The sequence below is a fragment of the Triticum urartu genome, chromosome 5A (genome assembly GCF_056163025.1).
Source record: "Triticum urartu cultivar PI428250 chromosome 5A, HENAU_Tu73, whole genome shotgun sequence".
In the NCBI taxonomy this organism is placed as follows: domain Eukaryota; kingdom Viridiplantae; phylum Streptophyta; class Magnoliopsida; order Poales; family Poaceae; genus Triticum; species Triticum urartu.
In genome coordinates this window covers 21,652,963-21,725,051 of record NC_141877.1, presented here as the reverse complement: position 1 = coordinate 21,725,051, position 72,089 = coordinate 21,652,963, and the positions used below count along the sequence as shown (strand labels likewise).

Below are 72,089 nucleotides of genomic sequence, written 5' to 3'. Positions count from 1 at the left end.
GGCCTAATGGGCTTGGGCTGGCGGTATAGCCCGTTCTTAGGGTTAATTAGAGATAAGGGTCGCTTGCTTAGGGGTCAAGTAAGCCTTGCTGGGAAGTCAAGTAAACCTATATAAAGGGAGGAGATGTATCAATCTAATCAAGCAAGAATTAAGAAGGAAATCACTTCCCTCTTGTCCGGCCATGGACAAAAAGGCCTCTGGCACGAGAATTGTGCAGATTGAGGAATGCTTGTTTAAATTAACTCTAATTATCCATTACTATAATTATTCCTAGTGCCTTAGGCTGGTTGTAATGGGGAGTAATGCATAGTATCATATATTAGTACCATGTAGTATTTTATTTATTGCCATGCATGACACAAGGTAGCTTAGCATTTAATATGATACGGTATCATGATATAATACTACACCCTATAACACATCATTAAAATTGCCTAGTTAACATGCATGATACTACCTATGATACTACCATTACGACCAACCTTATAAGATGTGCAAATCGATGGGCGGGTTGCAGGTGTGGGTGCTCGTACGGTGCCCCATCTCCTTAGGATGTCATCGAAGTAAGCATGGAGCGGCCGCCACTGGGCAGCTCGGCGCCGGTGGCCGGGCACATATACGTCTCCCGATTGGATAAATCTGACGTCCCCATCATCCATTGCTGCAACCAGAAACGGCAAACCCTAAACGGCGCCCACTGCGTCCGTTTCTTCGATTCTAATAAACGGGCGCACACCCCCGAGCGGTGCTGGGCCGGCCCGTCTTTCTTTTTCTTCCCGTTCAATCTGAAGCGCGAGCGAAAAAAGGGTGCGCTTTCGGCGGATCGAACCGAGATCTGTCGATCGAGTTAGCACGAAACTACCAGTTGGACTACGAACCACATGTGCGTAAGTCTTACTTTCGCTTCTTTTATTCATTCTCTATGTCGTGAGAGCTTTTTATGCCCTTGTGTATGTTCTTTTTTAAGAATCGATGACCATTTTCTTCTTAAAGAACGTTGAACTTATTCCAAAATCCATGAACTTTTTGCAAAATTAGTGAAATTTTCAAAAAATCGTGAACTTTTCTTCCAAAATCAGATGAAATTTTTGTTGATTTATGAACTTTTTTTGAAATAACGATGAAATTTGATGAACTTTTTTTAAAGTTAATGAACTTTTTTTAAAGTCGATGAACTATTTTCAAAATCAATGAACTTTTTTATAATTGATGAACATTTTTAGAGAATCGATGAACTTTTTTATAATTGATGAACATTTTTAGAGAATCGATGAACTTTTTTAGGGAATCGGTGAACTTTTTTCGAAAATTGATGAACTTTTGTTCAAAATATATGAACTTTTTTGAAAATCGATGAACTTTTTTAGAATACATGAATTTTTTTATAATTCGTGATGTTTTTTAAATCTGTGGACATTCAAAGTTTATTCACACTTCTTTTAAAGAAGTCACGTTTTTTCCTAAATAGTGCGGCTATACTTTTGGTTTAATATGTTTCGCGTTGCAAACTTTCATAGGGGCCGTAATAGCTTTACTGGTTGACAAACCATGCACTTAAGCAAATTGGCGCAAGTTCGATACCTCACAAGATTGAGTTTTTTATGGTGGTTTTCGCGGCTGTAAATATTTTTTACACTGTGAGCGTGTTCATGGGCCGGCCCGCTAGCGCGCTGTTGTAGGCGCCCGTTGCCACAGCGGGCGCATAAGGCGCCCGTTAGGAGCTCCCACCAGAAACCCGATAATATTTGAGACAGCATGTGCTTCGGAGTCCTGCTATCTGGGCCGTATGCGTGGCAATGGATTGTTGTACTTTCTCCGTAATAAACTATATAAAAGTATTTAGATCATTATTTTAGTTATCTAAGCTATTTCCTCACCTAACGAATAAACAACTGTAACCATCCTGGGTCTGATCCTAGGCGCCATACAATATCGACTCCCTCGCGTCGCCCCCGCCCTGGGCGACTCGGGGGCTCTCCAACCCTAGGCGCCACCGCCGCTCTCTCCTCCTCTCCTCCTTGCGCCGCCGCCGGATGACGCCCCCGGGTGAAACCCGCGTGGCAGACGGCGGCGGGGGGAGGGGGGGGACTCCCTCTCCTGGCTCCCCTTCCTCCGCGGGCGGCGGATCTAGGTGGCAGGCGCCGGTGTCCTGCGGCGCTCGCAGTTTGGCGCGAGGTGGCAGGCCTCGGCGAGCGGTGGCGGGGCGTGGGGCGCATGGCGGCGGGCCTCGGCAGGCGGTGGCGGCTGCGCGCGGGGCTGACTCCGGGGCGGCGGCGCGGGCGCGGATCGATCGCGGATCTGGTCTGTGGGCGCGGTCTCGGCCTCCCCTGCTCGGCCAGCAGGTCTCGGTGGGGGGGCTTCTCCTATTGAGATCTGGCTGCGGGATCATCCAGATCCCGGCAAGGATGGCGGCGACCCGTGCACGAGAGATGAAGGTCTTCGCCCCCGCCCTGGGCGACTCGGGGGCTCTCCAACCCTAGGCGCCACCGCCGCTCTCTCCTTCTCTCCTCCTTGCGCCGCCGCCGGATGACGCCCCCGGGTGAAACCCGCGTGGCAGACGGCGGCGGGGGGGGGGGACTCCCTCTCCCGGCTCCCCTTCCTCCGCGGGCGGCGGATCTAGGCGGCAGGCGGCGGTGTCATGCGGCGCTCGCGGTTTGGCGCGAGGTGGCAGGCCTCGGGGAGCGGTGGCGGGGCGCGGGGCGCATGGCGGCGGGCCTCGGCAGGCGGTGGCGGCTGCGCGCGGGGCTGACTCCAGGGCGGTGGCGCGGGCGCGGATCCATCGCGGATCTGGTCTGCGGGCGCGGTCTCGGCCTCCCCTACTCGGCCGGCGGGTCTCGGTGGGGGGCTTCTCCTATTGAGATCTGGCTGCGGGATCATCCAGATCCCGGCAAGGATGGCGGCGACCCGTGCACGAGAGATGAAGGTCTTCGATCAGATCTGGGTGAAAACCTGCTTTTGGTTATTGCCAAGGCCGGCGATGGCGACGCTGTCTGCACCGTTTCCTTCTTGAAGGCATCGCCGTGGAGAAGTTCAAGGCCACTCTCTGCTACCTCCGGGGGAAACCCTAGACCAGTAGATCGGATGACGGTGGCTCTCTGGTGTCGTTTCCCCCCTGGGAGCGTCATTCTTGGAGGTGCACACGGGCTCGAGGGACTAGAGGACGGCGACTTTGGTGGAGCGGTGCTTCATCTTGCACATTGATGGTAGCGGGTCTCGGCGGCGTGGCGTTGCGGAGACTTGGCGTCTGATGCGCGGAGATGGACTCGTGCAGGAGGGTGACGCTGCCTGGCGTCATGGTGGCGTCGGCGGCAGTTGGACCGGGCAAGGTTGATGCAGCAGTACAGCTCTGAAGATGGATTGGTGGCAGGTGGCTGCGGCGGCCTCATACCCGGCAGGGGTCCTGGTTGAGAAGCACGCCGGACTGGTGGGTGCTCATACCCGGCAGGCGTTCTGGGTGGGACCTCAAGTCTTTAGATGTTTAGGTTTGGCTGTGTGGTCTGTTTGGTATTAGGCCCAGACTTTCAGCGCCCCTACATCAACTGGATAGGGATAGCGACAGTTGTTGCTTGTTTTGGTGGCTTTAAACTTATTGTTGTATGACTCTGTACGGTCTTGTGTCAATAATTAATAAAATGACCGTATGTATCGTCCAGATATAGAGGCCGGGGGTCGTCCTCCTTTTCTAAAAAAACCATCCTGGGTCTGCAGAGTGTCCACGGTGATAAGTCTAAGGCCCAGATCGGGCTATGCCCTGCCGCGCACAAGCGACGAAAGGAATCTCGCAGGCGCTGTGCCTGTACGGCACACTTTTTTTTTCAGTAGCCTGTACTGCACACCACTAAATAAAAAAAGGCGCTGTGCTGCGAGGAAAAGAACAAGACTGCACAGGGCTACTGCTGGCTACTGTTCCGTTTGAGGACCTACGAAGCAGCCGTTCTGTATTACACGCCCACCTGCTAATGAAGTTTGTAAGCGCCCACAGCCCTCCTCGCATCTCGAGACTCTCTTTGAAAGATAGACGGCCAAGATAGCAGGGCTCTGAAGCATATGCATGAAAAATCCACGTTCACCAGAAACCAACAGCACACACCAGCTACCTGGCAATGAAGCAACGTGCATGCATCAGATTCCATGGGTTGCCATCGAAATTATGCAACATCTCGGTACTGAAGAAAGAGGAGTTCGCCGCCAAGATTGCATCTAGTCTAGATGGAGCGCCACTCCCAAAATTTGTGGAGGTCAAGTGTTGTAACTGGTTTGGGTTTAAGTACTCAATCGATGGCTCCATGTAGACGAGCTCAGACGTACCTTAGGATCCAGGTAATTGGTTTGGGATGGGAAAGGCGTTGCCACGGCGATGTCCAAATCCAAGACACACGCGAGAGGCGCCCGCTGGGGGGGGGGGGGGGGGGGGGTTGGGGTTGTAGTGGAAGGGTGTGGCAGATGTATTTTACAGGGGACCAGTGGATGGGGAAGGTCAAGAAGGCTTAGTTTTGTGCTGTTCACCTTCCACCCGCAAAGATATCCATCATATTCACATATTCACGTTAATGAAGAGGGTTGGGGTTGTAGTGGAAGGGTGTGGCAGATGTATTTTACAGGGGACCAGTGGATGGGGAAGGTCAAGAAGGCTTAGTTTTGTGCTGTTCACCTTCCACCCGCAAAGATATCCATCATATTCACATATTCACGTTAATGAAGTAACCGATAGCAAAATAGTACCGTGGGGAAAGGTAAGTGAAATAAAGCGTAAAACCGTGCTGAGCTCCCAAGCAGTGGTAGCGAGGAGGAGGAACTTTGCAACTCGTAGATTTTAAATGCATTCATGAGATTTATACTTATTTGCGAATAGAGACTAGACCTTTGATTGATTAGAAAAGGAAAATTTATTATTAGGGGATAATAATAATCGAGCAGCCCTTCTATCTCTATGTCTCTGCAATTACTCCATCTAGTTCACGTCTGTAATGCCTTCCAAATGCACATTTTAACCACTATTTTTTGTTGTAATGATTTCTTTGTGTGGGAGAAACTTAAACTTGTGACGCCGAACAAAATTGTATTATTGTTTAGACAATACTTCCTGAGACAAATCTATACCTGTGATTTTGAAGTTTAAATCCAAATAAACAACATCGGGGAGTTCAAAGTTTGTAAAATGTAAATGAAGCTAGATCCCCGACGTCACATTTTTGGAAATTTGTGGTAGTATTCGATTAGCCCTAATAACTATGTAGAATATTGATGTGGCGTGATCCTTTAGTGAGTGACCAACCGAACATTCTTCCATGGCCCCCAACTTCCCTTCATGGTCGCGAGTGTGTGACCGCGCCAAGCGTTCCGACAACGCATAACATTGAGAAACAGTATAACGGGACGAGCTAGGAGCCTTCACAGCGATTCGCGTCTCTCGGCCGTTGGATCACTCAAACATACGATGCAGATCAATACGGTCATCCCACGTTATCCACACGTTCGACGAACTGTCTCGCGGGCTGCTGCTCCGCAGAACGAGCTCCTGTTTCTCTCCTTAAGTGGGCCGTCCAAGGCCCAGGTCTTTCATTCGCAGGCTAACAGGCCAGGTCGTCAAAGTTCCAGTGCTATTCCCCCGAACGAACAGCTCCTCTGTTCCTTCCTACGTGAGGCGCCGCCGTTTCGTCCTCCGCGATGCGCCGTCGCCGTCGGGAAGCTTCTGTTGCATGAGCACGACTGAGTCTGCGTTGGTGCTGTTCACCCTCCCGTACTCTTCCTCCGGAGCCCCTTCTTTACTGTTTTTTAATTTCATGTCTTCCAGCGCTCCTCCATGGCAGCGCGGCACCTGCCCCCGTCATCGACGTCCATTGCCGGCTGTCCTTCTCTTGCATCCGCCTCCATGCCTTGCAGCTGTACGGCGCATCCGTTCCAATTCCATAATTGAAGCTGACATGTGTCGTCACTAATCTCAGCTTCATAGGTAAACACATCTCTCCATACACTTTGCTTGGATTGCTGTGGAATCATATACTGATTGGTTTGAGCCCTCGTTTTGCAGTCCGTTGAGAAGAAATCTTGCCCCGTTAAACGTTATCCATTTTTTCTTTTGTGAGTTCCATGCTTATATTGGTTTGCTTGGATCATGTTTATTTATCGAAAAAGGGTTTCCCCCCACTTTGATTCCAAAGCAAACAACACCGATACATAGACAATGCTGGGGCAAGCAGCACAACAAACCCAAAGGAAAAAAGGAAAAGGAAACAAATGTCAACAACGGCAGCTCGACAAAGCGAAGATGACCCGCCACCGCAGCGCCCTCCGAAATCGGCCCACCACGATACAAGGCTCCGATCCGCCGCGTACCAAGCAGCACCTTCAAGAATGAATGCGACGCCAACGACGCTGCTGCCCGGACAAGTCCTAGGGTTTTCCCCGGCACGCTTCAGGAAGGACCGGCAGCACCCTCAGGCGTCGCCACATCGGAGCCAAAAGACCCGACAAGGATTTCTCCCGTGCTCGATACCACACCGCCCAACCGGACTGGAGCCAACCAGCCAACGCGCCTCCCACCAACATGCACCATCGTGGTCGCGACGCCACCCAGGCCGCCTCACTGGGATCACCGCCACGAGCCCAAGAGGACTAGGAGAGAAGCGCCGGGCGACGGGAGCAGCGACACCGTAGCCGCTCAGGAGGGAACCACCTCCACCACCGTCGTGCGGGAGGCCCGTGCCTCCGGTACCGTCGTGGTCGCCGTCCGGACGCGGCAGCAGGGCATACCAAGCCACCCCTAGCCCTGCCAGCAAGGCTGCAGCAGTGCCGCCAGCACCCCACCGACCAACGTCGCTCCCCCGCCTCCCCAAAGTCGCGCCGCAGACCCGCCCCGCCGTCGGCCTGCCCATACCCAGATGGGGCCCGAAGGGCCCAGATCTGGGCCGAGCGGGCGCTGCCAAGCCGCGCCGCCGCGCCACCCCGCCACCAACAGCGACGCCGTAGTCCAGCCGATCTCCCGCGTCGCGCCAAGATGCCCCGCCGCCACGTCGGACCGCCGCCGCCGAGGAACACCCCCCGGAGCCGCTCCGCCCTGCGCCACAGAGCACCCGAGAGGGGAAAGGCCGGGGGCCCGCCGTCGCCAGCGTCGCCCGGGCCAGGCCCAGCGGCGAGCGCCGACAACGGCGGCGGGGAGGGAGGGGTGAGGGGAAGCTGGGGGAAGAGAGACCGGGGCGCGGCCGGTCGCCCGCGGGGGCGACGCGGTCGCGAGAGCTATCGGAGGGGGGAGTTCTTTTCTACTCATGTTTATTTTTCCTGTTGAGATGGAGAATTGCGAAATAAATCAATGAATTCTACCCTAAATTGATACGGAAGTTAGGGGGCTGGAATACCATTTGCCTTTCATCATGATGCTGTTAAGCATGTGATCTTGAGTAGAGAGAGAGATTTGCTATCTTCAATTCTATAACCTAGCGAGTATCTGAGGTGGTAATAAATTATGTGTGTTGAGTCAGTGTGGTAACATCTGGCAGATGTTGATTGCTTGCCGGCTTCCACGTTGCTTATCCAATCAGCCACTATTGGTGCATAATGGTTAGGCTCACACTGCATATTGCTCATCTCTAGGTGTAATGCCTGCATCGTAGGTAAAGTCTGAAGGTATTCTCCTACATCCTGATAATTCCTTGTGTGATATTGTAGTAGTTGAAAATATTCCCTGCCAATTTTCATTCGCCAGTTGTGCTCTTGTTTGATTAATTTCTCATTCTAGACATTGCAGATTAATCTAGAACTTACAGTTGTGGTTATTTCCTGAGTGACAAAAAGGAAGTAAGCATGGAAATTAAGGGACAATTACACGATGTGAGCTATGCCCCTCCACAATATTTTGACATCGTCTGTTCGATCTATACAAGCATGGTCATGATTTCTTTTGGGTTTTATTAGTATGACTCTCCTTCCCTTGTATTATTGATTAGCGGACACTGATTATTATTTGAAAATATGGTTCAAACCATTTTATAAGGAAATTTGCCCTAGAGGCAATAATAAAGTTATTATTTATTTCCTTATTTCATGATAAATGTTTATTATTCATGCTAGAATTGTATTAACCGGAAACATAATACATGTGTGAATACATAAACAAACAGAGTGTCACTAGTATGCCTTTACTTGACTAGCTCGTTGATCAAAGATGGTTATGTTTCCTAACCATGAACATGAGTTGTCATTTGATTAACGGGATCACATCATTAGGAGAATGACGTGATTGACTTGACCCATTCCATTAGCTTAGCACCCGATCGTTTAGTATGTTGCTATTGCTTTCTTCATGACTTATACATGTTGCTATCACTATGAGATTATGCAACTCCCGTTTACCGGAGGAACACTTTGTGTGCTACCAAACGTCACAATGTAACTGGGTGATTATAAAGGTGCTCTACAGGTGTCTCCGAAGGTACTTGTTGGGTTGGCGTATTTCGAGATTAGGATTTGTCACTCCGAATGTCGGAGAGGTATCTCTCGGCCCCCTCGGTAATGCACATCGCCTAAGCCTTGCAAGCATTGCAACTAATGAGTTAGTTGCGGGATGATGTATTACGGAACGAGTAAAGAGACTTGCCGGTAACGTGATTGAACTAGGTATTGAGATACCGATGATCAAATCTCGGGCAAGTAACATACCGATGACAAAGGGAACAACGTATGTTGTTATGCGGTCTGACCAATAAAGATCTTCGTAGAGTATGTAGGAGCCAATATGAGCATCCAGGTTCCGCTATTGGTTATTGACCGGAGACGTGTCTCGGTCATGTCTACATTGTTCTCGAACCCATAGGGTCCGCACACTTAAGGTTTCGATGACATTTATATTATGAGTTTATAAGTTTTGATGTACCAAAGGTTGTTCGGAGTCCCGGATGTGATCACGGACATGACGAGGAGTCTCGAAATGGTCGAGACATAAAGATCGATATATTGGACGGCTATATTCGGACACCGGAAGTGTTCTGGGTGATTTCGGAGAAAACCAGAGTGCCGGAGGTTTACCGGAACCCCCCGGGGAAGTATTGGACCTTAGTGGGCCTGAGGGAGAGAGAGGGCAGCAGCCCAGGAGGTGGCGCGCCCCCTCCCATGGGGAGTCCGAATTGGACTAGGGGAAGGGGGCGCGGCCCCTCTTTCCCTCTCCCTCTCCCTCTCTTTCCTTCCCCCTTCTCTCTTCCTAGTTGGACTAGGAAAGGGGAGTCCTACTCCTACTAGGAGGAGGACTCCCCCCTCCTTGGCGTGCACCAAGGGCCGGCCGGCCTCCCCCCTTGCTCCTTTATATACGGGGGCAGGGGGGCACCTCTAGACACACAAGTTGATCTTCGTGATCGTTCTCTTAGCCGTGTGTGGTGCCCCCCTCCACGATAATCCTCGATAATATTGTAGCGGTGCTTAGGCGAAGCCCTGCGACGGTAGAACATTAAGATCGTCACCACGCCGTCGTGCTGATGGAACTCATCCCCGACACTTTGCTGGATCGGAGTCCGGGGACCATCATCGAGCTGAACGTGTGCTAAAACTCGGAGGTGCCGTAGTTTCGGTGCTTGGATCGGTCGGGCCGTGAAGACGTATGACTACATCAACCGCGTTGTCATAACGCTTCCGCTGTCGGTCTACGAGGGTACGTAGACAACACTCTCCTCTCTCGTTGCTATGCATCACCATGATCTTGCATGTGCATAGGGAATTTTTTGAAATTACTACGTTCCTCAACAGTGGTATCAGAGCCAGGTTTTATGTGTTGATGTTATATGCACGAGTAGAACACAAGTGAGTTGTGGGCGATATAAGTCATACTGCTTACAAGCATGTCATACTTTGGTTCGGCGGTATTGTTGGATGAAGCGGCCCGGACCGACATTATGCGTACGCTTACACGAGACTGGTTCTACCGACGTGCTTTGCACACAGGTGGCTGGCGGGTGTCAGTTTCTCCAACTTTAGTTGAACAGAGTGTGACTACGCCCGGTCCTTGCGAAGGTTAAAACAGCACCAACTTGACAAACTATCGTTGTGGTTTTGATGCGTAGGTAAGAACGGTTCTTGCTAAGCCCAGTAACAGCCACGTAAAACTTACAACAACAAAGTAGAGGACGTCTAACTTGTTTTTGCAGGGCATATTGTGATGAGATATAAGTTGTTGTATGAGATGATCATGTTTTGTTGAAGTTATCGGCAACTGGCCAAAGCCTTATGGTTGTCTCTCTATTGCATAAGATGCAAGCGCCAAATAATTGCTTTACTTTATCGCTATGCGATAGCAATAGTTGCAAGAGCAATTGTTGGCGAGACGACCATGTGACGACACATTGATATAGATCAAGGTGACGGAGATCATGGTGTCATGCCAGTGACAATAGAGATCATGACGGTACTTTGGAGATGGAGATCAAAGGTGCAAGATGATCATGGCCATATCATGTCACATATTTTGATTGCATGTGATGTTTATCTTTTATACATCTTATTTTGCTTAGTTCGACGGTAGCTTTATAAGATGATCTCTCACTAAATTTCAAGATAAAAGTGTTCTCCCTGAGTATGCACCGTTGCCAAAGTTCGTCGTGCCCAGACACCACGTGATGATCGGGTGTGATAAGCTCTACGTCCATCTACAATGGGTGCAAGCCAGTTTTGCACACGCAGAATACTCAGGTTAAACTTGACGAGCCTAGCATATGCAGATATGGCCTCGGAACACTGAGACCGAAAGGTCGAGCATGAATCATATAGTAGATATGATCAACATAGTGATGTTCACTATTGAAAGCTACTCCATTTCACGTGATGATCGGTTATGGTTTAGTTGATTTGGATCGCGTGATCACTTAGAGGATTAGAGGGATGTCTATCTAAGTGGGAGTTCTTAAGTAATATGATTAATTGAACTTAAATTTATCATGAACTTAGTCCTGGTAGTATTAGCATATCTATGTTGTAGATCAATAGCTCGCGTTGTTGCTTCCCTATGTTTATTTTGATATGTTCCTAGAGAAAAACTATGTTGAAAGATGTTAGTAGCAATGATGCGGATTGGATCCGTGATCTGAGGTTTATCCTCATTGCTGCACAGAAGAATTATGTCCTTGATGCACCGCTAGGTGACAGACCTATTGCAGGAGCAGATGCAGACGTTGTGAACATTTGGCTAGCTCAATATGATGACTACTTGATAGTTTAGTGCACCATGCTTAACGGCTTAGGATCGGGACTTCAAAGACGTTTTGAACGTCATGGACCATATGAGATGTTCCAGGAGTTGAAGTTAATATTTCAAGCAAATACCCGAGTTGAGAGATATGAAGTCTCCAACAAGTTCTATAGCTAAAAGATGGAGGAGAATAGCTCAAGCAGTGAGCATGTGCTCAGATTGTCTGGGTACTACAATCGCTTGAATCAAGTGGGAGTTAATCTTCCAGATAAAATAGTGATTGAAAGAATTCTCTAGTCACCATCACCAAGTTAGTAGAACTTCGTGATGAACTATAATATGCAAGGGATGACGAAAACAATTCCCAAGCTCTTCGCGATGCTAAAATCGGCGAAGGTAAAAATCAAGAAAAACATCAAGTGTTGATGGTTGACAAGACCACTAGTTTCAAGAGAAAGGGCAAAGGGAAGAAGGGAAACTTCAAGAAGAACGGCAAGCAAGTTGTTTCTCAAGTGAAGAAGCCCAAGTTTAGACCTAAGCCTGAGACTAAGTGCTTCTACTTCAAAGGGACTGGTCACTGGAAGCGGAACTACCCCAAATATTTGGCGGATAAGAAGGATGGCAAAGTGAACAAAGGTATATTTGATATACATGTTATTGATGTGTACTTTACTAGAGTTTATAGCAACCCCTCAGTATTTGATACTGGTTCAGTTGCTAAGAGTAGTAACTCGAAACGGGAGTTGCAGAATAAACAGAAACTAGTTAAGGGTGAAGTGACGATGTGTGTTGGAAGTGGTTCCAAAATTGATATGATCATCATCACACTCTCCCTATACTTTCGGGATTAGTGTTGAAACTAAATAAGTGTTATTTGGTGTTTGCATTGAGCATGAATATGATTTGATCATGTTTATTGCAATACGGTTGTTCATTTAAGTTAGAGAACAATTGTTGTTCTATTTAGATGAATAAAACCTTCTATGGTCATACACACCAACGAAAATGGTTTGTTGGATCTCGATCGTAGTGATACACATATTCATAATATTGAAGCCAAAAGATGCAAAGTTAATAATGATAGTGCAACTTATTTGTGGCACTGCCGTTTAAGTCATATTGGTGTAAAGCGCATGAAGAAACTCCATGCTGATGGGATTTTGGAATCACTTGATTATGAATCACTTGATGCTTGCAAACCATGTCTCTTGGGCAAGATGACTAAAACTGAAAGTGCGTTATATCGACTAGAGGGGGGGTGAATAGGCGATTTTTATGAAAGTCTTCAAAATGTGGAAGTTGTGAAGACAAACAGTAGATATATGCCTATCACTAAGCAGTGGAAGTTAGATTACACTAGGCAAGCCATGGTCAAGTATTCAATAGAGTGAAAGCACAATGACAAGTAGCTGCAGTGTAATAAGGATCAGGTAGGAAGAAGTTATGAAGCCAAACAAATCATACAGTTACCTTGTGAAGACAAAAGATAGAGCAAGCATGCAATGGCTTCACAATGAGTAACAGTAAGTAAAAGGAAGTGAAGATGAAACCAGTGGCTCGTTGAAGACAATGATTTGTTGGACCAGTTCCAGTTGTTGTGACAACTGTACGTCTGGTTAGGGCGGCTAGGTATTTAAACCAAAGGACACACAGTCCCGGACACCTAGTCCTGAACACGCAGCTCAGGACACCCAGTCCTCACCGTATTCCCCTTGAGCTAAGGTCACACAGACATCGCCCAATCACTCTGGTAAGTCTTCAAGGTAGACTCCCAAACCTTCACAGACTTCGTTCACCGGCAATCCACAATGTCTCTTGGATGCTCAGAACGCGACGCCTAACCGGCTGCAGGATGCACAGTCCTCAAGTGTAATAAGTCTTCAGATCACTCAGACAGGAAGACTTAAGTGATGCCCAATTCTCTCTGGCTCTGGGTGGTTAGGGCTTTTCTCCTCTCTAGGAATTTTCTCTCAAAGGCTTTGAGGTGGGTTGCTCTCAAACGACAAAAGCCGTGCACTGAAATCTGAGCAGCCAACCGTTTATGGTTGTAGGGGGTGGACTATTTATAGCCACTGGGCAACCCGACCTGATTTGTCCGAAATGACCCTGGGTCACTAAGGAACTGACACGTGTTCCAACGGTCAGATTTCGAACTCACACGGCAACTTTACTTGGGCTACAAGTAAAGCTGACTTGTCCGACTCTGGACAAGATTTGCTCTCATAGTCTTCGCTCGAAGACATAGGTTTAGAATTAGGCATCACTTCAGTCGTTCTGACTGGTTCTCTTGGACCCCACTTAATGTTGGGGAACGTTGCAGAAAACAAAAAATTTCCTACGGTTTCACCAAGATCCATCTATGAGTTCATCTAGCAGCAAGTGATCGGATGCATCTACATACCTTTGTAGATCGCGAGCGGAAGCGTTCAAAGAACGGGGATGAGGGAGTCGTACTCGACGTGATCCAAATCATCGGAGATCCTAGCGCCGAACGGACGGCACCTCCGCGTTCAACACACGTACGGTCAGCGTGACGTCTCCTCCTTCTTGATCCAACAAGGGGGAAGGAGAGGTTGATGAAGATCCAGCAGCATGACGGCGTGGTGGTGGATGCAGGGCGTCACAGCAGCAGGGCTTCGCCGTATACTACGAGAGAGAGAGGTGTAGCAGGGGAGAGGGAGGCGCCAAGACTCAGGGTCGGCTGCCCCCTCCCTCCCCTCATATATATAGGCTCCCCTAGGGGGGAGCGCCGGCCCTAGGGGATGAGATCTCCTAGGGGGGCGGCGGCCAGGGCTGGAGTAGCGCCCAAGGCAAGGTGGGGCGCCCCCCCCCCCACCCCTAGGGTTCCAACCCTAGGCGCATGGGGTGGGCCTAAGGGGGCGCACAAGCCCACTATGGGCTGGTTCCCTTCCCCACTTTGGCCCATGGGGCCCTCCGGGATGGGTGGCCCCACCCGGTGGACCCCCGGGACCCTTCCGGTGGTCCCGGTACAATACCGGTGACCCCGAGACTTGTCCCGATGGCCAAAACAGCACTTCCTATATATAATTCTTTACCTCCGGACCATTCCGAAACTCCTCGCGACGTCTCGGATCTCATCCGGGACTCCGAACAACATTCGGGTTACTGCATATACATATCTTTACAACCCTAGCGTCACCGAACCTTAAGTGTGTAGACCCTACGGGTTCGGGAGACATGTAGACATGACCAAGACGACTCTCCGGTCAATAACCAACAGCGGGATCTGGATACCCATGTTGTCTCCCACATGCTCCTCGATGATCTCATCGGATGAACCACGATGTCGAGGATTCAAGCAACCCCGTATGCAATTCCCTTTGTCAATCGGTATGTTACTTGCCCAAGATTCGATCGTTGGTATCCCAATACCTCGTTCAATCTCGTTACCGGCAAGTCACTTTACTCGTACCGTAATGCATGATCCCGTGACCAGACACTTGGTCACTTTGAGCTCATAATGATGATGCATTACCGAGTGGGCCCAGTGATACCTCTCCGTCATACGGAGTGACAAATCCCAGTCTTGATCTGTGTCAACCCAACAGACACTTTCGGAGATACCCGTAGCATAACTTTATAGTCACCTAGTTACGTTGTGACGTTTGGTACACCCAAAGCACTCCTACGGTATCCGGGAGTTACACGATCTCATGGTCTAAGGAAAGGATACTTGACATTGGAAAAACTCTAGCAAACGAACTATACGATCTTGTGCTATGTTTAGGATTGGGTCTTGTCCATCACATCATTCTCCTAATGATGTGATCTCGTTATCAATGACATCCAATGCCCATAGTCAGGAAACCATGACTATCTATTGATCAACGAGCTAGTCAACTAGAGGCTTACTAGGGACATGTTGGTGTCTATTATTCACACGTGTATTACGATTTCCGGATAACACAATTATAGCATGAATAAAAGACAATTATCATGAACAAGGAAATATAATAATAATGCTTTTATTATTGCCTCTAGGGCATATTTCCAACACTTAACAGTACTGTGGTTCCTATGACTCAACACAAATGAAAGAGAACTACGAAGGATCTAAGTCTTTGAGTTCCATAGGCTTCACGTGGTGTCTTATCTTGTCATAGTCTTCAATGTGAATATCTTCATATACCACCATTGACTTCAATGTCTTCGTACATTTTTAGGGGTCATCTCTGGTAGTAAAACCGAATCAATGAGGGACTTCTACCTGTGTTATCCTGCAATTCTCACAAACACATTAGTCCCTCAACTAGGTTTGTCGTCAATACTCCAAAACCAACTAGGGGTGGCACTAGATGCACTTACAATCTCCCCCTTTTTGGTGATTGATGACAAACTAGTTGAAGTTTTCAACGAGGAATATAATTTGTGAAATTGTAAAGGAATTGTCTTCATAAGCTGCAAGGGCTCCCCCTGAAGATGTGCATATAAGTAATTTGCTTCTGGAATGCAAATGCACATGGCAGGTTGTACTTGTGGAGATCCACTTCAACTTATGATGACAATCCACTATGCATGTAAAAGTATATGAAGATAATGACATGCATAATGAAAAATGGACGTCTGTAGAATGATCTAAGTGCGGAATTTATCGTCGCACATGCGGAATTTATCTTCGGAAAACAAAGTGGCAAACAAGTAGCAGACGACCATCGAGTTTAAGTGTTACAACTCAAAGAAGCAAATGTAGCAAAACGGGAGTTGTAAGCACGAAGCAAAATGTAGCAAAATATAAGGCACCCGCCCATATTGACCCGCTTGAAGACTATCAACTTCATATGCTTCTCCCCCTTTTGGCAGCGAGGACCAAAAAGGTTTGAAGACATAGAGTTTTCTACGCGTTCCCATGCGCAGCAGGGTCGTTGGAGGTGTTTGGCGGTGCTGAAGAGCTTGGTGCAGAGTCGACGCACGATGTAGCGTCGTCTTCTTCCTCGATAATCCTTGCAGTCACCGTGGCAGCAGATGAAGAGAACTCTGAGTCTTCAAGGGATGGAGTTCCTCGCAGCACAGCCCTTTTGGGAGGTGTGGAGTCAAACTTGAATCGCTCTTTGAAGCCATCCTCTTGAAGATCAGCTTCAGAACACAGCATTGTGAGTCCTTTCCAGGTGTGGCGACAGGTTTCATGGGCAACGAATGCATTCTTGGTGGCAAGATTTCGGATGCGCTTTACATCCACCAAGAGGCTTTTCATCTGTCTCTTCAGCCAGTCGTGATGCATATCCTGCTTTTGATGAAAGGCCACAAGAAGCTCTCGGTCATTAAGAGCACGAGCGCGCTTCTTGGGTCTTTGAGCAGGTGTGCTATCAGTGGCTTCAGTGGATGCAGGGCGTGGTGCACGTGTAGTGCCAGCCAACGGATACACCCTGGAGATGGCTTCAACACCTTCAACATTCTGAGTAAAGCTCTGGTGTTCTGCATTCTGAAGACTCAGAGGTTGCTTGGCAGGCTCAGGATATATGGCTTCAGCAGAGGTATCCACTTCTGGCAAGAAGATTCGATGGTTGCGGGCTGAGGGCTGATATGAGATCGCAGAGTGAAGTTTGACCTCATTACCCATGGAGCATAGAACTTCAAACCAAATAAATCTGAGCCTGATGCAGCAAGTTGGCGTATGAAGAAGTCTTGTGCATTGAAGCATTTGCCATGAAGGATATAAAATATCAGAGTCTTCATTGCACCCTCGATCTTGGCATTTGGAGAGTGCCCTTTGATAGGCCAGAGAGTCCGCCTGATGATGTGATAGATGGTTCTGGGCAGGTACTCAAGGTCTTCAACGAAGAACTCTGTGGGATAAGGAGCATCGTGGGGCAATGGCTTCATCATGGAGAGCATCTGACTCATATTCGGTTCAGGCCTCTGGAATATGCTCTCAAGAGCTTCAGTGTGTAGTTGACAGCCTTCCTCGAAGAATTCGCCAGGAGTGGGCAGGCCGGTGAGCTCAATGACATCAAATGCATTGGCTTCGTGATGAACATTTTCGGTCATCCACTCCAGGACCCAAGTCTTCGGATCTCTGTTGTATCCTTTGATGTGGAGGGTGGCATAGAATTGTAGCAGAAGCTCTTCATTCCAGTGCTCTTCATCAGTCGCAAACTGCAGTAGACCCACTTGCTTGAAGCAATCCAACGCTTCTTCCAGACAGGGCAGACCAGCAATAGCTTCAACATCAAGGCGCTTGTGCGGGAAGATGCGACCTTGGTTGTACAGGATGCATGAATAGTAGCTGCGCTGAGGATGGCTCCAGAACCTATCTGATGAAATCCTTTCCCTTGAATAGGGGTTCTTGGAGCTATTGAAGAACGTATTATCTGCCCTGAAGCTAGTGATGTTAAAGGAGCCAGGAGCTGATGCACGACCTGGGAACCTTGGCAGTCTTGGGACTGGCTTCTCGACTTGAGGCCTATGCTCAACATGGTAATCAAATTGGCGACCGGCAGCAGACTCAAGAACAGAAGTGACAGGATCAGTAGCTTCGCTGTCTTCTGAAGCTTTTGGTGGGGAGGGCTCCACATTGGCTTCAGTGTTGGTTGTGGCAGCCTCAATATTTTCAGCCTCCACTTGACTAGCTGCAGGGTCAGACTCAGGCACGTTCTCCTGGAGAACTGCTTCTTGGTGGAGCGGGGGAGTGGGATCTTGTGGTACTTCTTCATTTTTTTCGGCTGATGCAGCCGGAATGTCTTCAGCAGAGTCTTGAGGCTGTGGACCTTTGCGAAGCCTGCAAAATGCAGACGACGCCTGTGGAGTTGGAGTGGGCTGGACCTCAGATTCTTCTTCCACTTGTGGGCGATCCGCCCATGACGCATCCTGTGCAATTGGCGTCAGAGGACGACCAATGCTGATGAGTTCACTAGTTTCAAGCTGAGGAAGGGCTCCATCATCTTGTACATTGTCATGATGACCAATGTCTTCAGCAGCGATGGGGTCGGCTGCTGGAATATCTTCAGCTTCAGGAGCCTCTGTGGGGGCAGGCTCATGAACTGTCAGTTGACGTTCTGCGTCAGGATAGACTACAGAAAGGGGTTCAACAAACAAGGGCTCTGTGGGAGCAGCCCGAGCTTTCTTGTTCTTTCGCTTCTTCTGGGTGGGGGCAGAAGGAGAGGCTTCAGAGTGTTTCCTCTTCCTGGCTTCAGCCTCGGCAGTTCTTGTCTTCTTGAGCTCTGAAGAGGTTGACCGACTCTTTGGCTTCGAGCCAGTCATTGCAGTTGGGAAGACAATTGGAACTGCTTCCTGCCTTGGTGCCTCTGGTTCAGCCATAGCAGGCTTCTTCTTCTTCTTCGCGGCCATCCTAGGGTCGATGCCAGGACGCCCAAGTGCCTTGCGCTTCTCAACCTCATTATAGGCTTGCACACATCTGTCAGCCAGAGTCTTCATCCGCTCACGTGAACCCTGAGCTTCTGCACGCTTCTTCAGAAAGTTTTCCTTGAGCTCGTGCAGCATGATCTTGATGTTCTTCACTTCTTGCACGCTGAGCTTGGCCATATGCTTCTTGAACTGAGCCTTTTCAAAATCAATTTTCCGCTTCAGTTCAACAATGCGCTGGGCAATAGCAAGTTCTGAAGCAATAGCGCCTTGGAAGGCGACGCTGAGGCCAATGGGCAGCTGTAGATCTTCAAAGCTGATGTTTGGTGTGGCAAGCCACTCGTCAATGAAGTTGTGGATGATGGCGACATCAAAGAGAGGCAGATTGTTGAAGATTTCTGCTTCTTCTTTGCTCTTGATGAGCTGCTCGAGAGCGTCATCTCCAAGATCTTCATCAGTTGACAGATCAATGGTTTCACTACGCAGAATGGCAGCAGCTGTGAGCTCTTTGCCGCTGTGGGGCTGAGACCTCTTGCTCTTCTGAGGCTTGGATATGCGGGAAACGTCTTCAGACTGCACACTGTCTTCAGGAGGTGCAGTTGCCAATGGCTTCGCCCTTGAGATTTTTGGTGAAGTGGCCGGCTTTGAAGCTTTTGGCTTCTTCAGCTGCTTTGGCTTCGGCACGGCAGGCGCGTCTTCTGAATCAGAGTCAGCTGGAGGGTCATTCATGGCAGTCCCTTGGACTAAGATGCGGGTGATGAGGCCCTCAAGGTTGGCATATGGTCCGATGACATTCGGTTCTGCCTCGCGTGTGCCATCTGCCATTGGTGCGGAGGAACCAGGGTTGAAGTCTAACCCCAACTTCTTCTTGTTCTGCTTCGCTGAGTTCTGGGCAAACTGGAAGTTGCACTTGAACAGATTGTCGTCACGACACCAGAGTAGTGACGACGGATGTGCTTCAGCAGGCTGTGGTCCACGGACCATGCACGGGTAGAAGCCTTGAGCAATGGCTTCATCTTTGGACCTGGGTATGAGATTTTTGTATAGGATGTCTCCCCATGGTCTCTTGATGGCGTTTTTCTCAGCATACTCCTGGGTGACGAAGCGGTATTGGAACCATTGTTCTGCCCAATAGCGTCAAATCCATTGGATTCGGGTCTTGCGCTGACCATAATTCTCTTCAGGATCTGTTTTATACATTTCTGCCAGTTCATCAGGCAGATCTTTGGATGTTCCGCCACGTCGCTGTCTGCCCCCCTTCCTTGCTGCTGTTTCTAAAGCCATAAACCTTAACTTGGAAGGCTTCAAGACGTTCAAAGGCTTCAAAGGCTTTCTTTTGCTGGACCAACAGGAACTGGCTTCAGGAGAATTTATGTGATGCTGTAAGAACTCTACAAATGAATGCAGACTATGAGAACCAAAGGATTCTCCCACGGACATGTACCTGTGACAGCATTAAGGTGCGAGGGAAGGCGAAGAGGTCATATGCATTCTCAGAAGATTTTGAAGATTAATCAGTTTAGAAGACATTGACCTCATCGTGCGAAGACATTCACTCGTAGATAAGAAGTTGGTTCCAGATTTGTACGAACCCACAGATCAGTACAAGTGAGGAATCTAACTACTTCATGAAGCACAAGTGAATATACTAGGCATGACATGAGATGCAGACTGAGAGTGATCTAACTTGTGTGAATAGAAACTTCTTATGGTAGAAAGTGACAGAACCATAGGATCAAAAGGGGCTGTAAAAAGAAGTTTTATTTACCACACTTGGAACTGCTAGACGGAGTGGGAGATGAGGCCGAGCAGTTCAATCCTCCGTGCCCTAACTTGGCGACGGAAGACACCTACGGCGACGGCGGAGAGGACGATGTCCGCGATCGGTGTGAAGACGGCGTCGGAGAGGTTGCGGCAGCGAAGCGCTTCATCACCGGCGTCGTCGAGGGCTAGCGGTGGTGCTAGGGTTCGTGCGAGGGAGGAAGAAGGAGATAATGACCGCGGTGAGTGTGTATTTATAGTTACAGGGGCGGCACTGCGCTATTACACAGGTGCCCCTGGCGATTCGCATCTGAACAGCGCGTGGCCATCATGCGGAATCTCGGGGGTAGTTCCACATCCCACGCACGCCTGGATTGTCGGGTGGTCGTTCCTACTTCTCCGGATTTCTTGTGGATGAATGAGCATTGAAAGCGGTTTTAAAGGTTGTCTCTATGTCTTCTGCTGACAAGGACGCAGAGAAGACATTCGACAGTTTCAATAGAATGCATATGACTTGGAGAGATAGAATTTGAGATAGAAAGCATAGGGAGATTAGGGTCCGATCACATTCACTTAGTTCAAAAGATTCAAACAAGAAGACATGGCTATAAGTGAATGCTGTAGAGGACAGAACACTAGTATATATATATATATATATATATAATCAACGTAGTGAAGATAATCATGAAGACATGTTGAGATTGAAGCCAAACCAAATATGAAGACATTGCAAGGTAACGCCATGAGTGAAACACTTCAAAATAGAACTGTTTGGTGGTGGCGTTACCCACCGTATAGGAAGTATTAGACCCAGACACGGCGCACAATTATCGTGGCGCTCCAAAGTCAAATTCCACATTAATGTATTCACACTTAGAATGTATGTCTTCATTGATTGAAGATATACGTTACTTCGTGTGTTGCACATCTAAGTCATCAGTATGCATAAGTGTTAGGATGTGTGCCTGATCACAGGACATTTGAGGATTCCAAGATATTTAGCTCACACCGTAACTTGCAAAATCTCTTCTCATCCAAGGGCTTGGTGAAGATATCTGCCAATTGCTCTTCAGTGTTGACGTGTATGATATCAATATCTTCCTTCACAACATGATCTCTGAGAAAGTGATGACGAATTTCAATGTGCTTTGTCTTCGAGTGCTGAACTGGGTTGTTGGCAATCTTGATGGCGCTTTCGTTGTCGCAGTAAAGTGGCACTTGCTTCAGATGAATGCCATAGTCCTTGAGAGTTTGCTTCATCCACAGAAGCTGAGCGCAGCAAGATCCAGCAGCAATGTATTCAGATTCAGTAGTGGAGAGGGATACACAGTTCTGCTTCTTTGAAGACCAACATACAAGTGATCGTCCCAGAAAGTGGCATGTGCCTGATGTAGACTTCCGATCAACCTTGTCACCAGCATAATCAGCATCCGAGAATCCAACCAGATCAAACTCTGAGCCCTTTGGATACCATAATCCTAGAGTTGGGGTGTGAGCCAAATATCGAAGAATTCGCTTCACTGCTAAGTGATGCGACTCCTTTGGTGCCGCTTGAAATCAAGCACACATGCAAACACTAAGCATAATATTTGGCCTAGATGCACATAAATAAAGCAAAGAACCAATCATGGAGTGGTATACCTTTTGATCGAACTCTTTACCATTGTCGTCGGGACCCAGATGATGTTTGGCTGGCATTGGTGTTGTGAAGCCTTTGCAGTCTTGCATACCAAACTTCCTCAGGCACTCTTTGAGATATTTCTCTTGAGATATGAAGATGCTGTTGCATTGTTGCCGTATTTGAAGACCGAGGAAGAACTTCAGCTCCCCCATCATAGACATCTGATATTGCTCTTGCATCATATAGCCAAACTCTTCACTGTACTTCTGATTGGTGCAGCCGAAGATAATGTCATCCACATATATTTGGCACACAAACAGTTCACCATCATATGTCTTCGTGAAGAGAGTGGGATCTAGGGAACCAGGTATGAAGCCTTTGCTCTTCAGGAAGTATTTGAGTGTGTCATACCAGGCCCGAGGGGCTTGTTTGAGGCCATACAGTGCCTTGTTGAGCTTGTATTCCATGTTAGGATGTTTTGGATCTTCAAACCCAGGTGGTTGTGCAACATACACTTCTTCTTCAATCTTGCCATTGAGAAAGGCACTCTTCACAACCATTTGATATAGAAGTATGTTATGATGATTTGCATAGGCCAGCAGTATACGTATGGCTTCAAGTCTAGCAATAGGAGCAAAGGTTTCATCGAAGTCAATGCCTTCCACTTGAGTATATCCTTGAGCAACGAGGCGAGCTTTGTTTCTGACGATTTGACCATGCTCATCTTGCTTGTTGTGGTATATCCATTTGGTGCCTATTATGTTATGCTTCCGTGGATCAGGATGCTTAACCAGTTCCCATACATTGTTCAGCTCAAATTGTTGAAGCTCTTCTTGCATTGCTTGAATCCATTCAGGTTCCATAAAGGCTTCTTCAACTTTCTTGGGTTCTGAAATTGAGATGAATGCGAAGTGCCCACAGAAATTTGCCAGCTGAGTTTCCCTTGAACGAGTGAGTGGACCTGGTGCATTGATGGTGTCAATTATTCTATCAATCTGCACTTCATTGGCAACACGAGGATGTACAGGGCAAAGACTTTGCTCTTGCTGATCTGTGTTGTCGTTGGGAGGAATGTCTTCAGGCTGAGCATTGTCTTCATGTGGATCAGGTGCTGAGATGATAAGTTCTTCTTCAGGATGAGCTTCAGAAGGCATAATCTCTCCAGTTCCCATAAGCTTGATTGATTCATTAGCTGGAACTTCATCTAAGCATAAAACCCTCATGTGCTTTTGGTGCAAACTTTGAGGTGTGGTGTGGGTCCTTGATCCAGCATCTTGCGCCAAATACTCTTAAGTAATTGACATTTGGCTTCTTGCCAGTTAGGAGTTCATACGATGTCTTGTTCAGAAGCTTGTGAAGATAAACACGGTTGATTGTATGGCATGCAGTGTCAATGGCTTCAGGCCAGAATTTTCTTGGAGTCTTGTATTCATCTAGAATTGTTCTGGCCATCTCAATGAGTGTTCTGTTCTTGCGTTCGATGACGCCATTCTGCTATGGCGTGTACGGAGCTGAGAATTCATGTGCGATGCCCAAAGTATCAAGATATGTATCAAGGCCAGTGTTCTTGAATTCAGTGCCATTGTCACTTCTGATGTGCTTTATCTTGGCGCCATAATTGTTCATAGCTCGATTGGTGAAGCGTCTGAAGACATCCTGCACTTCAGTCTTGTAAAGGATTATGTGCACCCAAGTATATCTAGAGTAATCATCAACAATGACAAAGCCATAGAGGCAAGCAGTAGTGGAAAAAGTTGAGTAGTGAGTGGGACCAAAAAGATCCATGTGAAGCAGTTCGAAGGGTCGAGTAGTGGTCATGATTGTCTTCGAGGGATGTTTTGCCCTCGTCATCTTCCCTGCTTCACAGGCACCACATAAGTGATCTTTCTTGAACTTGACGCCCTTGATGGCTATGACATGCTTCTTCTTTGCAAGGGTGTGGAGGTTCCTCATGCCAGCATGCCCAAGCCTCTGATGCCAAAGCCAGCATTCTGAAGCCTTTGCCAGAAGACATACTGCAAGCTGTGGCCCTGCTGAGAAATCTACCACATACAAATCATCTTTCCGATACCCTTCAAACACTAGAGACTTGTCAGATTCCATTAGTACCAGGCAACGATATTTTCCAAATATTACGACCATGTTCAAATCGCAAAGCATTGAGACAGACATTAAGTTGAAGCCAAGAGATTCAACAAGCATGACTTTATCCATGTGTTGATCCTTTGAGATTGCAACTCTACCTAGACCCAATACCTTACTTTTAGCAGTGTCAGCAAATGTGATGTGGCTCTTATCGGATGGATGTAAGGTTGAGTCCATAAGAAGACTTCTTTTGCCAGTCATGTGATTTGTACACCCACTGTCAATAATCCATTCTGAAGACGCTGGTGTCGTACCGTACAGTGCAGTTAGGGGGATAGGCTTCACGAAGAGAATTGTGAAGCAAAAACATTTGACGAACCAGTGGGTTATGAAAACTTAGATCCAGATTAGGACTAATAGGGAGAGTAGCATGCGATTCAGGAACGACATACATAGTGATGCCATTCGGGCATTTGATCTTGCGCCCTGCAAGATTTTTAAGGTCCCCAGCAATAGCGTCAGAAGATTTTGGTTTTCTGCTGGAGACCTTTCCCTGCAAAAGAGAGTTAAGCTTTCTTAACCACACACATCTTCAAGGGTGGTTTAGAAGCAATAAGTCTAAGTGCAGCATCTGAGAATTTTGGCTTTGGAGCCCTAGCAAACAGTCTAGCAGGCGGACAATAGTACTCATAAGAATAGGCAGAATAGTTCTTGTTCATATGAACATGGCGGTTTGATGAACCGTTCTCATATTCATATGCCTGAGTATGGTTTCCCTGCAAAGCATTTGCGTTAGTGCGACTCAGGTGAGTCCTTTGTCTGTATGAAGCCTTTGGACCGTATGAAGCCTTTGGTCTGAGGTTTGTCTTCTTCATGTGAGGTGTCATGAAGACATTCACCTGAAGATTCTCCAGACACGTTTTTGGAACCCAGATCTTCTTCATAGGCGGTCCATTCCTGCAGTTAGTACCAATGTACCTGGCAAACACTTCACCATTCTGATTTTTAAACAGTTTATAGTTTGCATCAAAGGATTCATCAATGATAATTGGGTTAGCACAAGTGAAGCCAGATAGATTGGATGGATCTGCTGAGGATTCCTTTGCAGCAACCCATGTGGTTTTGGGGTACTGCTCAGGTTTCCAGTAAGAGCCATCTGCATTTATTTTCCTTACGAACCCAACACCCTCTTTCCTAGGGTTTCGGTTCAGAATCTGCTTCTTGAGGACATCACATAATGTCTGATGCCCTTTAAGACTTTTGTACATCCCTGTTTCAAGCAATGTCTTCAACCTAGCATTCTCATCAGCAATAGCAGTGGTATCCTCAGCAGAGGGGTTAGTTACCACTTCAATAGTTGAAGATATTGCAACAGCAGTAGCAGTGGAACATTCAGCAACAGATGTAGCATTATCACGCTCAATGCATTTAAGGCATGGTGGTTCAAATCCTTCCTGAGCGGAACTGATCTGTTCGGCGCGAAGTGACTCGTTTTCCTTTTGAAGGTCTTCATGAGCCGCTCTCAATTTCTCAAGATCTTGTTTCCTTTGAAGATAATCATAGGAAAGCTTTTCATGAGTTGTTGAGAGAGTATCATGACGATCTTCAAGTTCCTGATACTTAACATGAAGATTTTTTATGTCTTCAATTAAGGATTCAGATCGAGTCATTTCAGCACCCAACAGATCATCGCTTCTGTCTAACAGTTTTTGAATATGTTCCATGGCCTTTTGTTGTTCAGTTGCAATTTTAGCAAATGTTTTGTAGCTGGGTTTTGAATCACAATCAGAGTCATCGTCACTAGATGTTTGATAGTGAGTAGTGCGCGTGTTTACCTTGGCACCGCGTGCCATGAAGCAGTAGGTAGGAGTGGAGTCGTCCTTGTCATTTGCATCGGTGTCGGTGATGAAGTCATTGTCTTCAGTGTTGAAGATGGACTTGGCGACGTATGCTGTAGCCAGACTTGCAATGCCAGAATCAGACACCTCCTTAGACTCCACCTCTGCCTCCTCAGAAGCGGACTCCTCCTCTGAATCCATTTCCTTGCCAACAAACGCACGTGCCTTGCTAGATGAGCTCTTCTTGTGTGATGAAGACTTTGAGGAAGACTTGGAAGAAGACTTTGAGTATTTCTTCTTCTTCTTCTTGTCGTCAGAGTCATATTCCTTGCTCTTCTTCTTCTTTCTGTTCTCATTGTCCCACTATGGACACTCAGAGATGAAGTGTCCAGTTTTCTTGCACTTGTGACATGTTTTCTTCTTGTAGTCATGAGCAGAGGCTTCATCATTCCTTGAGCTTGATCGTGAAGACTTTCTGAAGCCTTTCTTCTTGGTGAATTTTTGGAACTTCTTCACTAGCATTGCAAGTTCCCTTCCAATGTCTTCGGGATCATCAGAACTACTATCAGATTCTTCTTCAGATGAGGAAACAGCTTTTGCCTTCAAGGCATGATTTCGCCCATAGTTTGGACCGTAGATATCTCTTTTCTCAGAAAGCTGAAACTCATGTGTGTTGAGCCTCTCAAGTATGTCAGACGGATCGAGTGTCTTGAAGTCAGGACGTTCTTGAATCATCAGGGCTAGGATGTCAAACGAACTATCAAGTGATCTCAGCAGCGTCTTGACGATTTCATGTTTGGTTATCTCAGTGGCGCCGAGGGCTTGAAGCTCATTTGTGTTGTCAGTGAGCCGGTCAAATGTGTGCTGGACATTCTCATTGTCATTTCGCTTGAAGCGGTTGAAGAGGTTGCGAAGAACACTGATTCTCTGATCTCTCTGGGTTGAGATGCCTTCATTGACCTTGGAGAGCCAATCCCAGACCAGCTTGGATGTCTTCAAGGCACTCACACGGCCATACTGTCCTTTGGTCAGATGACCACAGATGATATTCTTGGCAGTAGAGTCCAGTTGAGTGAACTTCTTGACATCAGCAGCAGTGACACCTTCTCCAGCCTTGGGAACGCCGTTCTCCACGACATACCATAGGTCGACGTCAATGGCTTCAAGATGCATGCGCATCTTATTCTTCCAGTAGGGATATTCAGTTCCATCAAAGACGGGGCATGCAGCGGAGACTTTGATTATCCCTGCAGTCAACATAGCTAAAACTCCAGGTGGTTAAACCGAATCACATAGAACAAGGGAGCACCTTGCTCTGATACCAATTGAAAGTGCGTTATATCGACTAGAGGGGGGGTGAATAGGCGATTTTTATGAATGTCTTCAAAACGTGGAAGTTGTGAAGACAAACAGTAGAGATATGCCTATCACTAAGCAGCGGAAGTTAGATTACACTAGGCAAGCCGTGGTCAAGTATTCAATAGAGTGAAAGCACAATGACAAGTAGCTGCAGTGTAATAAGGATCAGGTAGGAAGAAGTTATGAAGCCAAACAAATCATACAGTTACGTTGTGAAGACAAAAGATAGAGCAAGCATGCAATGGCTTCACAATGAGTAACAGTAAGTAAAAGGAAGTGAAGATGAAACCAGTGGCTCGTTGAAGACAATGATTTGTTGGACCAGTTCCATTTGCTGTGACAACTGTACGTCTGGTTAGGGCGGCTAGGTATTTAAACCAAAGGACACACAGTCCCGGACACCCACTCCTGAACACGCGGCTCAGGACACCTAGTCCTCACCGTATTCCCCTTGAGCTAAGGTCACACAGACCTCGCCCAATCACTCTGGTAAGTCTTCAAGGTAGACTCCCAAACCTTCACAGACTTCGTTCACCGGCAATCCAATATGTCTCTTGGATGCTCAGAACGCGACGCCTAACCAGCTGGAGGATGCACAGTCCTCAAGTGTAATAAGTCTTCAGATCACTCAGACAGGAAGACTTAAGTGATGCCCAATTCTCTCTGGCTCTGGGTGGTTAGGGCTTTTCTCCTCGCTAGGAATTTTCTCTCAAAGGCTTCGAGGTGGGTTGCTCTCAAACGACAAAAGCCGTGCACTGAAATCTGAGCAGCCAACCGTTTATGGTTGTAGGGGGTGGACTATTTATAGCCACTGGGCAACCCGACCTGATTTGTCCGAAATGACCCTGGGTCACTAAGGAACTGACATGTGTTCCAACGGTCAGATTTCGAACTCACACGGCAACTTTACTTGGGCTGCAAGTAAAGCTGACTTGTCCGACTCTGGACAAGATTTGCTCTCATAGTCTTCGCTCGAAGACATAGGTTTTGAATTAGGCATCACTTCAGTCGTTCTGACTGGTTCTCTTGGACCCCACTTAACAGTACGGTGGTTCCTATGACTCAACACAAATGAAAGAAAACTACGAAGGATCTAAGTCTTCGAGTTCCATAGGCTTCACGTGGTGTCTTCTCTTGTCATAGTCTTCAATGTGAATATCTTCATATACCACCATTGACTTCAATGTCTTCGTACATTTTTAGGGGTCATCTCTGGTAGTAAAACCGAATCAATGAGGGACTTCTACCTGTGTTATCCTGCAATTCTCACAAACACATTAGTCCCTCAACTAGGTTTGTCATCAATACTCCAAAACCAACTGGGGGTGGCACTAGATGCACTTACAAAAACGCCGTTCTCCAGAACAATGGAGCAAGCAACAGATTTGTTGGAAATCATACATACTGATGTATGTCGTCCGATGAATATTGAGGCTTGCGATAAGTATCATTATTTTCTGACCTTCACAGATGATTTAAGCAGATATGGGTATATCTACTTAATGAAATAGAAGTCTAAAACATTTGAAAAGTTCATATAATTTCAGAGTGAAGTGGAAAATCATCGTAACAAGAAAATAAAGTTTCTACGATTTGATCGTGGAGAAGAGTATTTGAGTTACGAGTTTGGTCTTCAGTTAAAACAATGTGAAATAGTTTTACTACTGACGCCACTTGGAACACCACAGCATAATGGTGTGTCCGAACGTCATAACCGTACTGTATTGGATATAGTGCAATCTATGATGTTTCTTACCGATTTACCACTATCGTTTTTGTGTTTATGCATTAAAGACAGCTGCATTCACGTTAAAAAGGGCACCATCTAAGTCCGTTGAGACGACACAATCTGAACTATGGTTTGGCAAGAAACCAAAGTTGTCATTTCTTAAAGTTTGGGGCTGCGATGCTTATGTGCAAAAGCTTCAACCTGATAAGCTCGAACCCAAATCGGAGAAATGTGTCTTCATAGGATATCCAAAGGAAACTGTTGGGTACACCTTCTATCACAGATCCGAAGGCAAGATATTCGTTGCTAAGAATGGATCCTTTCTAGAGAAGGAGTTTCTCTCGAAAGAAGTGAGTGGGAGGAAAGTAGAACTTGATAAGGTAATTGTACCTTCTCCCTTATTGGAAAGTAGTTCATCACAGAAATCTGTTCCTGTCACTAATACACCAATTAGTGAGGAAGCTAATGATGATGATCATGTAACTTCAGATCAAGTTACTACCGAATCTCGTAGGTAAACCAGAGTGAGATCCGCACCAGAGTGGTACGGTAATCCTGTTCTGGAGGTCATGTTACTTGACCATGGCGAACCTATGAACTATGAGGAAGCGATGATGAGCCCAGATTCCGCGAAATGGCTTGAGGCCATAAAATCTGAGATGGGATCCATGTATAAGAACAAAGTATGGACTTTGGTGGACTTGCCCAATGATCGGCAAGCCATAGAAAATTAATGGATCTTCAAGAGGAAGACAGACGCTGATAGTAGTGTTACTATCTACAAAGCTTGAATTGTCGCAAAAAGGTTTTTTGACAAGTTCAAGGAGTTGACTACGATGAGACCTTCTCACTCGTAGCGATGCTTAAGTCTGTCCAAATCATGTTAGCAATTTCCGCATTTTATGATTATGAAATTTAGCAGATGGATGTCAAAACTGCATTCCTGAATGGATTTCTGGAAGAAGAGTTGTATACGATGCAGCCAGAAGGTTTTGTCGATCCAAAGGGAGCTAACAAAGTGTGCAAGCTCCAGCGATCCATTTATGGACTGGTGCAAGCCTCTCGGAGTTGGAATAAACGCTTTGATAGTGTGATCAAAGCATTTGGTTTTGTACAGACGTTTGGAGAAGCCTGCATTTACAAGATAGTGAATGGGAGCACTACAGCATTTCTGATAAGTATATGTGAATGACATATTGTTGATCGGAAATAATGTAGAATTATTCTGCAAAGCATAAAGGAGTGTTTGAAAGGTTTTTTTTTCAAAAAAAAAACCTCGGTGAAGCTGCTTACATATTGAGCATTAAGATCTATAGAGATAGATCAAGACGCTTGATAAGTTTTTCAATGAGTACATACCTCGACAAGATTTTGAAGTAGTTCAAAATAGAACAGTCAAAGAAAGAGTTCTTGACTGTGTTACAAGGTGTAAAATTGAGTAAGACTCAAAGCCCGACCACAACAGAAGATAGAAAGAGAATCAAAGTCATTCCCTATGCCATGGCCATAGGTTCTATAAAGTATGCCATGCTGTGTACCAGATCTATTGTATACCCTACACTGATTTTGGCAAGGGAGTACAATAGGGATCTAGGAGTAGATCACTGGAGAGTGGTCGAATTATCCTTAGTGGAATAAGGATATGTTTCTCGATTATGGAGGTGACAGAAAGGTTCGTTGTAAAGGGTACGTCGATGCAAATTTTGACACTGATCCAGATGACTGTAAGTCTCAATCTGGATACATATTGAAAGTGGGAGCAATTAGCTAGAGTAGCTCCATGCAGAGCATTGTTGACATAAAAATTTGCAAAATACATGCGGATCTGAATGTGGCAGACCCGTTGACTAAACTTCTCTCACAAGCAAAACAAGATCACACCGTAGTACTCTTCGAGTGTTAATCACATAGCGATGTGAACTAGATTATTGACTCTAGTAAACACTTTGGGCGTTGGTCACATGACGATGTGAACTATTGGTGTTAAATCACATGGTGATGTGAACTAGATTATTGACTCTAGTGCAAGTGGGAGACTGAAGGAAATATGCCCTAGAGGCAATAACAAAGTTATTATTTATTTCCTTATTTCATGATAAATGTTTATTATTCATGCTAGAATTGTATTAACCGGAAACATAATGCATGTGTGAATACATAGACAAACAGAGTGTCACTAGTAAGCCTCTACTTGACTAGCTCGTTGATAAAAGATGGTTATGTTTCCTATCCATGGACATGAGTTATCATTTGATTAACAGGATCACATCATTAGGAGAATGATGTGATTGACTTGACCCATTCCATTAGCTTAGCACCCGATCGTTTAGTATGTTGCTATTGCTTTCTTCATGACTTATACATGTTCCTATGACTATGAGATTATGCAACTCCCGTTTACCGGAGGAACACTTTGTGTGCTACCAAACGTCACAACGTAACTAGGTGATTATAAAGGTGCTCTACAGGTGTCTCCGAAGGTACTTGTTGGCTTGGCGTATTTCGAGATTAGGATTTGTCACTCCGAATGTCGGAGAGGTATCTCTCGGCCCTCTCGGTAATGCACATCGCCTAAGCCTTGCAAGCATTGCAACTAATGAGTTAGTTCCGGGATGATGTATTACGGAACGAGTAAAGAGACTTGCCGGTAACGTGATTGAACTAGGTATTGAGATACCGATGATCAAATCTCGGGCAAGTAACATACCGATGACAAAGGGAACAACGTATGTTGTTATGCGGTCTGACCAATAAAGATCTTCGTAGAGTATGTAGGAACCAATATGAGCATCCAGGTTCCGCTATTGGTTATTGGCCGGAGACGTGTCTCGGTCATGTCTACATTGTTCTCGAACCCATAGGGTCCGCACGCTTAAGGTTTCGATGACATTTATATTATGAGTTTATAAGTTTTGATGTACCAAAGGTTGTTCGGAGTCCCGGATGTGATCACGGACATGACGAGGAGTCTCGAAATGGTCGAGACATAAAGATCGATATATTGGACGGCTATATTCGGACACCGGAAGTGTTCCGGGTGATTTCGGAGAAAACCATAGTGCCGGAGGGTTACCGGAACCCCCCGGGGAAGTATTGGGCCTTAGTGGGCCTGAGGGGAGAGAGAGGGCAGCAGCCCAGGAGGTGGCGCGCCCCCTCCCATGGGGAGTCCGAATTGGACTAGGGGAAGGGGGCGCGGCCCCTCTTTCCCTCTCCCTCTCCCTCTCTTTCCTTCCCCCTTCTCTCTTCCTAGTTGGACTAGGAAAGGGGAGTCCTACTCCTACTAGGAGGAGGACTCCCCCCTCCTTGGCGCGCCCCAAGGGCCGGCCGGCCTCCCCCCTTGCTCCTTGATATACGGGGGCATGGGGGCACCTCTAGACACACAAGTTGATCTTCGTGATCGTTCTCTTAGCCGTGTGCGGTGCCCCCCTCCACGATAATCCTCGATAATATTGTAGCGGTGCTTAGGCGAAGCCCTGCGACGGTAGAACATCAAGATCGTCACCACGCCGTCATGCTGACGGAACTCATCACCAATACTTTGCTGGATCGGAGTCCGGGGATCGTCATCGAGCTGAACGTGTGCTAAAACTCGGAGGTGCCGTAGTTTCGGTGCTTGGATCCGTCGGGCCGTGAAGACGTACGACTACATCAACCGCGTTGTCATAACGCTTCCGCTGTCGGTCTACGAGGGTACGTAGACAACACTCCCCCCTCTTGTTGCTATGCATCACCATGATCTTGCGTGTGCGTAGGAATTTTTTTGAAATTACTACGTTCCCCAACAATTTTAGCTTACTAAGGTTGAACCAGGGAAAGCTTGTGAAGGCATATTTCTCAACAATTTTAAAGCATGCATCTATATTGAGAAATAGTATAACGGGGTTGTGGCACGAGGCGCGCCGTGGTCTGGGGGACCTTTAGTCCCGGTTGGTAAGGATTTTTTTTATTTTTATTTTTGAAATAAAGCAAAAATAGCCCGCCTACTGGGCCGGCATGGCCTACATACGACTAGAAACCCAATCTCTAGTTGGGCCAGAATGCAGGCCCGTACGGCCCATTAGGCCCCACAGGGCAGAAGACTTGCAATATGCCCACAAAGGCCTGCTTAGAGTGGAGCTCGACACGGTAGCCGCGGCGGGGCTTATAAACCGGTGCGAGCTCCTCTCAACTAGCGAGGTGGGACTAAACATTGTGCAGTGCGGGTGGCAGTGCACCACCTTTAGTACTTGTTGGTGGCTCCAACCGGTACTAAAGACCCCCCCTTTTAGTACCGGTTGGAGCCACCAACCCGTACTAAAGGCCACCACCTCTTTAGTACCGGTTCGTGGCACGAACCGAACTAAAAGTTCGCCATGAACCGGTACTAATGAGCGCCGCCCGCCTGGCCGTTGGAACCGGCACTAATGGTCACATTAGTGCCGGTTCAATTACAAACCGGGACTAATGAGTTTCACATTAGACCCTTTTCTACTAGTGTACGGAGCTGCGTTGTCGCAGGACAGTGGTGCTGGCTATTGCATTAAAATAATTTCGAATGCAAAAATGACTTCAAAAATAGGATAGGATCGCGGATTCCATATATTTTTATAGAAAGAAAGATACTGTACTCTGCATCTTTACACCGAATCCTTAAAAGCCATTTAATGCCTTCTTGCCTGCCTTTGGTTCATGCCTTCAGGCCGGCCTGCTCTTGCCTATGAATGAGATGCCTACTTCCCATTAAGTCAAAATACCTCATAGACATACATATTTCTAAGAAGGCAAGCTAGGCGATGCGGATACTCAAGATCTCCTACCAATGTAATCAAGCAGGAGTAGGGTATTACCTCCATCAAGCAGGAGTAGGGTATTACCTCCATCGAGAGGGCCTGAACCTGGGTAAAAACATCGTGTCCCTTGTCTCCTGTTACCATCCGGCCTTGACGCACAGTTCGGGACCCCCTACCCGAGATCCGCCGGTTTTGACACCGACATTGGTGCTTTCATTGAGAGTTCCTCTGTGCCGTCGCAATCAGGAAGGATGCCTCTTCCCGTCTTTAAAGACGGCGCCGTTACTAAGGGAGCCTTGGCTGTCGGCCAAACCCTCCGGCTAGGTGGTTTTCTCATGACCGCTTGTTCGGCCATTGCGCCGACGGTGACCTCTCGGGTCATCAAAAGCAACCTTCACGTCAGCTCGAAACTTGTCGAGTAGCTGGATCCGATGGAGCTCTCTTCTATAAACGAGCTCTTGGATCACCTCGCCGCCCTGGGGGTCGCTACGGATTACGACCAGGTTGGGTTTAAACCCGATCTAAGAGAAATCAACTCTCCCCAGGTCACCCACCACGTTGCCGTGGTAGAGGCACAGAGCGGCGACCCCTCATCTATTTTAAGGACTAGTTACGTCTGAATTCTTGATCCCCCCAAACTGGATACCCGCGGAGGGGAGGATACCACTCTAGACCTGAGCTTAGAATCAGGAAACGGGCTAGATTCATTGGACAACATCCAAGACCCCGAACTTCAGAGTTCGGGAGCTCTTCGGCCTCCGAATCTTAAATTGGGTGAGGTCTCAGATTCAACGCCACCCGCTCGCCCGAACATAAGCGATCTTTCCCAAATCAGGCAAAAGCCCGAGGAAACAGTACATCACTACTGGGACAGATTCCTCCTGGTTATGAACAGGATAAAGGACTGCCACGAGGGAGACGCAATTTCAATCTTTTGCAGTAATTGTGCGGACGAGGGAATACTTAACGCCATAAGTCGCCGTGATATTACACGCTTCGCTGACTTGGCGTCAATAGTACAAAAATACTGTGCGATGGAAAGCGCCCGGAAAACCGAAATAAAATTTTGGGATAATCCGGCCTTGAATAGCAATCCCGTCCGAACTAAAAGGGTGCATCATACTAAGACACCCGGGTTAAATATCAAAAAGCCAAAACCCTCTTCAGGACACGGAACCATACTGGAAAGGTGGCTGGATGGACCCTGTAAAATTCATAGTACAGAGGACGCCACACCAACTCACAGCCTTAGAGCATGCTGGATACTCCGGCAGGTGGCCAAAATTGGCGAGGACCTCCTAATTTCGGAGGCCGCAAAAAGCCAGCCCGAGGATACCAGTACCGTTCTCACAGTCTTCGAGACTTTCGCATCAAATAATATGCGAAAAAGAACACTCCGCAGCCTCACCGAAGTCTATCAAGTAGCAACAATAAACCCATGGAGCGATACTGCTATCACCTTCAACGCGAGTGACGAACCTAAATTCCGAACAGCCAGAGCACCAGCCGCATTCGTCCTCAGTCCCATAGTGGACGGCTTTCGCCTCACAAAGGTACTCATGGATGGAGGCAGCGGATTGAACCTCATCTACGAGGAAACCTTCCAAAAGATGGAAATAGACTAGAACCGCATCGAGCGAAGCAGCACAACCTTTAGAGGAATAATCCCCAGTCGGGAAGCGCGCTGCACAGGAAAGATCACACTAGATGTGGTGTTCGGCACGCCGGATAATTACAGGTCCAAAGAGGTCACGTTCCAGGTGGCCCCGTTCAATAGCGGATACAACGCTGTGGTGCTGGCTATTGCATGTACTTCGGGGATTTACCTTACGTGCATTTTTGTTCTCTTGCATTGCATTGCACATTTTAGTTTACATTGAAATTCTTGATATGTTTGACAGCTAGCCGATGGAGAACAAATTAAGGACCAATATTTAGGCTGTGCAAGCCATTTTACAAGGTTGTTGTTGACAGGAAGGTTATTGAGGGAGTCCTGGATTAGGGGGTGTTCGGGTAGCCGGACTATACCTTCGCCGGACTCCTGGACTATGAAGATACAAGATTGAAGACTTCGTCCCGTGTCCGGATGGGACTTTCCTTGGCGTGGAAGGCAAGCTAGGCGATGCGGATACTCAAGATCTCCTACCATTGTAACCGACTCTGTGTAACCCTAACCCTACCCGGTGTCTATATAAACCGGAGGCTTGTAGTCCGTAGAACAACCCATCTCTATACACAATCATACCATAGGCTAGCCTCTAGGGTTTAGCCTCCTTGATCTCGTGGTAGATCTACTCTTGTACTACCCATATCATCAATATTAATCAAGCAGGAGTAGGGTATTACCTCCATCGAGAGGGCCCAAACCTGGGTAAAAACATCGTGTCCCTTGTCTCCTGTTACCATCCGGCCTTGACCCACAGTTCGGGACCCCCTACCCGAGATCCGCCGGTTTTGACACCGACATTGGTGCTTTCATTGGGAGTTCCTTTGTGCCGTCGCAATCAGGAAGGATGCCTCTTCCCGTCTTTAAAGACGGCGCCGTTACTAAGGGAGCCTTGGTTGTCGGCCAAACCCTTCGGCTAGGTGGTTTTATCATGACCGCCTTTTCGGCCGTTGCGCCGATGGTGACCTCTCGGGTCATCAAAAGCAACCTTCACGTCAGCTCGGAACTTGTCGAGCAGCTGGATCCGATTGAGCTCTCTTCTATAAACGAGCTCTTGGATCGCCTCGCCGCCCTGGGGGTCACTACGGATTACGACCAGGTTGGGCTTAAACCCGATCTAAGAGAAATCAACTCTCCCCAGGTCACCCACCACGTTGCCGTGGTAGAGGCACAGTGCGGCGACCCTTCATCTATTTTAAGGACTAGTTACGTCCGAATTCTTGATCCCCCCAAACCGGATACCCGCGGAGGGGAGGATACCACTCAAGACCTGAGCTTAGAATCAGGCAACAGGCTAGATTCATTGGACAACATCCAAGACCCCGAACTTCAGAGTTCGGGAGCTCTTCGGCCTCTGAATCTTAAATTGGGTGAGGTCTCATATTCAACGCCACCCGCCCGCCCAAACATAAGCGATCTTTCCCAAATCAGGCAAAAGCCCGAGGAAACAGTACATCACTACTGGGACAGATTCCTCCTGGTTATGAACAGGATAAAGGACTGCCACGAGGGAGACGCAATTTCAATCTTTTGCAGTAATTGTGCGGACGAGGGAATACTTAACGCCATAAGTCACTGTGATATTACACGCTTCGCTGACTTGGCGTCAATAGTACAAAAATACTGTGCGATGGAAAGCGCCCGGAAAACCGAAATAAAATTTTGGGATAATCCGGCCTTGAATAGCAATCCCGTCCGAACTAAAAGGGTGCATCATACTAAGACACCCGGGTTAAATATCAAAAAGCCAAAACCCTCTTCAGGACACGGAACCATACTGGAAAGGTGGCTGGATGGACCCTGTAAAATTCATAGTACAGAGGACGCCACACCAACTCACAGCCTTAGAGCATGCTGGATACTCCGGCAGGTGGCCAAAATTGGCGAGGACCTCCTAATTTCGGAGGCCGCAAAAAGCCAGCCCGAGGATACCAGTACCGTTCTCACAGTCTTCGAGACTTTCGCATCAAATAATATGCGAAAAAGAACACTCCGCAGCCTCACCGAAGTCTATCAAGTAGCAACAATAAACCCATGGAGCGATACTGCTATCACCTTCAACGCGAGTGACGAACCTAAATTCCGAACAGCCCGAGCACCAGCCGCATTCGTCCTCAGTCCCATAGTGGACGGCTTTCGCCTCACAAAGGTACTCATGGATGGAGGCAGCGGATTGAACCTCATCTACGAGGAAACCCTCCAAAAGATGGAAATAGACTGGAACCGCATCGAGCGAAGCAGCACAACCTTTAGAGGAATAATCCCCAGTTGGGAAGCGCGCTGCACAGGAAAAATCACACTAGATGTGGTGTTCGGCATGCGGATAATTACAGGTCCGAAGAGGTCACGTTCCAGGTGGCCCCGTTCAATAGCGGATACCACGCTATACTAGGGCGGGAGACATTCACAGTCTTCCAAGCCATACCCCATTACGGTACATGAAGCTCAAGATGCCTGGGCCAAACGGAATTATCACTCTCGCTAGTGATCTGGACATAGAACTCCGCGCCGAAAACAAGACAGCCGCATTGGCCCTTGAGGCACTATCCGAAGCCTTAGCGGCCGAGGAACTGACTGCGCTGCGATCCGCGGTTAACAGGGATGATGTGATACTCGATAAGAGATCCAAATCCACATCCTTCAAACCAGCGGACGAAATAGTCAAATTCCAGGTCCATCCAACGGACCCCAATAAAACAGCTTCCATCGGGGCACGACTGAACCCTGATGTAGACGCCGCACTGTGAGAGTTCCTACGTGAGAACTGGGACATTTTTGCTTGGCACCCTTCAGACATGCCAGGAATCCCGCGCAAGCTAGCCGAACACAGCTTAAACATCCTAAAAGGATTCAAACCTGTCAAACAAGCCCTTCGGTGTTTTTCCGAACCGAAGAGACAGGCTATGGGAGAGGAGCTAGCCAAGTTATTGGAGGCTGGATTCATCAGAGACATAAAACATCCGGACTGGCTAGCAAACCTGGTGATGGTACCAAAGAAGGACAAATCCTGGCGCCTGTGTGTCGATTTTAAAGACCTCAATAAGGCTTGCCCTAAGGATCCCTTCCCCCTCCCCCGTATCGATCAAATTATCGATGCCACAGCAGGACACGATTCGTTGTGTTTCCTCGATGCATACTCCGGTTACCATCAAATCAAGATGGCAGAATCATACCAAGCCGCAACGGCATTCATCACACCATACGGCCCATTCTGCTTCAACACAATGCCCTTCGGGCTGAAAAACGCCGGCGCAACATATCAGCGCATGATCCAAACATGTCTGGCAAAACAGTGGAGGCGTACGTGGATGATGTGGTCATCAAATAAAGACATGTCAAAACTCTAGTAGACGACTTGAGGCTTACATTCGATAACCTCCTAAAATACGACATCAAGCTCAATCCGGAAAAATGCGTTTTCGGCGTTCCAGCCGGAAAGCTCTTGGGCTTCATTGTATCCGGTAGAGGAATTGAAGCAAATCCGGCCAAAATTCGAGCTTTGTCACAACTGGATATCCCAAAAGACCTCAAACAAATACAAAAACTAACCGGATCCGTGGCGGCTCTAAGCCGCTTCATCTCTCGCTTGGGAGAAAAGGCACTGCCCCTTTATCGCCTCCTTCGGCGCACCGAACACTTCGAGTGGACGGATGCCGCCACGGCCGGACTCGACGAAATAAAGGCCATATTGGCAACAAACCCAGTCCTGGCCGCGCCGAACACCGGTGAACCAATGCTATTGTACATTGCGGCAACACATCAGGTTGTCAGCGCAGTGCTCGTCGTCGAGCGGGAAACGGACGGACACAAATTCCCTCTTCAAAGACCGGTCTACTACGTGTCCACTGTCCTCACTCCATGCAAATCACGGTACCCGCATTATCAAAAGATTGCATACGCGGTATTCATGGCATCCCGGAAGCTACGACACTACTTTCAAGAGTGTTCGATAACAGTAGCCTCAGAAGTACCACTCAACGACATTATCAATAACCGCGATGCAACGGGCCGGATTGCAAAATGGGCCATTGAGCTCCTCCCGTTCGATATAACCTATAAGCCACGGCGAGCTATCAAATCGCAAGTTTTGGCCGACTTCGTCGCAGAATGGATGGAGGCCGAACTCCCTAAAGAGTACGGCACATACTCAAACTGGATCATGCATTTCGACGGCTCCAAAATGTTGGCCGGACTGGGGGCTGGCGTCGTTTTGACGTCCCCCACGGGAGACACAATCCAATATGTACTCCAAATTATGTACACGGACTCCAACAATGCAGCCGAATACGAGGCCCTTCTACATGGTCTCCGGATGGCAGTATCCATGGGCATTCAACGCCTAGAGGTGCGCGGGGACTCAAACCTCGCGATATCCCAAATAAACGGCGACTTCGACGCCAAGGACCCAAAAATGGCAGCTTACCGCAATGCCGTCCTAAAAATGTCAGCTCGGTTCGAAGGGCTTGAGTTTCACCATATAGCCCGAGAAAACAATCAAGCAGCGGACGTCCTGGCACGCATCGGAGAAAAACGCGATGTAGTGCCCCCCAACATCTTTTCGGAGAGATTATTCAAGCCATCCATAGCATGGGAGGGGGAACCCGCAGATAACAGTCCAGACACAACCGCACTACCCGACGCCGAACAATCTGACATAATTGGAGGCCCTGCCACCGAAATTACACCCTCAGCCCACGTAATAATGCCGGTCATCGCCCCGTGGACAGAACCATTCCTAGCCTACCTTACTAGGCAGGAACTCCCAGAGGACCAAAATGAGGCACGCTGCATAGTGCGGCGATCTAAAGCCTATAAAGTCCATGAGGGAGAGCTTTACAAGAAAAGCACTACCGGAGTCCTTCAAAGGTGCATCTCCGAAGATGAAGGGCGGAACCTTCTGGCCGAAATTCACGCCGGACTTGGTGGTCATCACGCCGCTACCCGCTCCTTGTTAGCAAGGCTTTCCGTACAGGCTTTTATTGGCCGACAGCCCGGGCAGACGCTCAGGACTTAGTCCAACGATGCGTTGGTTGCCAACTTTTTGCCAACCAAAGCCATATGCCACCCACCGCACTGCAAACTATCCCCATTACCTGGCCTTTTGCGGTCTGGGGGCTTGACATGGTCGGACCCCTTAAAGGTGGGACCCATATGAAAAAATACCTACTAGTCATGGTGGACAAGTTCACCAAATGGATAGAAGCCAAGCCTGTCAAGACGGCCGAATCCGGACCGGTGATAGACTTCATATCCGGGGTCGTACATCGTTACGGCATCCCCCACAGCATCATCACTGATAACGGCACGAACTTTACGGCCGATGAGGTAAAACTCTGGTGTAAAAACATGGGCATCAAGCTCGATTATGCTTCCGTCTATCACCCTCAAATTAACGGTCAGGTCGAGCACGCAAATGGTCTTATTATGAGCGGCATCAAACCCAGATTAGTGCGATCCCTTAAGGAATCTAATACGCACTGGGTAGAGGAGCTCGACTCCGTACTCTGGGGGCTGCGGACCACGCCAAATCGCACCACCGGATACACACCATTTTTTATGGTGTACGGCGCAGAGGCAGTTCTGCCCTGCGACATAATTCATGACTCACCTCGAGTGCGCATGTACGAAGAAAGAGAAGCCGAGCTCGACCGGCAGGACAGTTTGGACGCTTTGGAGGAGGAGCGCGACGTGGCAAAAGCTCGTTCCGCATTTTATCAACAGCAGGCTCGAAGATATCAAAGCAGAGAAGTACGGGCCAAAAATTACAATGTCGGCGAACTAGTTCTACGCTTGCCGGACAAGAAGAAGGACAAACTCAAGCCCAAGTGGGAAGGTTCCTTCATAATTGACCAAGTCCTGACCGGCGGGGCGTACCGCCTGCGAGATGCATCGGATAACCGACTCGAGCCGAACCCATGGAACGCAGCCCGTCTACGAAGATTCTATGCCTAGCGCCGGACTCTGTGTTCGTCTACTTCCTCTGTCCATTTGTTACATTCTCTGTCTTACATTTCTCCCCTTCCCTTATTTTCTTTAATAGCCCTTAAAGGCTTATCAAGTGACGCGCCACTCGCGCTCATTCACCTGGGGGCTTCTTTCACAGAAGCTTATTTACATGGGCTTCACGCCCAACACATGTGTCAAACTTCCGCATGTACCTTTTTCTTCACCATTATATGCATCGATATGACTTAAGTTTTGGCCAAGCTGGGTTGCCTGGCTCCTGTGCTTACCCTACGTTCCCGATTGTTCGGCTAGGAGGTAAAGGGAGCACCTCTGCGATTGTTACTACCGGGTCAGCCGGATGTGTACCTCAGACTGGGTGAAGCCGAAAGCTAGCGTTCTTAAGGGAATATTCGGTCGGTGAACTAAAAGATGATCTTTTTACTAATTTTACGCGCCCCCAGATGCTTTTTCTGCGTCTTTTTACGCAGTCCGGACATGCACTTTAGGGCATGCCTCCCCAGCGAAAGGAACCCTTAACGGAACTATTCTCTCTGGAAGATGTTTCTTACTAACCATATAATATAACATAACTAGTTGGGCACTTGTCTGATAAAGCACTAATGACCCCTACGCCTGGTCTCCATGCATACCCCGGTTCTCATATAACCGCTATGGTATTCGGACACACTCCGGACCGTCAGGTCCCGAGGTCGAAGCGGAAAGGTCGGCAAAGACAAACGATGTACAATCCGGCTAGAAGGCATTACACATGTCAATTATAAATTACATAGTCATTCTGACTGATTGTATTCCTCCTCTATACCATCTAACAGGCTGTCTAATTTACAGTCCTGCTGGGAATACTTTGCGGCCAATTCTACTTGGTCGTATACTAAGCTTACAGGAATCTCCTTCCCGTCAGGCCCCACTGGTCCGACCTCGGCCATGTGGTTTGGGCCAGACTTCATAAAACGGGTCTTCACCATGGCCCAGGCCTCCCTAGCGCCCTGTCGGCAGGCTGATATCTTCCACAACCGGAAGCGCCGCCGAGCTCCCTTCAGCTTCTCCGCAAGCTCTCCAAGGCCCTCGGGCATGGAGTGGGCAGGCCATAAGGCTTGGGCAATGCCTCGCATTGCCTGCCGACCTCGCTCGTGCAGTTGCAGGAGTTCGGGAAGAAGGACACCCGTAGAACCGGGCATCTCCTCTGTAGGACGACCTGTGAGCATACCTACAGACATTACTCTGTTAGTCGACTTCCTCGCCGAACTCTTTTTCTTGCAAGGTTCGTTCAAGCACTTACTAAATATGCCGCGTCGAAGTCGATGGTTCTCCTTCGTGGAGTCTGACAGCTGGCCTCGAACGTCTTTAAGTTCGACGTCCAGCTTGGTGTTGGCATCCTGAAGATCATTCTTCTCTCGCCTCACCTTGGTCAACATACTCTCACCGGCCTTTAGCCAGCGTAAGAGTTGTTGCTTTTCCGGATCGAGTCCGGCGCCATCTGCAATATGATTTGTCAAAATTGACACTCAAAGCCGCACAATACTAATCTTTCGACGTATATTTTACCTGAGGGGGTCTCTTTAGACTCCCCTGCTGCGGCTAGTGCGGCCTCTAACTGGGCCTTGCACCTTCCCAGCTCCTGGGACAGTACGGTATTCTTCTCTGTAAGAACCTGTGTTTTAAATGATCCTTAAATCAGTTAATTTAACTGTTTCAAGTCTCGGGGGCTACTGGTATATATATATTTAAACCAGAATTTTCTTACCCGTATGTCCTTTACATACCGCTCCGTAGCTCTGGCTAGACCATCTTGAGCGGCTCGTAGGTACGCATCTCCCGAATTAAAGGCATCTAAAGCCTCTTGGGAGAAACAAGTGTCGTGCAAAACTGTCCGGCGACGCCTGTGGTTCATGGCACTCTCCACTTCAGAATTTGTGGCAAACAGCCTATCCGCATCCTCTGTCGAAGGAGTGTCCGGTGCACGCCTTGTGCTCGCCTCCGCTTCCTGGCCAGTCACTGGAACCTGGCTGGTGGAGGTGCGATTGGTAGCCTCTCCGGATATAGTCCGGCGAGGTCTCTTCGTCCTGAAGAAAGCACGAACATTAATATGCCCTGACAGAATAACACCGTGCGTGATACCTTTGCGCTGGCATCTCAGTCCGGACTACATTTCTTTTTTCCCCACGGGGCCCTGCGGCCCCTCGCTGGCCAGCCGCCGCTGGTTCGGCCTCCCGCCTCGGAAATCTCCCCTGTGAAACACAGTTGTTGTTAGAAACGCCGGAATACGTGACAATGGAATCCCCCTCAAGGGAATAAAAACTCCCGTTTCTGTCACCTGGGAGGCCGGGATTAACTCGGGGTAATCAGCCACAATAGCGACCAAGGTGTTGTCCTTGCTTAGCTGATGGAACACCCCATCGACAAGCTCCACCGATATGTCCGGATCCTCTTCGGAGTTCGGATTGAGGGACCGTTCTGGGTCCTCGGGTTGCGGAGGGCGGCTGCTTATATCTTTCACTTCCTGTCGCAGTTCCTGCATTGAAGTCGTCAGACTACGTATCTAACCATGGAAGTATAAAATAAATGGGCAAGCGCAATTGTTCGCTTACCCAACTTGGAGGTTCATATATAGTGAATCCGGCCCGCGGATTAATGCGGAGGAACTCCTCCTTTTCTCCCTTATACAAAGAGGACAAAATCTTTATTAGGGCGGCAGCCGAGCCCGGCCCCTTACGACCGTAACGCGTGGCGTCATCCTCCCCATTGAAATCTCATATGGGGTGGCCTCTGTATTGAAGCGGCTGCACCCCTCGCATAATGCATGCGGCCATAACTCCAATCATGGTTAGTCCGGAATGAGCCAACAGTCTTATCCGGCCCATCAGGTAAAGGACGTCTCTGTCGCTTTCTCTCTGAGAGCTCCGCGGGCGCCAGCTCAAGCGTTTCTTCAATGGGGCGCTGTTGAACTCAGGGAGACCGGCCCGGATAGGGTCCGGCAGCGGGACGTCATCTATGTAAAACCATTCCGAAGGCCAGTCCTCGGACGCCTTCTTCGGGGTTCCGGATAGGTATCCGGTCCCGGCGATGCGCCATACTTCGGCTCCGCCCACTTGGTATATAGACCCCTCTTGAGAACGGGCCACCAGGCAGAATATCTTCTTCCACGGCGTGAAATGAGCTTCGACGCCTAAAAATAGCTCGCAAAGGGCGACGAAACCCGCAATATGTAATACGGAGGCGGGTGTGAGATTGTGCAGCTAGAGGCCGTAAAACTCCAGGAGCCCGTGGAGAAATGGATGAATTGGAAATCCCAGTCCCCTTATCAGATATGGGACGAGGCATACCCGCTCTCCTTTGGAAGGATTGGGGGCGCTCTCCGCTTGCTTTCCGCCATTATAGGTGGCGAGACCGGCTCGGACCGGGACCATGTACGCCTGGGGGAGAAATCCCTTGGCCTGAAGCGACACTAACTCGCTATGCGGGATGGTGCAACTCTCCCAGTCCCCGGGCTTAGGACCGGAGGGGCGAGGGGAGGAGCTGCGACGGCTGGCCATGTTGGAATGGACTTTAGCTGGGAGAGCTCTGATGATAACTTGTGGGGAGGAGAAGATGCGGTTTGGATCTAAATCCTCATCCCATTAAATAGGCGGCTCGTTTATATGGCTAGGGGTGTGGGTGTAAAAACGCCCCATGCTTTTCGCATTCGTTCAACACGTGGAAGACAGCCATTATTGGGCGCGGAAGCCGAGGAGCGCTACATTACAAAAATCGGACATCATTCGTACAGGTGCACGGAATTTGGAGAAGAACCCGCCTTGCAATGCCGAAGACAATCTGCGCGTCGGACTCGTCGTCATTGAAGCCTGGTTCGGGGGCTACTGAGGGAGTCCTGGATTAGGGGGTGTTCGGGTAGCCGGACTATACCTTCGCCGGACTCCTGGACTATGAAGATACAAGATTGAAGACTTCGGCCCGTGTCCGGATGGGACTTTCCTTGGCGTGGAAGGCAAGCTAGGCGATGCGGATACTCAAGATCTCCTACCATTGTAACCGACTCTGTGTAACCCTAACCCTATCCGGTGTCTATATAAACCGGAGGGTTGTAGTCCATAGAACAACCCATCTCTATACACAATCATACCATAGGCTAGCCTCTAGGGTTTAGCCTCCTTGATCTCGTGGTAAATCTACTCTTGTACTACCCATATCATCAATATTAATCAAGCAGGAGTAGGGTATTACCTCCATCGAGAGGGCCTGAACCTGGGTAAAAACATCGTGTCCCTTGTCTCCTGTTACCATCTGGCCTTGACGCACAGTTCGGGACCCCCTACCCGAGATCCACCGGTTTTGACACCGACAGTTATGATATACTTTGAATGACAATCTTCATTTATTTGTATCAGCGCTTGCTGGCCACATATTCATCTCATGTTGGGCACACCTATAATTTGATGCTACATTTTGCAGGATTTTTATATTTGTGCTTTGGAGAGGTTTATTGATGCTGGTATCACCTTGGAAGATGTTATTGCTTAGAGAACTCTCGGAATAACATCCATGACAAGGCATGTAGTTATACACAATAATAGTAGAATCGCTGCAAGTGTTTGCCTTGATATGATGCTTTACATTCAATTATTTTTCTGCCTTCAGAATATTTTCCGCATTAATTCAGTAAAGTTCTCCCAAGGTAGTATAGAAAATATTCATCTTCACATTCAGGTCGTTGTAATTGTAAACACTGATATTTATTAGATATATTGGTACCATCTGAATTATGAAAATAGTTTTATCATTCTTATTAAAATGGATGAGCGCAGCAACGCGCGCCTTTATGTTCTAGTTTCAATTAAGGGACATGCGCTGCAAAGCGCGCCTTTATGATCTAGTAGTCATGGTGAGGTGGCAGAGTAGGAAGGAGATGCATGACGATTGAGACGATAGATGGGTGCATTCTATAATTCCAGTTATCTATTCATATTTCCTGGTGACTTATATGCATTCTATAATCTCTAGTATGTAGAGGCAAAACAAATACACGGGATGAAATTGGATAATTCTAAGTCAAGGAAATAAAATGACGAATAAGATATTCACCTTTTGTTTAGGGAACCGTTGCTCTTTTATAAGAGATGTGGGTATTAGAAAGTGATATGGACTCACCAACACTTTGGTAGATCAAGAATCTCGTTATTATGAGCTTGGACCCTTGGATAGGTCAGAGCAATCAATGCATTCATTTGGTATATAAAAAAGGCATAATTTCATTAATCTTTTGGCCTCTCACGACAACCCACCTAGACAACACATTCTTCTAGTACAGAGTTTATGAAAAAACAAAACCGATGTTTTTTTGGAGAAATACAATGCTTATGCAGATGCTTACATACACACACATGCTCACCCTATGAAGGCACACACATCTTGCACCTATGAGCACCAACAAACACCTCTGAGAGACCGAGCTGACAAATCTTAAGATTGACGAAATCATTATAGACGTGTTGTTGTTGACTGACACGCCATACCGGTGAAAGAGTAGTGCTGAAAAGTCTAGAATAACTCCAGAAAAATGTGATCACCCTGTGCCAAGTCTATGACTAGCACTGGGGTAGGAAGGTTCCACCACAAGGGACCTAGCCAATTTCATAGAGAAAAAACAAGCCAAATAAACATAAACTCACATAGTTAATTATCATGTGGCCATCGCATGAGAACTCAATTATAAGATCTTAGTTTTGGTGTCAGACGAAGGATTTGATTTTGCATTTAATTAATTGAAACTGCCATTAGTTTCTAGTTGAGGGTTGCAAGTCTGCAGCCAACAACCAATGACACACCAGCAGACAATATGAAATCATGCATCAGATTCCATAATGTTGCTATACTAAAATTCCTCATCGTCTCAAATACTAACAAAAGGGAACCTTTCCTTCTATCTTCCCCTCCCACTTCTAAGATCCACCCTGTCTCACTTGGCTACCCTCTTGTCTTCCAATGGCGACGTTGTTGCTTGGAGTGGGAAAGAGGGGGGGGGGGTCGGGCTACTCATGTTCATAGTAGGGGGAGGATAGTGTTCGACTTCTTGTTGTTGTCTGGTGTTATGTTGTTGGGTAGAAAACCATCGCTTGCAGGACAGTGTGTGGTGGTTACCCGAGCCTACTCCTTCCAGGCCTTCATGGTTGAGGCGGCGGGAGGGGGTGATTTGGCGGCAACCCTCTGAATAAGCCTGTTGGATCCTCGATTATGTCGCCTGATTTGTTTTGTCCTTGTCTCTTGCTCTCTGCTACCATGAAAATAGGAGGAAAGGAATGAGAGGGGTGAGATTAGGCGGCTGAAGAACTTCTGTTGTTTGTCCTTAGCAAGATTATTAAGTTGTGCTTTCTCTCCATGAATGTGATAATAAGTTGCAGAATCTTATGGTTGAAAGACGACCTTTTCAGAGCTTTGGTGATTGTTGGCTCCTTTCTTTCCTTCCGACCGTTGTGCCAAAAGGGAGAGACAGTTATGTTGCTTTGACTTACCATTCTAGAGTCTACGTCCAGCGCCCTGTCGGCGGTGTTACATCCATGCCTCTACCCCAAGTGGTCTAGCACCATGACCGTGCTCATTGATGCCTCACCATCAAACGAGTCACATGCACCATCAGCCATCGGATCAACGGGCTGTATTTTCTGGTAGTGAGAGGAGACAGATGCGGCGAGGGCGTTCAGGAACGACCTGTATTGGATTTGGCTTGGGTTCACTTGAGATTTGAGAAGTGGTTTGGAAATCGTCGGGATTTGAAGGCCATATTTGCAAACGAGAGCCGAGCCGGACGAACCAAGATAGGATAAAATTCCCCAAACCTATTCTTCTTGTGTTGATTATTTAGTTTTGAATTTGAATTTGATCTTTGATTTAAGTCGGTTCGCTCCGTCCCAATTTTGAAGTACCCCCCCCCCCCCCCCACACAGACACACACACAGAAAATCTCTAATTCCCATCGCTCCCTCCGGCGAAACCCTAGCACGCGCGGCGGTCATGGACGGGATCGATGGGGAGCTCGCGCGCGCGCTGGCGGCCGGCGCGCCCATGTCTTACACGGGCCACGCCGTCGCCGCGGCCGCCGACATCCCCGGTCGGCCGACGGCGGCGGCGACGGGGCAAGCCCCGGCGCATCGTCGACCGCGAGGACGACTACCGCCGGCGCCGCCTCGACCGCGTCCTCTTGTCCGAGCGCCACGACGCGTTCGCCGTGGGGGAGGCCGCCCAGCCCCCTCCGTCCGGACCTACGGCGACGCCATGCGCGAGGCCAGCGCCCAGCAAGAGAAGGAGCGCACGCTGCGGAGATCGCTAGGAAGAAGAAGGAGGAGAGAGCCAAGGAGAAGAAGGCCGCGCCCCAGCCACCGTCAGCCGCACCAACAAAATGGCGCAATATATAGGTGGGATCAGTCGCAGGAGGGTGATGCTGCAGCTGCTACTGGGGTCAAGAAGAAGGCCAAGACAGACTCAGATTGGGATGCCCCTGATGCAACTCCTGGAATTGGGCGCTGGGATGCCACCCCTGGGCGTGTGGGACACCTCTGTGAGGAGGAACAGGTGGGATGAGATGCCGACTCCGGGGAGGATGGCTGATGCAGATGCAACTCCGGCAGCTGGTGGCATTACCCCAGGACCAGGAGCCACCCCTTCTAGGGCATGGGATGCTACTCCTAAGCTCTCTGGTGGGCTTGCCACGCCAACGCCCAAGAAGCAGAGGTCGCGGTGGGATGAGACTCCGGTTAGTATGGGGAATGCAACACCCAGTGGCACGGCAGCGACTCCGTTTGGAGCAGAGAACCTTGCCACGCCGACACCTGGCCACCTTGCTGCTGTCCAGATGACTCCGGAGTATTACCATCTCCTGCGGATGGAGCGGGACATCGAGGAGCGAAACAGGCCTCTCACTGATGAGGAGCTTGACGCCATGTTCCCGGCACAGGGATACAAGATTCTTGAACCTCCAGCTTCGTACCAGCCCATACGCACACCTGCAAGGAAGCTACTTGCTACACCAACACCTCTGAGCACACCATTGTATGCTATTCCCGAGGAGAATCGTGGGCAGCAATTTGATGTGCCCGAGGACTTGGGTCCTGGGTTGCCACTCATGAAGCCAGAGGATATACACTTCTTTGGGAAGTTGCTGAATGAGGATGACGAGGAGCAGCTGACGCCAGAGGAGCAGAAGGAGAGAAAAATCATGAAACTCCTGCTCAAGGTGAAGAACGGCATGCCCCCGCAGCGAAAGACGTCACTTCGGCAGCTCACGGATAAAGCGCGTGAATTTGGTGCTGGCCCGCTGTTCAATGGAATCCTGCCATTGCTCATGCAGCCAATGCTTGAGGACCAGGAGCGGCATCTCCTGGTGAAGGTTATTGACAGGGTGCTGTATAAGCTGGTCCGTCCATTTGTGCACAAGATTCTTGTAGTTATCGAGCCACTTTTGATTGATGAGGATTACTACGCTCGTGCTGAGGGCAGGGAGATTATCTCAAATCTTAGCAAAGCTACTGGTCTTGCTACTATGATTGCCGCCATGAGACCGGATATTGATAACATTGATGAGTATATGAGGAATACAACTGCTAGGGCATTCAGTGTGGTGGCTTCTGCTTTGGGTATCCCCGCCCTCCTCCCATTTTTGAAGGCTGTTTGTCAGAGTAAGAAGTCCTGGCAAGCTCGACACACTGGTATCAACATTGTTCAGCAGATTGCTATTCTCATGGGCTGTGCTGTTCTGCCTCACCTTAAGAACCTAGTTGAGATTATTGAGCATGGTCTAACTGATGAGAACCAGAAAGTGCGGACAATCACTGCTCTCTCTCTTGCTGCACTTGCTGAAGCTGCTGCGCCCTATGGTATAGAAAGTTTTGATAGTGTGTTGAGGCCTCTTTGGAAGGGTACCAGATCTCACAGTGGAAAGGTCCTTGCTGCCTTCTTGAAGGCTATTGGTTTCATCATCCCGCTTATGGATGCTGAGTATGCCAGTTTCTACACGAAGGGTGTGATGCCAGTCTTAATCAGAGAATTCAAGTCCCCAGATGAAGAGATGAAGAAGATTGTCCTGAAGGTTGTGAAGCAGTGTGTCAGCACAGAGGGTGTACAGGCTGATTATATCCGGAGTCAGTGTGTCATCAGCACACAGTGTTTAGAGCCTGATTGTATCCGGAGTCACACCGTCCTTTCAGCGTTCTTCAAACACTTCTGGGTTAGGAGAATGGCTCTAGATCGTAGGAACTATAAGCAACTTGTGGAAACAACAGTAGAGATGGCAAACAAGGTGGGAGTTACTGATATCGTTGGGAAGGTTGTTGAGGGTCTGAAAGATGAAAGTGAGCCTTACAGGAGAATGGTGATGGAAACAATTGAGAAGGTGGTGGCTAAATTGGGTGCCTCGGATATTGATCCTCGTCTGGAGGAGCTGCTTATTGATGGCATCTTGTATGCTTTCCAGGAGCAGACAAGTGATGATGCAAATGTCATGCTTAATGGCTTTGGAGCTGTTGTGAATGCGCTTGGCCAGAGGGTCAAGCCTTACCATCCACAGATTTGTGGTACCATCAAGTGGTGGTTGAACAACAAGAGTGCAAAAGTTAGGCAGCAAGCTGCTGATCTGATCTCAAGGATAGCCATTGTGATGAAACAGTGCCAGGAGGAACAGCTTATGGGTCACCTGGGTGTTGTGCTATATGAGTACTTGGGGGAGGAGTATCCTGAGGTGCTGGGTTCAATTCTCAGAGCGTTGAAGGCTATCGTGAATGTTATTGGCATGACTAAGATGGCGCCTCCAATCAAGGATCTTCTTCCCCCATCTTGAAAAATAGGCATGAGAAGGTCCAAGAGAACTGCATTGATCTACTCCCTCCGTTCCGAATTACTTGTCGCACGTATGGATGTATCTAGATGTATTTTAGTTCTAGATACATCCATTTCAGCGACGAGTAATTTGGGACGGAGGGAGTAGTTGGCAGGATAGCTGATTGCGGAGCAGATTTCGTACCAGCTCGGGAGTGGATGAGTTTTTGTTTTGAGCTGCTGGAAATGTTGAAGGCTCTCAAGAAGGATAGCTGATAGCGGAGCAGAATAACTTGAAGGTGCAGGAGCAAAAGAACCGTGTTTGCACGACTGTAGCAATTGCTATTGTTGCTGAAACTTGCTCGCCTTTCACAGTTTTGCTTGCCCTCATGAATGAGTACCAGGTTCCAGAGCTCAATGTCCAGAATGGTGTTTTGAAATCTCTCTCTTTCCTATTTGAGTATATTGGTGAGATGGGCAAAGATTACATATATGCTGTCGCTCCCTTGCTTGAAGATGCTCTGATGGACAGGGATCTGGTTCACAGGCAGACTGCTGTATCTGCTGTCAAGCATATGGCTCTAGGAGTTGCAGGCTTGGGTTGTGAGAATGCTCTTGTCCATTTGCTCAACTATGTCTGGCCCAACATATTTGAGACATCTCCCCATGTCATAAATGCTGTCATGGAAGCTATCGAGGGGATGCGAGTTGCTCTAGGTGCAGCCGTGGTTCTGAATTATTGCCTTCAAGGCCTCTTCCATCCAGCAAGGAAAGTACGTGAAATATTCTGGAAGATCTACAACTCTCTGTATATTGGCGCACAGGATGCACTTGTGGCTTCTTATCCCGCACTAGGCTATCTTGGAAACAACGATATCTTCAGCCGCCCAGAGCTAACCATGTTCGTGTGATCAATCAACGTGAGTCTTTCTTATTTCTTAATTGTTAATATGTGCAGTGGCTATTGAAAATATATATGCAGTTCTTGAAACATTAATCAGTATTCCGTCATAACACTTACGATACAATCAGCAACCTTGGGTTCAGTGTTAAGGTACCGATAAATGTCTGCACCACTAGTGTGACCACATGTCATTTTAGCATTCAACGCAGTAGCAAGTACTAGTGTTTAATCTGTCTTGTCACCTTCCCTTTTTGCATTTTTTTGTATGGTGTGTTTTTGTGGCTCTATAAAAGCAGGGATCTGATATATATGCTACATTGGCAGGCAGGATGTACATGTTCACGTTTTTGTCATACACATGCATTGGAATGCATGTGAAGCTTGAACAAGGGTGGTATTTGAATTAGAGTTCACATTTAGTTAATTACTTGGTGTTACTTCTTGCGTCTATCCTTTTTTTTATTGAAGCTGCTTTTTTTCCGTATTTGCAGGCATATTCATTCCTGAAGGGAGCAATCTTTAAGAAATAATTTTTTACTGGTTTACTGTACTGCTAAAAAGTAATTGCTAAAATGTGATGCACTAACCCTTTTGGAACTGTTCTGTTTTTCAGGGTGTTTCGGTCCAGGTTTGCCAAAGAGTTTTATTTGGGACAGGACATCGCAAGGGCAGAGTGGTGTGTTTACTTCGTCACATGTGTGACTCGTCATAATCCTGTTTTGAGTCTTATAGGTCCTATATGTATCATGTACTAGTGGTTAAGGTGGCTACTCCTGTTGTCAGAACCTTTTGTTAGTGATATTTGTGCAACGCTGTAAATCATCAAGGTCCATGAAGCTACTTATACAATCAGTTCTTTTTAGTTGTCTACTTCTGTCCTTATGAACATAACTGTGTGCCTATCTGCATTACCATTAGTCTCTTCTTAGCCTTAACTTGTTTCATGTTTCAATTCTGTTCGAAGCTCAAGTTACCCGTGATTGCTTCAGCTGTTCTCTTGTTCACTGTGAAGTGTGAACTATGTGAAAAAGAATTTTTTGTCTTATGATTCTTACGGGTGAATAATTTTGTGGCTTTATGATCTTGCATATTTTTGCATATTCTGGAGTATATTTGACTTATTACATGGTACTCAGTTGATACTTGATTGTTCCTGAGAAATCATATCAATGTAGAGTTGGTTGGTTGGCTTGAGTTCAGGGTGTCTCTTAAAGATTTTCTTGTTCATGCACCATGCACCCAGAAGAAGAAATTCATAGCTTGTGTCGACAATTTCTGGTCTTCTTTTTGAACTGTTTTTTTGTAACCCTTTTTTTCCAACTCTGTTGAGCAAATTATTTATTTGGTCTTGCTTGTGTGACGAATTGTATGTCTCGACTCTTTTTGATGGATCTGTGCTTTCCACAATATGTAAGTGGTGCATGTGCAATGTTTTTATTTGATTTTTGCTTCATAATCATGTCCTTGTGATGGAGCTTCCAGTTAATTATGGCGCCTTGGTTACACCATCACATGCACATGTTTCTGGCACTTGCAAGATTTTGGCGTGGTAAACCCACCCAAATCTAGGGCTCTGGTGTAAGATCCTGAGAAGCAACATTGGGGCTTTGTCGCCGTTGGGCGATGGCCTTTGGTACATTGCAGATTCGGCAGAGAATCTGCTGCCAAGTCATGTAAACATGCCGGCTGAATCCAAGAAACCATCTTCCTCCACTAAGCCGGAGTTCTGGCAAGCCTTGATGCTGTTGCGGTGGGTGGAGTAGTTCATCAGAGATATACACCTTCTCCCGCCAGAAAACAGATATACACCTTAATTGTGGGGAACTGCAAACACGCCTTAATTGATCATTGTCTCTGTATCTAGTATTACCTCCGTCCCAAAAAACTTGTTTTAGATTTTTCTAGATATAGATGTATTTGTGCTCTTGTCTTTTGATTCCAGCATCGCATCCCCACAAAGTACTTCTTTTGCTTGTTCAGACTTCAGAATCATCCTTAGTGATCAGTATTTTTTTTTCAAGCCACGAGCCACCTTGTCGATTTCCATTAAATAAACCGCAACAAAGTTTTACATAGAACATAAACCACAATAAAGAAAAGGGAAATAGAGGGCGCTCCCTGGCAAAATGGCCACATCCAGCCAATGTAAATAGGTCATGAAGCATAACTAAATAATGCTCCAGCCCTAAACCAGTTTTATAATAAGAATCAAAGCTTATATATAGCTCAAAAGAAAGAGAAACTTCACCACAGGCTTCTCAAAAGCTAGCAAATGTTTTTCGAGGATGTTGCATGCACAAGAACCAGATGTTGCTGGTGCTGTCTTTTGTTGTTTCCTTTACAACAACCAAACCAAATCATGCAACTACAACAAACAGCATTATCATGTATATATTTGAAATTTCATCCTCCTATCCAGTCTAGCTAAACTCACTCTGCCACTGACAATGTATATAAATAGCTAGAATCTTTAAGTGTTTTTGTCATTTCTTTTACAACAACCAAACCAAAGCATGCAACTACAACAAACAGCAGTATCATGTATATTCGAAATTTCATCCTCCCATCCAGTCTAGCTAAACTCACTCTGCCACTGATGATAATGTATATAAATACCTAGATAGAACCTTTAATTCTTTCTTTTCCAGCGGCGGATACAAGTACCATGAATCCAGTAACAGATTAGATGTTGCGTGGAGCTGACTAGCTGAGGTACGTGCTGCTAGTTTTATTGCTATCATCATCAGACACAAGCAAAGATGGAAGAAGAGGAGAGCCTGGTGAAGGTGTCAGGCTCTGGTCATGGACACAAATTACAAAACAATCCAATACCTGTGGACACATTTCTGGAAATCGAGCCTGCTTAAAGTACGTTGAATCTCCAGGCAGAAATCTCAGATTGTAGATTTTCGTAGGGAAACAGATGAGAGATTTCTTCCACGGATCAAACTGCTGTGAGGCGGATCTAACAAACCAATTGAATACGCTAGGTATTTGTCAACTAAAGGGAATGCATTTTTTGAATGGAAGAATGAGAAAGAGGGACCCGCCTGGAGGTCGAGGAAGGAGGAGGATGGCGACGGGGGAAGAAAATTCGCTGCAAATAGGTCTTCAATTCGGTGGGACCCTTCCTTTGTATCCGTGTATATGTCAGTAAGAAGCAAGTATTTCAGATGTATATGAAATGAGAAACAGTTACCAACATACAGGAAGGAATCGAAAGCACGCATCTTGGAAATCAAACGGGCAGTTCGCTATTTGCCGCTACATGCCGGTACCGCACAATTTTCCATTTTGATGGTTGTAGATGCTCTAAATGACTACGTGAAATATGGGAAAACGTCATGTCGTCATCAGCCAAACTGGAGCACAACTTGAGGAAACCTGTACCGCAAGAAGAACACGAGCAGAGCAGGCGTCATAGCTCAGGAACCATGGTTATCAGTGCCTAACATTAAAACCGCTATAAAATTGTTGCTATACAAAGTGGAAGCATACGGGAAAGGAAGGCTATCTCCAGCAATACGAAAGACCAGGACAAGATGACGAGGTGAGGACGAGCTCTACTTTACAGCTTCAGGCATTACACTTCTAGTTTTGCTACTCAACAATATCAAGCGATCCATATGACGTGTTTAGAACCAATGTCACAGTTGTCGACTGCTGCGCATTCGAAGTACCAAGTGCACGTTCTCTTTTGGACGAACTTCCTAAGGACTCCAGTCACTCTTCACAGCTCCCTATTCTGTGGTTCAGAGAGACAGCAAGTTAGCGTGGAAAAAAGTGAGAAATCTCTAGAACATACTAGTTGGAATTTGAAACAGTATAACAAACTACAGTTGAAAATATGCATGGACAATCAGGAGATGCTACAGGATGCATGACATGTTATGATTACGAGTTTAATTGATAAGGCAGCAGATGCTATTATAATTAATAAAGCAGCCATCCTGAGCTGGCTGCATCCCGCATGCATGACATGTTATAGTTAAGAGTTTACAAGTGTCTGAATTCAATTTGTAAGGAGGAGCAGAGCAACACCTAATGGCACTATGCAAATGCTCAAGATGAATAAATTATACAAGAACAAAAGGAACCTTAAACTTATGGTTTCCTCTTTGTATAACCCTCTATGATTACTGCTAGAACATGTGTGTGTTACGACTGGATCAAGCCAGCATGTGGATCGCCCCCCCCCCCCCCTCCCCCCCGGAACATCTAATCCGAGCGGACAGTAATAAAATGCTCAAAATACTAAGATGAATATAATTTCTTGATCATGTTGTATACCAACCTGCCTTTGCAAAGAAACTCCGTTCAGCACCATTTCTTATACCAGTCTGAGAAAAAAAACAACAACAAAGCCTTTAGTCCCAAACAAGTTGGGTCTGAGAAAGACACAGAAAAATAATATTAGAAACTTGAAGTATCAACTGTTTTGGCAATCTCCATAGGTACTTATTTACCTCCACGAAGTACATGGCAGTAGTTAACGTGCAATTCCAGCTCTTGTGGTGTCCTAACTCTCACAGCACACTGGTCACACTGGATTGTTGATTCAGGTCCATGGAGTTTCCCGCAATGCCATATTATCTATAAAGAAGTTAAAGCACTGTATCCAAACTTGAGTTAGGCGAGTTCTTGAACATCAATCTTATTGGAAGTTGACAAAGCTATGCAGAGATAAAAATTATAAATCTACTAAAACATCAAAGTTCTCACAGCCATGTAGAAATCAGATTATCATATTTTTGAACACATGTCGGTATTTTTTCTGAATCTAGTCAGTTTAGATGCTCATGTATATACTTTACTGAGGTTGTTTCCTACACATTCATGGACCTACATAGAGTGTCTACAGCCATACAAATTTGAGAAGTTGGTGGGCGTTTACCTCATGCTGTGTTTTCGGACTAGACTACACTAAGGATTCATACCAAGAATGATAACCATATGTTATGAGCAATTGAGGACCTGTGAGGACAATGTTACTTACGTCGCCCTTCTTGAATGTGTTAACGTAGGGTCCTTTCTCAAAAACGCAAAGGTGACATACGACCTTCTTGGCGGGGCACATAGCTCTCATATGGAGATATTCAGCATAGCGGTCAACAATGTGCATAGACACAATGCGCCCGTTCACCTTCTGCGGAACAAAACAATAATTGCAATGCCATGATCAGTCTAACTCAGAGAAAATGACCAAAATTCGTACGTACAGTATACGGTAAATTGCTACGTTTCATAAGAAAATGACAAATAAATAACACAAAATAAAGCAATTATATGGCAGGCAGACTGTCAGAGTGAAGTAGCCAATACAAATTCATATAACTTATTTACCTGTTCAGGCCTGACATCTGGAGGAGGGATGTACTTTCGCTTAGGATTTGAGTACAGCAGAGATGGAGGTAGCCTGATGCCCTCATGAACCACTGGAGGGGCATCAATCGAATGGGAGTGGCAAGGCAGAGCAGGGGGGATAACTGCATCATCAGTGTTCGATTCAGCTACCAGTTTATCTTCAGGAATGTGGTTGACATTGTCAATGTCCAACTGGCGCTCCAAGTCATCTGCAGGCTGTGCATTCTGTGGCAAAGTTAGGTCGATATCTTGCATAAGAGCTGTAATTGCGGCAGTGACTGAGCTGATTCTCTTGGCCATTGTCTTCATGAAGAACCTCCCTGGAGGTATGTCCTGTTGCAGAGGGTCGGTAGGTTGATGAATATCCAGCCCTCGGCGGCACTCTTGCCGTGCATCTACAGATCGTCCCATGGCAAACAGAATCTGTGCACGTAGAAGAACAATCACGAGGGATCTGTCAAACGTATCCGCAGTGTCTTGCAACTGACGCAGAGCGTGCTCGTAGAACTCCATCTTGGGCACCTGAGGAGGTAGGTTCTGTGTGAACCCCAGGTACATAGTTGGGAAAAGGATCTGCGCCCGTTCAGAGAAGGGGTACTTTGATGCCAGTATCTTTGCTTCCACCCTTGCTTGCCTTGCCTCGGTCGATGTCTGTGCTTCTGAGTGCTTGAGCATAAGGCGACCACTCTCTATTCTGACGAATTCCTCTGCCTCGTCCACGTACATAATCAACTCGTCATCGGCTCTTTTGACGGCTGCTCGTTTCCTTTCCTCCATATCACGGGTGTTAGGGAGCACATGACCTGTGAGGGCCGGGTCGATCGGGTTGGGGATCCTCCCTGCGCGCCTGAGCTGTAGGTAGGCTTCGTCCACCTCGCCGCACAGCTGCAGAGCCTTGCCGTGCAGGGTGGCGGTGAGGACGCAGCGCGGCTCGAGGTCGGCAGCGGCGCCGTACGCCTCGGCCGAGGCCTGGTGGTACCTGGACGACTCGATGGCCCTGGAGGTCTGGTAACCTGCCACCCCGAGTGCGTAGGCCTTGACGTTGAGCGCCGCGGCGGATTTGGGGTGCCTCGCCGCGACGTCCGTGGACAGCCGCACCGCGTCGAGCACGCGGTTCTTCTCGATCAGCTTCAACACCTGCTTGCGACCCTCCCGGAGCTCCTCCTCAGGGGCGGCCGCCGCCTCCTTGCCCTTCCCTCCCGCCTCCGCATCCGCCGCCGCCGCCACCGCCACCGCCTTCCCCTTCCTCTTGTCGCGGGATCCGCCCCCCATCGGCGCAATGCCGGCGATCGTGTAGGGTTTTGGTAGGGTTTGTGTGTGGGGGGAGGAGGAATCCGGGAGGCGTGCGGGCGAGGAACAAGTTGCCGACCGAGGGAAGCGAGCAGATCGGAGTTGGTGAGGGGATGGCAAGGAGCGGACGTGGAGGGGTGTTTTTGCATATATGCGAGAAGAAGAGAAGAATGAGGTCAAAGTCCTTTCATATATTTCAATTTCAGTTCGGGCACACCCCCACGAGAGGCCACGGCTACCGAATACCAAATCCGACGTTTCTCCAGGGGTCTGGATGCAAAAAAGATCCTGAACGCCAGCTCACCGCAACCATTTTATTTCTCTTCTCTGATCTGAGAGAGAAAAGGAACCATTGATGATCCAAATCCCCTCAACAACAACAAAAATCAAAAGTATTTCAAACTTGCAGACGAATTATTCTTCTTTGCAAAAACAAAAACAAAAACAAAAACAAAAATGCTAGTCGCTTGGCATAGCATGAATGTATTTTGCACGATACTGAATTCAATTCCACTCATAAACAAATCCAGCAACACGACATTGCATTGCAGGTAAGCATTAACAACAACCAAGAGTTAATGCTCACAAATTACACTAATTATTGTGTACGTACAAACTGCCATATATAACTAACTAATCTGCTCAACTGCAGTAGCATCTGAGTATCATCAACTATTCGGAAAAAAAATCTGAGTATCATCAATAACAAAATAGTGGAGTTCAGAAAACTTTTGAATTCAGAGGCATCTCCAGCCAATTGTCATACCAGTGGAGCACAGTTTGTCCATTTCCAATTTCCATTCAGAGTGTTGTTTAAAGGCAGGCACAAGTTTTAAGTCTTGTCCTCACCATCACCAGCTAGAGCCTTCAACTTTTAGCTCCAGGCAGATGTGTGGGGAAAACTCTTGTTTGACAACTTGGCCGGTCGTGTGACTATATAAGCTGCAGGAATGTCTGAAACACCAAAACTTTCTTGTTTTCTTGATTTATGTGTCCCAGTCAATAAAAATCGCGGAGCATGAAAGAAAAGAAAAACCTGGACAACAAGATTTTGATCTCATCAGCAAGTCCTGACTAAATACATATAAACATAAATGGAACAACAAAAGAGCACAGTACCGAAAGAAATATCACCATTTAATGAAGCAGGTGAGACAACATTTCGATGTAAATCTCGACAAACTGGAACTGCACTGCATCGAGTTGCTCCCAGAAACTACCACAATATAACACCACCGAAACGCTCCTCAAAAGTACTAACCAAGATTATTTCACCTGGTCAAAGATATGATACTTGTTACCGGCACAGCACAACTGTAAGAAGACACGGTTCAGTATATATAGACAGGTAAATGTACAAGAATTGACTCGCTATCTGTCGGCTTGTGGGCGGTCCTTCCTGGGAGCACCACCGTACCTGATGCAACAAGGAAAAAGTGAGGACCTTATGAGTGTGGCTGTCAAGACTTACTGGACCTCAGAACCCGCCCAAAAACAATAGGCGTTCTTCGCCTGCACAAAGCCAGTAGGCGGCACAGAATGTGCCTCTCTCTGAACTACTGGTGTTCTTCAGAATTTGAACAAACTTCAACACAAAACGAGGGTAACACGGAACCTGATGTTCAGAAAATAATTGGTAGTAACGTGCTCTACAGCACAAACAAAGTTGGGTAATATAAGTCATCAGAAGAAGACAGTGAAAACCATCGGAACTCCGAAATCGCAACAAAAATAATACAAGTCGGATGTTTTAATGGGCGCTTTCTCTAGAACAATTCCTCTTATTCAGACCTGGGAAACAGGCTACTGCATCAAGAGAGCGAGGGCAGAATTTCTCTTTACCAGAAGACTGGTGAGCAGCACTCCGGCGACCTCGAAATCCTGGTTACAACAAAATTAGCTAGCTTCGTTAAAACATGAGAAAGTAAATCAGGAGGGCATATCTCCCTGTGTTTACAATGAGCACTAGTAGTGCCTACCTTGGTCTCTCAAACACTCTCTCAAAAATCTTGTCATAATTACGTACTTCTTTCGTCAGAATCTCGTCTGGCTGTTGTCTGTTGGACCCACTCGGTTCCACCTCCACAATCTCGTCTGGTTGTTGTGTTCTCTGTTTTGTGATTCCATCACCAGTTGCACGATGATTGTAGGATTGCTTGGATGGTTCCTAACAAAGGTCCTCATGGCATACTCTAGATTGTTAAACATCACGTATATTGCATATGCGCCATACACCTTGGGTGACAAGTTAGGTAGTTAGAGATAGAGTTGTTTTATTGTTTTAACTTCTTATCTCTTCTCCCTATCCCGCATGTATCTTTGGGGTTCGTTCTATCGATCCCCCTCTCTGTAACGCCACGAGACGCCTCTCGTACGACATCAATAAATACCTGCGGCTCTCCCTGTTTGGAGAGTAGGAACGCTTCCATATTTCACATGGTATCAGAGCCATCTTCTTCCATCTCGTCTAGCCATCTCCTTCCTTGAACTCGACTATGTCGACATCCTCATCCGTCGTTTCCTCCGGTCTCAACAACAATGTCTCCGAACCACTTAGCCGATCCAACTACATACTCTGGCGTGCTCAAGCCCGCTCCCAGATCATGGGGGCCGGTCTTTTTGGGTACATCGACCAAACCATAGCCGCACCACCAAAAACCCTAACCAGCAAAACCTCTGAGGGCAAAGATCAGGTTGTTCCAAACCCTGCCTATGCGCCTTGGTTGATTCAAGATCAACAGATCATCGCCTACCTGCTCCGCAACCTCTCCAAGGAAGTATTAGTTCAAGTAGCTTCCCTAGAAACTTCTGCCGCCATATGGTCAGCTCTCGCCAATATGTTCTCTGCCCAATCTAGATCCAAAGCCAATCATGTCTGCATATCCCTCACCACCGCCCAGAAAGGAAACCAATCCGCCTCTGTGTACTTTGGGCACATGCGTGGCCTCGCCGATGAATTAGCAGCAGCAGGAAAACCCATCACAGAGAATGAACTTGTCTCCCACATCATATCCGGTCTTGACATGGACTATCAGCCAATAATCTGCGCACTTGATGTGCGCCCTGATGATGTCACAGTCGATGAGCTCTTCGGCATGGTGGCCACTTTCGACCAGAGGGTTGAGATGTTCCAGGGCACGGGTGCGGGTGCCTTCAAGTCGTCAGCAAACGCCGCGTCACGCGGCCGAGGAGGTGGCTCGGCCAAGGGCTATCGCGGCGGCGGCAACGGTGGCGGCCCCTACACCAACAACGGCGGCGGCGGAGGCTACCCCAACAACGGCGTCAGCGGTGGTCCTCGTCGCGGCACTGGAAACGGTGGCGGCGGCCACTACCCCAACAACAACGGCGGCGGCGGAGGCTACTATGGCGACCATGGCAACCACTATGGTGGTGGCGGTGGCGGCTCCAACAACAACTACCAGGGAGGAGGCCGACCCTTCTACACCAACAATAGGGGCGGTCAAAACCACTACAACAACACTTTTCGCGGGTATGATGAGTATGAAGGCAAGTGTCAGATTTGTAAGAAAACTAATCACATAGCAAAGCAATGCAAGTGGCGGTATGCTGAAGATAAGAAGAAGGTTGCTGCCGCAGCCAACACATCCTATGGTGTTGACACCAATTGGTATGTGGACTCCGGAGCAACGGATCACATCACCCACGAGCTCGAGAAGGTCACAATGCATGAGAGATACCATGGGCAAGGTCAAGTTCATAATGCAGATGGAACAGGTATGGAGATAAGCAATATTGGTCATTCAATTATTCATTCCCCTCATAGAGATATTCATCTTAATAATATTCATCACTGTCCTAGTTCATCAAAGAATCTCTTATCTGTTCATCGCATTGCTCTTGACAATCATGTGTTTTTAGAGTTTCACCCCTTCTTTTTCTTGATCAAGGATCAGGTCACGAGGCAAATCCTCTACCGAGGTAGATGCGTGGACGGACTCTACCCGTTGATTCCCAAAGTTAGCAGATTCAATAAACAAGTTTGTGCCGCCATTAAGCTCTCCTTAGAGCGATGGCATGCCCGTTTAGGTCATCCTTCCTTTACTATTGTCAAGCAAGTACTTAGCAAGAATAAACTCCCAGTTGTTGGAGAGCATAAATTCTGAAACAATTTGTGATTCATGCCAACGAGCAAAAAGTCATCAGTTACCATATCCTGTCTCAACTAGTGTTTCTACCAAACCATTACAACTCATTTTTTCTTATGTGTGGGGCCCTGCTCCTATCTCTGTTGGTAAACATGCATATTATGTTAGCTTCATTGATGACTTTAGCAAGTATACGTGGATTTATCTTCTCAAGAAAAGATCCGATGTATTTCAAGTTTTCCACAACTTTCAAGCACTTGTTGAAAGAAAGTTTGATAGCAAAATCATCGCCGTCCAGTCTGACTGGGGTGGTGAATATGAGAAACTCAACTCATTTTTTCAGAAATTGGGAATATCTCATCATGTTTCATGTCCTCACGCTCATCAGCAAAATGGGTCTGTTGAACGCAAACACAGACACATTGTTGAAGCAGGCCTCGCATTACTTGCTGCCGCATCCATGCCACTGAAATTTTGGGACGAAGCCTTTCTCACCGTTGTACACCTTATCAATATTCTGCCTAGTCGTGTTATCAAGAATGAAACTCCTACCGAACGTCTTTTGCATGTCAAACCTGACTATGCACCACTTCGTGTGTTTGGGTGCGCTTGTTGGCCCAACCTTCGTCCCTATAACAATCGAAAACTTATGTTTCGATCAAAACAGTGCGTTTTCCTTGGCTACAGTGCACAACACAAAGGAGTCAAGTGTTTAGATGTTTCCACCGGACGAGTGTATATCTCTCGTGATGTGGTTTTTGATGAGACTCAATTTCCTTTCTCCACTCTTCATCCTAATGCCGGAGCTCTCCTTAGAAAAGAAATTCTTCTCTTGCCCTCACATCTCTTCGGCGCAGCTAGTGGGGAAGAAAATAATTGCAATGATCAATATTTGTCTAACTCTCCTAATGGTGTCCCTGAGTTAACTATTGCAGCAAGTCCCAGCAAAGAAAATGATGCAAATCCACCAGAAAATCAAGAAGAAATTGATGCTACAATGCAACATTTTATGTGCACGGGTTCCCCTGGCATATCTGCTTTGGGATCGTTGCCCTCTGCAGTGCGATCGCCTTCGGGATCCTCCCAGGAGACCGCTCCAGGCGCGTCAGGAGCAGCGCACCCAGCCGCCGCGGGATCCGTGCGGTCGGCGGGGCCTCCACCAGGGTTTCCCAACCCGGTGCATGCATGCCGGCCCAACCAGCCAGAGGCCTCCGCGTGCCGGTCCTACCCACCCGGGCCCTCCACTCGCGCGGCCTCGCCCGACCACCCGCGCACGTACGACGCTCCGCTCTTTCCCGAGGCGGATCCGTCTGACTCCTCGGTCGGTGAGGCCCATGATGCGTCCTTGGGATCGGGCGCTGTCAGTGCTCCCGGATCGCCTTCGGGATCCGTCGCGGCTGCTCCGCTCTAGTCGCCTGGATCTTCTGCGGCTGCGCCTTCTACAGCACCACCTACGCCACCACGCACCAGGTTACAAAAGGGAGTCATCACAAGAATTAATTACAAGAATATTTCCAAATATGGTCTCACATGTTTAACAGGAGAATCAAGCGAGCCTAAGACTTTAGCTGCAGCTCTTGGTGACTCGCGCTGGAAACATGCAATGGAGGAAGAAATCTCTGCTTTGCACCGTAACAAGACATGGCATCTCGTCCCTCGTCAAGAAGGTACAAATCTCATTGACTGCAAATGGGTTTACAGAATTAAGAGGAAATCTGATGGTTCCATTGATCGCTATAAAGCCTGCCTAGTTGCAAAGGGTTTCAAACAACGCTATGGCATTGACTACGAGGACACCTTCTGTCCTGTCGTCAAAGCAGCTACTATTCGTCTCGTGCTCTCTGTTGCTGTTTCCAGGGGATGGTGTCTCAGACAGCTAGACGTACAGAACGCGTTTCTTCATGGTGTTCTGGAAGAAGAGGTGTACATGAAACAGCCTCCTGGCTTTGAGGACAAAAATGCACCGTTCCATCTCTACAAGCTTGATAAGGCACTGTATGGACTCAAGCAAGCCCCTCGTGCATGGTACTCGCGGTTGAGTATGAAACTGCAAGCACTTGGTTTTGCTCCTTCCAAGTCTGACACATCTCTGTTTATTTACAACAAGTTTCATACTACCATGTTTGTTCTCATCTATGTCGATGATATTATTGTTACTAGCTCATCTAGTGCCGCAGTGACAGCCTTGTTAAATGATCTCAGAACAGACTTTGCTCTCAAAGACCTAGGAGACCTGCACTACTTCCTCGGTATTGAAGTTCAGAAGACTGAGCATGGCATTCATCTGTCACAAGGAAAATATGTTACTGATCTCTTAAGTAGAATTGGCATGCAGGATTGCAAACCCTCACCTACTCCTTTGTCTAATTCAGAACCTCTATCCCTGACAGCAGGAGAACTCCTGAATCAGGAAGACAGTACCAGCTACAGGAGTATTGTTGGTGCACTCCAGTATTTACCTCTGACGAGACCTGACATCTCCTTTGCAGTCAACAAAGTTTGTCAATTTCTGCATGCGCCTACCACAGCTCACTGGACAGCAGCAAAACGTATTCTGAGGTATGTAAAGAATACAGTAAGTATGGGTCTCATGATAAATCGATCCTCCTCCACTTGAGTCAGTGCCTTCTCTGATGCGGATTGGGCTGGGTGTGTGGATGATCGTCGGTCCACGGAGGGATTTGCTATCTTTCATGGACCAAATCTGATTTCTTGGTGTGCAAAGAAACAAGCTACTGTGTCCAGGTCCAGTACTGAAGCTGAGTACAAAGCATAGGCAAATGCTACCGCTGAGATCATTTGGGTTCAAGCCATCTTAAAAGTGCTTGGAATATTGCAAACTGAAACTCCATTTCTTTGGTGTGACAATCTTGGAGCAACTTATTTGTCTGCCAATCTAGTTTTCCATGCCAGAACCAAACACATCGAGATAGATTTTCATTTTGTCAGAGAAAGAGTTGCCAACAAAGAGTTAGAGATCCGGTTTATTCCATCCTAGGATAAACTTGCAGACGGATTCACAAAGGCACTACCAACCAGGAGTTTTGAAGAATTTCGTCGTAATCTCAACCTACTTCGGTTTTGATTATGGGGGAGTGTTAAACATCACGTATATTGCATATGCGCCATACACCTTGGGTGACAAGTTAGGTAGTTAGAGATAGAGTTGTTTTATTGTTTTAACTTCTTATCTCTTCTCCCTATCCCGCATGTATCTCTGGGGTTCGTTCTATCGATCCCCCTCTCTGTAACGCCACGAGACGCCTCTCGTACGACATCAATAAATACCTGTGGCTCTCCCTGTTTGGAGAGTAGGAACGCTTCCATATTTCACATAGATCAGCAGCTGCACCCCAAAATTTTACCGACATCTCTCTAAGCTCTGGCATAGGCACGACGCTGATAATTTCAGTACCTCGTTGGTGTCGTTCAAAGGCGCCTTGCTTCGAAGAATAGAGAAAAGGATGTTGGTCCACTGGGGGGATGGCGTCGAAGACTAGCTTCATCTTCCAGAGATTAGGCATTGCATCTGCCTCAAATGTTAGCCAAGTTATATATACCACTCATGCACTTCAACTTGAAGTGCTTGAGAACTGAGAACCCGGCTTTGTCAAAGATGATCCTTTCAATGGGCGCCTTCTGCACATACAACGACAGAGCAGTGAGGGCCGGCAATCCTCCGAGAATATCAACACAGAAATCTTCAAAATGCACAGGTTGCCAAGTTTTCCAACCCATTTAGGAATAGTGTAAAATACGATGCAGCTGTGCAGCGAGCACTCAAATCTCTGGAGAAACGGGGCAGATGCCAAGTCATCCCATGAAATGGTTACTTTTCACACACCACGAACCAGAGCATTTTGTACCGAGGAGCCATGAGCCACCACTTGTATAGTTCTCAAGCTGCCATGTCCTCAGATCAAAGTGCCCAGAGATTCCATGCTCTCTCCACAACGTAGGAAGGTGCAGACGGAACAATGCTAAGGCTCCCCTTATTGACAGACCAATCCAGCAGGTTTCTCTCGATAGAAAGGCTGAGGTGCAACAAGTGTGGGAGATGGATATCACATGGAACAGTAGCGACTATTGCGTCCATAATATCCAATGTTTCCAAACATGGTAGCCCATGGCTTGGCAGTTTTATGCAGACATCACATGCAATCTTCAAATATCTGAGTTGAAACAGTTCTGAGATCCAAGTGAGGTCAACGGCTTGCCGAATAAGCCTACTAGTAGATCCCAGTGAGGTCAACAGTTCTGAGATCCCAGTGGCTTGCCGAATAAGCCTAGTGAGGTCAACAGTTCTGAGATCCCAGTGAGATCACATGGTAGCACGAACGGCCGAATAAGCCGCGGCTTGCCGGCTTCGGCCAGGGCACGTCGGGCATGTGCCAGACATGACGTGCGGGGTCCGGTCCGTGTCAGGCTAGTAGATACGTGAGTGTGTGTGTGTACCAGCATGTGTATGAGCGCGTGCGTGGGTTAGCTGGCGATGGAGCCGGAGGTGTGACCGCGTCGCCCGGGCAGTTAGTGGCCGTGTCGGCCGCGTACGGGCGCGACGGGAGCGCGAGCCAAGTAGGCCGTGTGGTGCGGGGCGTGGGCGAGTGGGAGCGCCGTGGGCACAGCGTGCGTACGAGCGCGCGTATAAGAGCTCGCTGGGTCCTCTGTGTATCGTCAAGTAGTGGCTGAGTTCGTGCTTAGGAAAAGAAACAAGCGGCCGTTTGTGCGGCCGGCGGCGTACGTGCGCCGGGTAAAGCTTGCTGTGTGCGTCTTGTTCTTCCATCTTCTTTCTTCTACATATGTGCGTGAGAGAGAGAGAGAGAGAGAGCTCCGGCGAGAGGCAAGGCGAGGCTCATTCGTCTAACAGAATGCTCGTAACAAGTTTGCTGCAGCGATCCATCGTCTCAGGAAGAAATCCGAGGATGCATCCAAGCTGAGAACAAGCTACAGCACCGATGAGTATGGCGGCGGATCTAGCACTTTGGAGTCAGGGGAACTATCTGATGAGGAGACGGACAGCTCGGTGGCCGCCGTCGGCATGGACGCGTGCCCTGGGACGAGCTCATAGAGCTGATAAGGGAAACACGGTTTTAAAAATTCGAGTGGCCTGGCAGCGCTCGTAGACTAGGGTAAGAACGCCGCTGGCCACTCCGGCCACGGCGGCCACCTTCGCGGCCGCTCCGCCCGCACCACTGGGCTCTGCGGCCGCGGCGCCCACCATCGCACCCGCTCGCGCCACTGGCCATTCCGGCCTTGGCGGCCACTCTCCCAGCCTTCTTCATTGGTTTCCCTGCCTGCAGTGACCTTCCGTGCACTGCGGTCTCCTTGGCCGTCGCTGCACCACTGCCATACGACCCCGCCCTCGTCGGGCAGCTCGTCGTTCTGGTGCCCCTGCCTGCCGCACGTCGGTCCCTTCCAGTAAGGCCTCTTGCTTCTGGTCGGTTTCTTGCTTAGAGTGAATTTGGTGCTGCAACCTGCTCTGCTTCCCTGGCCTGCTGGCGCATCCTGTTCCTCCCGCCATCCTCGCTAGCCTTCGTCTAGTCTCTCAGGTCAGCACGCTCGGCGTGGCCCATGTTTGGCCCCGAGTTCGAAGATGCTATGCTGGCCAAATATGGGTGTGGCACGGTGGAGGCTGTCGCTGGGCGCTGCCTGCCCGCCGGCGTGCTCGCCACAGTCCTCACCGATGGCGTGCTTCTTTTCCCTAAAGCCTTCGCTTCGCTCCTTGTCAGCTGGTTTGGGGGTTGGGCCAACGGCTACCGCGTTCAAACGCGCCAGCGTGGTATCTTTCTCTTCCAGGTTGCGCATGAGAACATCGCCAAGGAGTCGTGCTCCGCGATACCTGGTCCTCTGGTTTCCTCTCTGTTAGGATGTCGCTTTTCGCCCTGGAGCCTTCTAAGTGTCGTGCCGTTGGACCAGGCCGCTCCTGCGCCCGCGACCGAGTATGGTGCGCTAACGCTCTCCTTCCTTCTATCCTTGGGCCTCGCCCCCCGTGCCAGCCCTCTCCCCAGGTTGGCAGGTCATCAAGTGCGATTGATACGCATGGCCTGGTTTCGGGGGATCCTGCCGTCGTCTCGCCTGCTGCATGCCCTCGTGCATGCAGCCGCGTGCATGGTCGCAATCGATGGCCTGCTAACCTCTCCCCTAATCCTGGCTTTCTGCCTGCACCACCTAGCGACAGCCAACCCGCAGCCGTTCAAGCGCTCGGATTTCTCCGAGGCTGCTGGCGACGCTTCAGTTGCCGCCCCTGGCTCCCTCTCCCGCCCTTTGTCTTTGCCTGCCGCTCCTAGTTACAAGGAGATGTTGCTATCTAATGCGTATCCGTTTCCTGCCACATTGGGTGCTCCAAATCGCCTTTTTCGATTTGGAAAGCCTAAGGACCTGTCCCGGCGCTGCTTCCGATGCCTCGCCTACAGCCATCGTCGCCGGGATTGCCGGGATCCGGTTGTTTGCTAGACGTGCCGTCTCGTGGGGCATCTTAGCTATCAGTGCCATCTTCGCTTCCCTCGCCCCCCCTCCCACCTGCTCCCCCCGGCCTTAAATACAAGTTCTAGCACGCCCTCCCCCCTCAACTCCGCCCACTCCTCCTGCGCCCTCGCTCTTTCCTCTAGCTCCGATCCCCCGCCCTCTCCTCCTCTCATGGAGCCTGTTGTGCATGGCCGCCCCTCGTCCCTTGATGTGCACTACCCCATGGTGCCTGACCAAAACTCCCTCGTCTGCCTAGTCAACATCACCCCACCCAAAGCCACTTTCTTGCCATGGCTCAAGCGCGTCTTCCGCCACCACCTCGGTATCACGGCGGTGCGGTTCGCTGATGCGGCTGTGGGGACTGCTTTTGTGGTCTTCCAGCGGGAGTCCGAACAGGTTGCGGCGCTGCGCGCCAGCCCCCTCCCCCTGGGGGATCGCATCGTCTGGATCTTGCCTCATAATGCCGGTGACAACTCCTTCTCCTTCGCCTACCGCCATGTTGTCAGCTTGTCCCTAGAGATGCTGCCCCTCGAGCTGTGGAATCGTCGCGGGGTGGCGGCAAGCGTAGCTGGGTTCGCTAGCATGTTCCGCCTCGAGCACGCCTGCCTTCATGGTAGTGAGTTCTCGAGCATCTTCGTCCTGGGCAAAGTGGAGGTGCTTCATCACATTCCCCACCATCTCGCTTTCCATCGAGTCGACGGCAATGGTGAAGGAAATATGCCCTAGAGGCAATAATAAAGTTATTATTTATTTCCTTATATCATGATAAATGTTTATGATTCATGCTAGAATTGTATTAACCGGAAACATAATACATGTGTGAATACATAGACAAACAAAGTGTCACTAGTATGCCTCTACTTGACTAGCTCGTTAATCAAAGATGGTTATGTTTCCTAACCATGGACAAAGAGTTGTTATTTGATTAACGGGATCACATCATTAGGAGAATGATGTGATTGACTTGACCTATTCCATTAGCTTAGAATCCGATCGTTTAGTATGTTGCTATTGCTTTCTTCATGACTTATACATGTTCCTATGACTATGAGATTATGCAACTCCCGTTTGCCGGAGGAACACTTTGTGTGCTACCAAACGTCACAACGTAACTGGGTGATTATAAAGGAGCTCTATAGGTGTCTCCGAAGGTACATGTTGGGTTGGCGTATTTCGAGATTAGGATTTGTCACTCCGATTGTCGGAGAGGTATCTCTGGGCCCTATCAGTAATGCACATCACTTAAGCCTTGCATACAATGCAACTAATGAGTTAGTTGCGAGATATGTATTACGGAACGAGTAAAGAGACTTGCCGGTAACGAGATTGAACTAGGTATTGAGATACCGACGATCGAATCTCGGGCAGGTAACATACCGATGACAAAGGGAACAATGTATGTTGTTATGCGGTCTGACCGATAAAGATCTTCGTAGAATATGTAGGAACCAATATGAGCATCCAGGTTCCGCTATTGGTTATTGACCAGAGACATGTCTCGGTCATGTCTACATTGTTCTCGAACCCGTAGGGTCCGCACGCTTAATGTTACGATGACAGTTTCATTATGAGTTTATATGTTTTGATGTACCGAAGGTTGTTCAGAGTCCAGGATGTGATCACGGACATGACGAGGAGTCTCGAAATGGTCGAGACATGAAGATTGATATATTGGAAGCCTATGTTTGGACATTGGAAGTGTTCCGGGTGAAATCGGCATTTTACCGGAGTACCGGGAGGTTACCGGAACCCCCCGGTAACCTAATGGGCCTTAATGGGCCTAGTGGAGGAAGAGGAGAGGAGGCCAAGGGGCAGCCACGCGCCCCTCCCCCCCAAGTCCGAATTGGACAAGGAGGGGGGCGGCGCCCCCCCTTTCCTTTCCCCTCTCTCTCTACTTCCCCCCCAAGTCCTAATCCAACTAGGAAAAGGGGGGGAGTCCTACTCCCGGTAGGAGTAGGACTCCTCCGGCGCGCCTCCTCCTAGGGCCGGCCGCACCCCCTTGCTCCTTTATATACGGGGGCAGGGGGCACCCCATAGACACAACAATTGATCATTGATCTCTTAGCCGTGTGCGGTGCCCCCCTCCACCATAATCCTCGATAATATTGTAGCGGTGCTTAGGCGAAGCCTGCGACGGTAGAACATCAAGATCGTCACCACGCCGTCGTGCTGACGGAACTCATCCCCGACATTTTGCTGTATCGGAGTCCGGGGATCATCATCGAGCTGAACGTGTGCTAAAACTCGGAGGTGCCGTAGTTTCGGTGCTTGATCGGTCAGCCGTGAAGACGTACGACTACATCAACCGCGTTGTTATAACGCTTCCGCTTTCGGTCTACGAGGGTACGTGGACAACACTCTCCCCTCTCGTTGCTATGCATCACCATGATCTTGCGTGTGCGTAGGAATTTTTTTGAAATTACTACGTTCCCCAACAAATGGTACCTACGCCGACGTGCTCATCAATGAGATCTAGGACGTCCCCCGCTCGCTCAGCGCTCCCACTGCCCCACCTCGTCGTGGGGAGGAGGAGGGGATGGGCGAGCCCGGCCAGGGTTCCCTGCCACGCTTTGTTGGGAGCGGGGCCAGGAGCAGCTCGTGCTCTGCCCTGCCGATGCGCTGCGGCCGCACTCCCACTCGCTCTTCTGCTCCCTACGCGGTGGAGGAGGGCATGGCGGACCGCGCCTTCCGTGCGTTTCTGCATCCACAGATGGCTTCGGTGGACGACTGCCTTGCCATGCTCAAGCTCTCCGCCAAGCCAAAGCTCATCAAAGGCGTCATCTTCTCCTCACCTTCCGCAGCTCAGATTCTGCATGAGGACGAGCTCCGCCTCTGCCTCCACTCCTCGCTGCTGGCGGCCGATGTGCGCACCGCGCG

General features: G+C 48.1%; 1 protein-coding gene and 2 pseudogenes across 1 annotated transcript; 2 read left to right on the top strand and 1 right to left on the bottom strand.

Annotated features, from left to right (window-relative positions):
* The first annotated feature begins 48,242 nt into the window (after positions 1-48,242).
* On the top strand, positions 48,243-51,266 carry LOC147967616 (uncharacterized; annotated as a pseudogene).
* Positions 51,267-51,343: 77 nt separating this feature from the next.
* On the top strand, positions 51,344-51,994 carry LOC125555475 (uncharacterized; annotated as a pseudogene).
* A 3,376-nt stretch (positions 51,995-55,370) lies between these two features.
* LOC147967615 (uncharacterized) lies at positions 55,371-58,760 on the bottom strand. Its single transcript, XM_087522488.1, has 5 exons — positions 57,331-58,760; positions 56,984-57,133; positions 56,454-56,599; positions 56,282-56,327; positions 55,371-55,732 (listed from the first exon to the last, which is right to left on the bottom strand). The coding sequence occupies exons 1-3, from the start codon at positions 58,621-58,623 to the stop codon at positions 56,546-56,548; spliced, it is 1,497 nt and encodes a 498-aa protein (XP_087378614.1). The 5' UTR covers positions 58,624-58,760; the 3' UTR covers positions 55,371-55,732; positions 56,282-56,327; positions 56,454-56,545.
* Between the last annotated feature and the right edge of the window lie 13,329 nt (positions 58,761-72,089).

Coding starts and splice junctions, on each gene's coding strand:
- LOC147967615 (XM_087522488.1), bottom strand. CDS start 58,623: ATGGGGGGCGGATCCCGCGACAAGAGGAAGGGGAAGGCGGTGGCGGTG. Junction 57,134..57,330: donor CAGATGTCAGGCCTGAACAG/GTAAATAAGTTA, acceptor TTTGTTCCGCAG/AAGGTGAACGGGCGCATTGT. Junction 56,600..56,983: donor ACACATTCAAGAAGGGCGAC/GTAAGTAACATT, acceptor GTTTGGATACAG/TGCTTTAACTTCTTTATAGA.